Raw genomic sequence first — 66,562 nt, 5'->3', positions numbered from 1 at the left:
TCAGGGTTGCGGCCAACCGGAACAAAAGCTCCACAGTCGAAGTCTCCTTTGATGGGGTCCATCTCAGAAGGTCGAGCAGCTTGGACCCAAGGGTGCCCATCGCTCCGGTCAGCAGATCCATTGCCGGAGCAGCTGCAGCTAGCTACGAGCTTGCTTGGTTCAGATCTGAGCGCAGTGGGGATTTTGGAGACGATCGATGCGTTCGCTAGCTCTTGCACATGCATCCATATCCTCGAGAGCAGGAAAAGAAACAATTTTGACTGTTAGTATATTTCCACCGCAGGTAGCCACTGCCTAATGGTCCTTTTTCTAGGCTCGGCGCGATGAATTGTACGGTGTTCGTGCGTACAGTATTTTGAAAGAAAGAAAAAAAGGACCAAGACAATTGCAAAAGATAAGTTCTCGGCCCAAAGGAAGGCCCGAAGAAATACGTGCGCGGACCGGGATAGAGAGACAGGACCAGCATGAATTTCGGCCCACCAAGGGCGGGCCCATATAGGCCTTCTCTCTCCGCGGCTGGCCCTGCTGTGCCTACCACTGGAGAGCAGAGGCGCGATGGCCGCCGGCGACCGGGCATCCTCCTCCTCCCACCACCACAGCCATCACCACCCGCCTCCCCCGCCACCGCCCAAGATCCTCCTCGCCAAGCCGCCGCTGCCGCACGCCTCGTCCTCGGGCGCCGACGACGACGGCGGGGGTCCAGGTGGGGCCGGGGGCCGCGCGCGCCAGGCGCCGCAGCCGGGATCGCTCAGCCTCGTATCCGACGCGTGGGAGGCCCACACCGACAAGATCCTGCCGGTGCGTGCGCGCCCTTGCTGTCAGTTGGCACGGCCAGTGCAGGGGGGCTTCGCCTTTACTGGGTTCCATTTCCATATGTACAAGAGGAGGCTAGTTTTTCGATGCCAGGCAGATAGGGTATACTGTTGGCTGCAGCTAGTTTTAGGGCTCAGAAGTGGCCGCCATAACATGGTTATAGATAGGGTATTCTGTTTTCGTTATTATATATCGCATTGTTCAGACTAGCTGCTGCCTTAATCCTAAGTTGTGAGTAGTTCTTTTTAAATGTGTAATCTTAATTTTTACTAGTATTCTTGGTTGCTTTTGGTTCTCAAATAAGGCTCCTCTACGTGTTGGGTTATTGTGAATTTTGTTACTGGTTCCTGGTAATAGATGCTCTTAACATGCGATAAGGCGTTTAATGTTCTTCGGTTTCTATTGATTGTACTCGTTCGTGTGCAGTTTTAATGTGATTCTTTGGACATGATGCTACAGTTAGAAGGGATGGGATTTTAATACGAGAAAATTAGTGAGAGGTTCTTTAAATTATTCCTCAAAGATTACGAATGCTGGCCATGTTTTGCAGTATTTGACCGAGAACAATGATTTCATGGTCATTGGGGTAATTGGTCCTCCTGGTGTAGGCAAGTCAACCATCATGAACGAGCTTTATGGATATGATGCAAGCTCACCTGGTACAATACAACTTTACTTTCTGTTATGTTCTTTTTGTGTGTTGAGGAAACATTCCAATCTGCATCTGTTGTTGTAGCAGTATGAAATTATAAGCATTATTTTGTAGATGTAGATGCGCTTTGCAGTTAATGGCATGAACACTGTTCCTAATGTTTCCACAAAATAAAATCTAACTGTCCGCAGACTTCTATTTTCCACAGTATTAGTATAAGCATTATAAAACCTCGTTTGTGTCCATAAGGCTGCTGAGCACTCCGTTTTTTTGTTTTTTTTTTGGCTCATGGTTTGTTCTGTTCTAACAGAACAGAACAAAATGGAGACATTGATGAAGATGTTAGACATAGAATTTCAGCCGGTTGGTTGAAGTGGCGGCAGGCTTCGGGCATCCTCTGTGACAAGAAGGTGCCACAGAGGCTAAAAGGTAAGTTCTATAGGACGGCGATTCGCCCGGCGATACTATACGGTGCTGAATGTTGGCCTACAAAAAGGAGACATGTCCAGCAACTGAGTGTAGCAGAGATGCGTATGCTGTGTTGGTTCTGCGGGCATACAAGAAGGGATAGAGTCCGGAACGAAGAGATTCGAGATAGGGTCGGGGTGGCACCTATCGAGGAGAAGTTGATTCAACATTGGTTGAGATGGTTTGGACATGTACAACGGAGGCCTCCCGAGGCGCCGGTGCGTAGTGGAGTTTTAAAGCGGGGCGATAATGTAAAGAGAGGTAGACGTAGACCTAGACTAACTTGGGACGAGACGGTTAAGAGAGACCTTAAGGAGTGGAATATCACTAAGGAATTAGCTATGGATAGGAGCGCTTGGAGATTAGCAATTAACGTACCTGAACCGTGACCTTTGTTACTTTTTGTTTAATCCCTATCTCTTCCTTTGGCTTGTGCTCTTTTTGTGTTTCTTATTCTTGCTTTCTGTGGGTTTCATCTCTAGCCTACCCCAACTTGCTTGGGACAAAAGGCTAAGTTGTTGTTGTTGTTGTTGTTGTTTGTTCTGTTCTAACACTTGGATCAGTCAAAAGCTCATATTGTTGAACATTGTTTTTAGGTATGCTTCCTCCTTTTCCTACACAAACCGAGGAAGTCAAATTGATGGGGAAACACTGTACTACTGGTATTGACCTCAGGATTTCTAATGAGCGAGTTATACTCCTTGACACTCAGGTGAGATTATGTTATTTTATTCTGTTTCTGCAATGCGAATGCTGAAACATGTTCCAAATATCTTGCGTGTCAGTCAATTTGTCAAATGAAATCCCTTTTGCCCTGCAGCCAGTGTACAGTCCCTCTGTTCTAATTGACATGCTGAGGCCAGATGGTTCATCCACAATCCCTGTCCTTAATGGCGACCCCTTATCAGCAGACCTGGCTCATGACCTAATGGGGATCCAGGTAAAGACTATACTTCAATTGTTAAACTTGGTTGTGCTACTGCTAGCTCGTTGGGCAATACCTAATAATTGATCAATATCTTCTGTTTTCTGCAAGGAATTGCTGTAGCTTGGTGTTTTCTTGGCTTCTGTTTGTAATGTATTGTTGGTCGTGTCAGAAGGGATGAATGATTTGTCCATGTGGGAGCTCATGCTTACAGTAAGTTATCTGCTATAATTTGTACCTTCCATTGTCATTCTATTAGCCCATCTTGAAGAACAGAGAAAATTAAGTCTATAGCTTCTTGGTTGAGGATCTGAGGTTTCACCTAACTTCCGAGAAAAGTGACCCTGTTTGAATAAAATGTTTCGCCTATTAGTGTTTTAGTGATTCTATAACTGTACATGTTTCTCCCGTCACGTTTTCTGACGTATCCTAAATAAATAATTTGGCTTTTGGGAGTTGGAAGTAATGCAGAAGGCTAAATGAATGTTCCGGTCATTTTTGCAGGTTGATTTACTGAAGCACAACATACCTGATCCATCCTTGTTGACCTTGTCAGCATCCCAAGACAAGGAAAACAAAAATGATGACCAATCGGGCAGTGAAGACTACCTTTCTGATCTATGTTTTGTGCATGCTAGGTCAGTTACTTGCTGCTATGATCCTTTTTTTTTGTTAGGGAAACTTATTTAATCGTTTGTATTTTGATGAACAAAGAGATCTATTGCACTCTGTGTCTTGGTAAAAGTATTTGTTTTTTCTTTCGAAAAAACAGTTTAACATAATAGTTCCACACTGAAATCAGCTCTGTTCTCGTTTTTTAAATCTCAATACATAAAGAGTTTTAATTGTTATGTCTTTCTGATGGAACAGATTGCGGGGACAAGATTCTTCTCCTTCAAAACACACGCTTCTTAGAAAAGCTCTTGAGAAGCACTTCAGCTCGTCCTCTTTTAGAATTGGTAGTGCCAGTGCGACAGGCCAAGTTTCTGATTCATCAGTTTCTTCTAGTGCGAAAGTTGAGGACTTGACCTCCAGCCGGCAGGACATATTTCTTCTTCCCCTGAGAGGACATGACAACTCGGCAAAGTTTGAGTATGGAACACACTCATGCATGCTGGGAATGCTTCGTGATCAGGTATGGTTACTACGATTAGGAGTTTGCATGATAGAAAGGGAATATTCACCAGGCTTGAGAATCCTACAATTTTTCCAACATAGCTTATGAATTGATAATGTGTCAGTTACATGGGACTATGTTTTTTTATCAAACACACAGTCGTTCCGCTGGTTCCAGATCAACCAAGCACCTGGATTGATCAGTGAATTAAACCCTTTGCACTTTCGACTTGTCCGTTGCTTCGGCCTTCCGCCACCCATTCTGCAAAACTGTCATCAGCAAGCTGGTGGACCAAGATCTGGTAGTCCAAAGCTTGACAACAGTCTTTACCAATTACCAAACCTCCCTTGCAAACACACACGATGTGAGCTTTATTTGCACATCTTCATCCACCTGATCTCATATGGGGACATTTAGCTGGGTGTGGTACGCCGTGTCGAGCTTGCCTGTCGGCCGTCCAACTACATGGGACAAATTAAAGATTCTGTTAAGATCTAACACAACATTTTTCTTATGTTACTCTTGTCCCAGTCCTATTTTAAAGTCCGGCAAACTATTCCTTTCAAAGCACTAATTGTCATCCAATCATCATTCGCACCCGTAGTCTAGTAAATCATAAGAATCATTACTTGTTTTACTGCTTTTATTAAGTGGACTGAGAAGCTAAGGTTACATCACATCCATCCTTTTGAACTCATTCCAGTCAAGATATGGACACTGTACTTTGTATGCTTAACCTGTTTGGCACATTTCTTGTAGACCTGGTCAAGTCAGTCTAATGTCAATACTTGTGTGGTTGCAGATTCTGTCATGGCCGGCAAGGTCATTCTCAAAGAATCTCTCGGAGCGCGACTGGTTGAGAAGCTCAGCGAAGATCTGGGACATGGTGAAGAAATCTCCCATCATTGCGGACTACTGCAAGGCGCTTCAGAGCTCAGGATCATTTAGGAAGTAGCAATAATCAAGCAGCTGTCTGTCTGTAGTCCCTGTCCCTCACTTGGGCTGACTCATTAAGAATCACTGTTAGATGAGATGACCTTGATGCTGTAACGTGTCAGTATTCCAATGTATACTGGCTTTCTCGTGCCGTGATTATATGTTTCTAGGTACCGCTATATATGTGTGCTGAATTTCAGGTTGCCGTTGCTTCCCTCATTCAGTAATCTGTATTTACTTTGAACTACAACGCCAGTGTGCTCTCCAGGCGTTCATTCGTCCGTCTGTTGATCGTACAAGATTGCTTGTGGACAAGCCTGTTTGATAAGCTGGTCAGCATTTGGGTGGATCAAACAGACCAGTCCTGCCTTGTTTTCTTGGGCAGTTCTATCTGAACTGTGAACAGAGCCACCTGATTCAGTTCCGTGTAGAGCTCATGCTTCTCCAAGTGTGTGGCCATCATTACTCGTTTGTGTTGCCGTATGATGTTTTGTTACTATATGTTCATTTAGCCAAATTGCAAAAATATCTGGTCTTTTTAAAGGAAGATCTAGGATAAAATTGCATCCAAACAGATTTGCAGGCGACATTTAGATAGCCCTTGTTCTTGGAATTTAGGATGAAGCTGAAGTCAGCATCTTGTGCATCCCGGGTCTGGAAATGGACCAAATGGAACCGAACAAGAAGCGCAGCAGCTGTTGGTTGTTGCCGTCGTCGTCTTCAACTGGTCATCCATCCCCTTGTCCTTGACTACTAGAGGACCCGTGGAAGCAGAATCAAGGAGACGGAGCGCCATGTCGGGCTCCGATCCCCTCCTCGCGCGTCCAGGTCAGTAGGATCAATCTCCTGTACGTGCTTCCTGTCTCCTCGATCTCTTCGGAACCGGAGCTCAGCAGGCAGAGGCCGCATCTGCGACTGAGCCGCCAGTTTCATGCTCCCAATTCCCAAATCTTCCTTGATGCTCGTGCTAGCAAAGTTACACCTCGCAAGAGATTCAGCTCTGAACTGCTGATGATTGCCTGCAGCGGCTGTTCATCCGCATACAGATTGCGATCTGAGTTCAGAACTGAGCATTTTTTTTTTGCGAGGAGAACTGAGCATACCTGCTGACTACTGTACTATAACAATCAGTTGTTGGGATTACTAACTGACATCTTTCGGGAGAATTTGGGTTCCAGGATTAGCCATCGTGATCATGGGAGTCAGCGGCTGCGGCAAATCGTAAGATCATTCATTCATCCTCTCCAGTTACTTTGCCAAGTTCTTCTTTTTTACATAGATTCTGCTGCTTTGGGGCTTTGCCCGATACCACATGCACTACTCTGTTCGTGGCTTTCGGTCAAGTTTGCTGCGTTTCGTACGCAATGAAGATAAGCGCAGATCGTCAAGTGAGGAAAGAAACCGTAGAGACATTACCTATGGCCTCATCGTTTCGATGTTGACGCCAATATTTTTTATTTTCGCCTCTTAGGAACATGAGAGAAAACGACTCCTTGGCTTGGCCTGAATTTTGTGTTGTCCCAAGTTTTTTTTGTCTTTGAAGGCGGTTGGATATTCTGGCATTCTGCCGATGATAGTTCTATGAAACGAGTATTTTTTTTCTTCGGATGTGCAGAACCGTCGCGGCACTGCTTGCTGAAGCCCTGGGTTGCAGCTTCATCGAAGCCGACGACTACCATTCCCAGGAAAACAAAGGTACATCACCATCAGCATGATAGTTCTGAAGCTGCAACTTTCATGATCCCTGAAATGCCACCTGAACTGATAGCTACAGCCAATCCACACATTCTGAACTTTTCTCCACTTCCATGTCCACGAGAACAGCGAAGATGAGCAAGGGCATCCCGCTCTCCGACGCCGACCGCACGCCATGGCTGGAGTCCCTCCGGGACGCCATCCAGCATCGGCTGGACCACGGCGAGGACGTGGCAGTCAGCTGCTCGGCGCTGCAGCTCAAGTACAGGGAGGTCCTCCGGGCGGCTGACCGTAGCTACAAGCCGGGGGACTACGCCACCTGCAGGGTGAAGTTCGTGTGCCCGAGGGCGTCGGCAGAGGTGATCACCGAGAGGATGCAGAGGAGGTCAAGCGAAGGGAAGCACTTCATGCCGGCGAGTTTGCTGCAAAGCCAGCTCGACCTGCTGCAGATCCACGCGGCGGAGGGGATCACTGAGGTAGATGCGACGGTGCGCGCCTGCGACATCGTCTGTGACACCGTTGCTCAGTTCAGGGAGGAGCTGGCATCCAAATTTCCTCCTCCTTTCTGAATGTGACACAGTTTCATTCAGTGGAGAAGGGAGATCATGGATCCCTTACTTCACATTCAGTATCCAACTATCATATAGAACCTCCGCATTTGCAAACAAGCTCGTTCAACATTACCCAGTTCATTCAGAATCAAACATCCACAACGATGAAACAGGCATGCCGCGACAGTGCTTGATAAACAAGAGAGGAAAACATCAATCTAGCTAACAACAATGCTGACTGCTATTGTTCTAACCTGCAATGCTATACAGACCAAGCATAAAGGCACAGAGTACCCTATCAGAGTGACCATCAGAACATACGGTCATGGTCATGGGAACTGTTGCCGATTGTAAGTGTCCTCATGGACAAACACGGGTTCGCTGCTCTGCTGGGGGATCACAGGTTGGCCCATAGCGATGCCTTGGTTCTGTGGGGCTGCAAATGTCAGTGGAGGACTCTTCGATGACGACAGGGCGACATAGTAAACTATCGCCAGTGCCACGCTGGCAAGAGATAGCACTGCTCCCCCGGAGAAGACCCCTGGCTTCACCACATAGCAGAAGCTACCGAAGTACATGTTCTCTGCACCTCTCTGATCATTTAGTGCAGCTCCCGTCAGCAAGAGAAGGAATGCAATTATGAAAGTGCACCTGCAGAAAGTATAAACATCTCTGGGATCTTGTCATCAGGTGCTAACAACTACTAACAAGAAGTTTGCACATTGGAGAAATATAATATTCAAGAATCATTTCTTTGCACTTTCAAGATAACCAGCGAGATAACCAACACTCCTACAGAAATCTATAGAGATGAATCCTAGCTTAGAATTAGAAGATACTAGCACATATATCGCCGCTTACAAAAACCAACAAGTTAACCAGGAGCTCCTTGGATAAGCACAATCGGACTGCAATGTAGCTTGTACTTGGGATCTATGCAAAAGCTATTATACAGGATCCAGCATGTGGACTACTCATATGTGTTGCCTCCAAGGATTATATTAAACACCAGCCAATTAACAATGCGTTAGCTACTAGGCCAGATCATGTATTTAGTAAAGGTTGCAGATTTTAAGGCATCAATGCTACATTGTTCTTTCTAAGTGTTTCCCTGATGCAACATCAAGAATAATGAAACGAGTCAAATACCAGTCAAGAATTCGATATATACAATAATCCTGAGCATTGGACAATGCATGAATAGGATGAATAAACTTGAAAGAAGTAACTGGAATGCAATGTATGCATAGCTATTTATCAAGGCTAAGGCTGAGTGTTTGGAGTTCAACATACTAAAAGGATATGCTATTTATACAATGTGGAACAAAAATAAAACAGATACTAATAACCTTCTATGCAGAATGTTTGGCGTTTAACCTAAAATAGCAATATTCAGAGTTCCATTATTGTTAAGCCAAATCACTAAAAGGCTGTGTAAATTTTACATATTATAGGATCAGAACAAAACAGATCATCAACTTCTAGGTCAGAATGTTACCATGATATGATAAATGAGATCAGAGCAACACTCCAGTTAGTGTCTGATGGAACAGGATGCCTCTTACAACAGATGCAACCAGCAACCGTATTTATAACAGACTGCGCAAGCATAAGACAGACAGCAGATATTAACCCGAGCGCTAAGGCTGGGCTTCTTGGGTATATGCATTCACCAGGAGAATCTGTTTGAACATCTGAAACCTGCATGAGTCACGCGATGCACGTTATATTTGGACATGAGCATAAGTATATGTATAATTTATTAACACTAGAATGAATACCATTTCCAGAACCTCTCTCATATGAGAAGTTAGCTTGAAACAGTCAATTGCAAATAAATCCGCTAATTCTTATATGGGAAATTAGCTTGAAGAAGACAACAAAATCAAATTGGCATAAACATGAATAAATGTGTTGACGCTCACATTTGGCATGAACATGAATAAATGTATCCTCTGCAATAAGTGACAGCGAATCCATTTTAAAATGGAAGAATAGCGTGTGCCTTCCTCATAAAAAAAATGCAAAAATCTGTGATATGCCTGTGCCTTAGGATTTGTATGGAGGAGTGACGTACAGGAATTACACCTGAAGCTAGTGATGAATCGCCTAAGATTTTAGCGCTCTCACCAGAAGTGTGATACGAAAACGTTAAAACAATTGTTCTGTATTACGCAACAGATCCTAGTAAAATGTGATCCCAAAGATGAACAATGCTAATAAAAAAGCAAAGGGGGTGGGGGTTGGACGGATTAGTTTCTACCAAGATCAAACGAATCAAGCACTGACGATCACAGCCAAGCATTTCAGTCCCAAGACCATTCGCTCAAAGATTTCACCTTTCATCATAGACCTAAACGAAAAGCTCTGAGTTCTGGTTTCATCATACCAGCGAGCTCCACACACGATCACTACCATCCGCCCCACAATGCGCAAGCGTACAACAGCAAGATCCAAAGCCCCAAGATACACACCAACCCCGCAAAAGCCGCCACCTTTTTAGTCCCAAACAAGCAGAAACTTTTTCCGGCACTGCAGGCTAGAGGAGACTGTACTGCAGCGAGCGAACGAAGCGCCCCTGCCACAAGAAGGAGGCCAATCTTCCTCCGCCCCTCCGCGAACGGAACCGAGATCTAACCCGGAGCAAGCAAGCAAGCAGAGCCCGCCCACCCCAAGAACGGTGGCCCATCAAAAGGCACGCGCGGCGCGTCGAGCGAGGACTGGCTGGCGGCGCGGGGAGAGGGAGTGAGGGAGGGAGAAGGTGAAGCGAGGCGAGACGCACCTTGACGCGCGTGGCTTCCGCCGCGAAGCCGAGCGCCGCCGAGATGACGCCGAGGAACCCGACCACCGCGCACACCGCCACCACCTTCCGCTCCATCTCCCCCACCCACCCACCTCCCCTCTCCACCAACTAACCACCAACCCTTCTTCTTCCTCTCCTTGCCCTTATCCCTCTGGTCGCTGCCGCAGCGGCTGCAACTGCAAGCAAAGCAACGGGGGAGAGGAGAAAATCTGGCGGTTCGGTCCGACGGGGGAGGACCGGAGGATGGATTTCCACCGAGTTTTTCTCGCGAGTCGCGTTTATCCCGCGGCTCTGCCACCAGCCGCCGTCGTCGCTTTTCGCTTCGGGCTTGGGGAGCCGGAGCACGCCACTGCGCGTACGGATCCTCGGGGGGCCCACGCGTCAGCGACGTTCACGTGGGGCGCCGCGCGCGCCGGCCTGCCACGTCTGCCGGTTCGAGGCGTCGCGGGGGTTGGGGACGGTCCACAGTAGACCCGCGCGACATCCCTGACACGTGGGACCCACAAGGCGTGGTTCCTCAGGTGGTGCGCGGTGCCGTGGTGAGCACGGTGCAGGAGCTTTTTGCTTTCGCGTATTATTATTAATTTTTTGCTTTGGCTTTGGCTTTGCTTTGCTTGAGGAATGGAATTTCCCATCTGAAAAGAATAAAAAAAGAATAAAGATGCTAGGAGCACCAAGCAATGGAAGGTGGGCTAGCTAGCTGTGACCTATTTTCTTCCTCCCGTGATAGTGCCCAACAGCACCAATGTCCAATAATCATTTGCCTAACACTGATAATATCTTGTGAATCCAATTAGAGAAATTTATCTCGTAGATGTGAAATGAACGACCAGTAATAACCAGCCAGTTGTAAAAGTTTTGCACTAGTGCGCCCGCCCGCCCTAGTGTAACTGCAACACAACTACTAACCCATGCAGGACAAAAACAAGGATAAGAATATAAGAGTGTAGAAAAAAGATCAGAATATACTGCGGTGCCAGCTATGCTCAAGCAAAACAAAACAAGGATAAGTGTTGGCGGCTGTTCTTGAGGAGTACTAGGAAAGGAAAATTAATAAAGGCGAAAAGAAAAGGAAGGGAAAAAGCTATGCGGCACCATCCAAAGCTTCCCAAGACTGGCAAGCCTTAACATGTAAGGGATCAAAGAGTACTCCTACCACAATAATTAGACAAAGCACTGGCAGAAAAGAAAAGGTATAAGTGGATTCTTAACACAACAATGAAAATGACTCATTTTTTTATGTATATAGATCATATATGCTTCTCTTGAAAAACGTGCTCATGCCTCGAAAACATATATGCTTTTCTTTGCTGTATTAATAAAAAAGAAAAACATACGGGTTAGACTCAACACGAGCCCACACCTGAGGCTCAGTTGGCAGCCCAAAGGCCCAGGTATCGTCCCGTGCCCGCCCAGTGTGGGAAGAGAAGAGGCTCAAGGCCCATTACCGATTTGTGAGCGAACCCATCCCATCTCCCCTCTCATTTTCGATCCCTCGGTCAGTCGGTCTCCTCCAGTCCCCCGCGCGTCTCTCACCTCTCTTCCCTCTCCCCGTGCGGCGGCGGCGGCGGCGGCGTCACCGATCCCTCAGGTACTCCCCGCCCTCCCCTTGCTTTCGTGTTGGGATCGTCCACCAGTGCCGCGAGATCCGTAGGGCACGGCAGGCGCCACTCGGGCAGATCTGTGTAGGGCGACCGCGGTCTCGATCGGGATCCGAGCGGGTTGCGTAGTCGCCTCAGAGAGGAGGAAGAGGGGCACCTCGTGATCCGTGGCGCGGTTTGGTGGGATTCGATCCGGTCGTTGGTCTCGTGTCAAATGGTTTAGCTTTGGGCACCCCTGCGTATCGCGTCGGCTGTATCCTGTCCGATCCGCTAGGGTTCAGGACGTTCGGTGCTCTTCGATTCGTGGAGCTTTCGAACCTGAGGGGCAGATTGCGGATTTATTTGTTGGATTCAAGTATTGGTTGGGAGTGTGCCGTGTTGATCCCGGAGGTTTGCTTGATCTCTGTTTGCCTACCCAGACAGGGTACAATGACACACCTCATGGAGATTCATCACATATATATGCCTGTTCATTTGGATGGTGTATTGTAGGCTAAGCTGATTGCTAGTATTATGCTGTAGTGTCGCAGTGCGCCTGAATTGTTCTGTATATATGTAATCTGCCACCCTAAGTCTGGCGGGATGAATAATGTCACTTCTTCGTGAAGGCAAATGGTGTATGTAGCATTGATGTGAGCAGCTAAGTTTAGATGGTTGTATAGTCATTTGCTGCTACAAATGATAGACTATCCACTATACGAGTTTATTAGAAGGCATCTGATCTTATAGTTTGGTTGGAAGCTGGCATGCCCATTGTTGTTTGAATTTTGCTGCCTTTTGTTTTATTCTCCGTAGTTCTGTAAACATTTGTGGCATCACTTGTTTCATGAAAGGTTCGATGTTGCAATGAAATGAGAAGCTAAGTAGCAGATGGGTCAGTCTCTCATCGGGAAAACATAATATGATTTATCTGCAGTTCCGTGCAGCTAGTGCATGTTGCAAAAGAAAACATGACATGATTTATCTGCAGTTCTGCATAGCTAATGCTTGTTACAAAGAAGCATGCCTTTTCTTACCTTTGGTATTGGTGAGTTCTGTGTTAGTGTGTTTTGCTAGATTTTCTTATCTTTATGTGTCTGTTGGCATCTCTCATTGTACAATGGCTTGCACAGTTTGTAAGGACTATTTATAGGCCTGCCTCTTCTACACTTGCAAATGATTTCTGTACAATTCATTGCTTTCTGGACCTGATAGTTTGTACGTCATTTCTTGCTTCTGCAGCAAAAATGACGGCCAGCTACATTGTGGGCTCACTGGTCGGATCCTTTGCCATTGCGTACCTGTGTGACACATTTGTTTCAGACAAGAAGGCATTTGGAGGTGAGTGTAATCTGGTAGATTCTTGTGGGAATCCTGTGTCGACTCCTTGTAAGTATGGATCTGAGCTGCTTCATTCTTTTTGGACACAGGTACCACCCCCCATACTGTTTCTGACAAGGAGTGGTGGAAAGCAACGGACACCAAGTTCCAGGCTTGGCCTCGCACTGCCGGCCCACCGGTTATCATGAACCCCATCAGCCGCCAGAACTTCATCGTCAAGTCCACCGAGTAGGCAGGAGAGGCTGGTTCAGCGACTTATTCCCACCATGAAGCCAAAGTTTCTTTTCTAGGCCCTAATTGTAATAAAACAAACTGCAGTCAGGATATTTGGCGATTTTTTCACTTTGCCTGTGAGCAAACACTGGGCTTGCAGCTTACTTGTCATTCAATGGGTTCCGTTCTTTGGTGAAATTCCTCACCAGGCAGTAAAGAATTGCATCGATTACCTATCACCTGCTTTTGCTATGCAGCTGTATGAATTATGTCTGCTGCTGAATCGTATTGTTTCTTTTCTCACTGGTATTGTTTCACTAATGTGTGTAACTTTGTGCAATTTGTTTAATTCTTGTTATATGTTCTCAATTACCTACCTGCTCGTGCTGGCTGGTTGTTCCAGTCGTTAGTTTATCAGCACCAGTTGTTTTTTTGGTGATATCCTGCTGAGCAATTTAAACATCCAGCAAATCCTAACTCGAATATATAAGAATCCTTCTTCAATAAAAACTATAATCCCGCATCAAGCGAACTGTAACCATATGCCAGCGATGATCACTGGCCATCAGTGTAGAACATTACTTGGTACACCCAAAACGCCTCCAGCTGGCCATACCAGTTCCTCTTGGGTAATCATCCCATCGGCATCGGCATTATCACCTACTCCCTCTGCAGACTCCAAGGCACAGCTACCATTTGTTTTACCCCATAGTCTAAAAAATTAAAGCTACAATTTAAAATGAATCAATTTTTAGGAAGATATCTTGCAATGCTTTGTCGTCTTCGGACAATGATTTTTTTGTTTAAGCAAAAAATTTAAAGCAAATGATCAAGTCTTCATCCCAGCTCCCGTGCCAATAGATGTTAAGCCAACCCATATATCATCTTCTTCACAAACAGTTTCACTAGTGATGATTGTTTTGGTGGGGTCATAGTTAGCTCTGATTTTTCGAAGCTCCAAGATTTCAAATCTATGTCCACTTGTTCTGCCATAGTTGGTACTCCACCTTACATCCAATTGGTAATTGCATGAAGGTTGGCTAGCTGCGAGCGCAAACAGCTCTTTCTTCCCCGGCGCCTCCTATTCCTATGGAAGATTTCTGGGCGCTACACCTTGCTCGCTCTTTCTCCTCTATTTTGTTCCTCTTACACTAGGTGGCTCCACTGGCGGAGCCCAATAGCCCGCCACAAGCACGTTAGCCCATGAGCCATGACACGTAGCTTCGACCAGAAGCCAACTCAACATCGACTCCTCGTATCCTCAACCATCGTGCCGTCAGCGGCGGCGGCCGGCGAGCGGGCGATGCCTCTGGTCCTCCGCGTCCATTACGGTTGATTCGTCATCTCCACTCGCCACTTTGCTAGGAGCAGGGCCAGCGCTCAACGCCTCGACGGCCCCAAGCTCTCATCGATCAGGCTGTCAACCTAGCTATGCATACAGGTATGCTTTTGTTCCTTCTATTTTTCTCCCAATTTCTTAAGATCCGTAGTCAATGCAGGCTAGAAGTGGCTAATTGAGTGATAATTTATTGTCAATCGAGATCTGTGTTGTCATTTGTTTTAGATAATTTCAGATGTATCGCTAGTTTATTTACCCTAGTTGCACAGTTCTTACGATTTGCTACTTTTACAACTAATAACTAGTGTCTACAATTTTATAGGTACAAATGGTTAAATGGTTAAAGAGAAACCCATTTATTCATTTTTCAAAAGGAAAAGAGATGAACCAGTTGTGGAGCCACCTTTTGTTCCTGCCTCCTTAATTGAATTAGAACCCAGGCAAGATGAAGCACAAGAAGATGGACAAAGGCAAGATGAAGGACAAGCAGATGAGCCTGAACCTGTTGTATTTTGGGGAATTAAATTCCTACAGCGAGATCCAGCATTACGTTCGCAAATATGGGAGTATCCAAGTAACCAGCAAGATGAAGTACGACGGTCATATTTGAAGTTAGGTCCAATGCAACCCAAACTGAATAAATATAAGGGTTTTGGACCACAAGGACATCAAATCCATTTCCAGTACATTTGGTTCAGTGAATTTCCATCTTGGTTAGAGTACTCGGAGAGCAGTGGCCGTGTATATTGTCTTCTTTGCTTTGTGTCCAGCAAAAATAGAAAGAAAAGAAGTGGCTTTGATGTCTTCACAGCACAAGGTTTTGACAACTATAAAAAAGTTCATGATGGCAAAAATTGTGCATTCTTGGTGTTAGTTTGATTTCAACCCGGATCGGTCCAACGACCGATCCGGATTTGGTTACGCGCCCCGATCGGGGGCGCACCGCCAACCCAATGGCGGGTGGGCCCCCGTCGCGCAGCGCCACAATAAAAGAAGGGTGGGGGCCGGGGGCACGGACGATGAAGTTCGCCGTGTGCCCACGAACTCACCTAAAACCCTAACTGATCCGATCGCAAAGGGTGGGCGCTGAAGCGACGGGAAGTGCCATCGCTGCCGCCTCTGCACCCACGCCGGCGCCTCTGCATCCTCACCGTCGGCACCGCTCGACCTCGCCGCTCCTCGTTCGCCCTCGTCCACGACTCCGGCACGACTTCCTCAACCCCATGGCCAACACCAGCGAAGCCGGTTCGTCCACGGGGGGTACGGCTCTCTGTCTCTCTCTCTCGATTCCTATCTAGATTAGTCAAGCATTGTTGTCTAGTTAGTAATTACCGAGCTAATACATGATTAGAAGATCCTAATTAGTATAACAATGGTATCAGTTTAGCCTATCTAATCTTGGTTAGTCTCGGGTAAGAAGAAGGAAAGCAATTAGAAGGAGGGGATTACCAATTAATCCGAAAGAAATTGCAAGGGAAGGAGCAAAAGCAAGACTCAAACCCCTCGGGTGAAAGCCACCTTGCAGCCCGATTCAAACCCCAGCTGCTAACCCTAACCCTAAGCCTAGATCCATCCCCAATCAAGCAAGAAAGAAGAGGGAGGACGATTCCTACCTGATCATAGTCACCGGGAGCTCCTACTCCACGGGCAAGAGTCGCCGCCTCCACTGCAGCTCCGGGATTCAACCCGAGCCGCATCATCCCGAGCCTCTCGAGCCCCTGTCCTTCACCGTGCCTAGAGCACGGGCGAGCTGACCACCGAGGGCCCACTCGACGGCGGCGCGCTCACACACAGGCGAGCGCGCTCGCCGGCAAGGAGGCCCGCGGCGGCGCCGTCGCCATCGGTCGCCGTCGCGAGGAAGAGGAAAGGGGAGTGGCCGGGAGGCGCGGGCGAAGGGGAGGAGAAATGGCTAGGGTTTTCGGGGGAGGACGCCGCGCGGGGGTTTTGTTCGGGCCGCAACGCGCGGACAGCCGTCCGATGCGATCCGACGGCTGCAGGTCGATCCGAGGGGCGCGGGCCTCTTTAGGCCCAGGCGGGAAGCAGCTTTCCCGGCCCAGGCCCAGGTTGCGGCCTGGAGCGCGGGGAAGCGCCCGCGAGCGCGCGTTGACCGTGCTGGGCCGGGGCGCGTTGGGCCGTTTTGGGCCCAATTTTGGCGTATTGGGTCAGTTGCACAGTAAGGCTTTTTGTTATTTTCTCAGAAACGCTTTTAATCACTTAATGCATGATTTAATCTCTATTTTAATTTCACCAACGTGATAATTTCTATAGAGAGAAAGAAGTAAGAATATTTCTGAAAGTTAGAACTATTTATTTCCGCTGCCAATTTAATTAAGTTATATCCTTTAATTATTTTAGACCCAACGAGATATTATAATTAAAGGAGTCAGTTTTTTTTTTTAGTTTTTTTCTTCAGTTATAATATTGTTATTTTCTGACCAACGTTGATAATAGCAATATTACAATTTCGAGTCAGTTTTCAGTTTTCTATAGTTATAATATTGTTATTTTCTGACCAACGTTGATAATAGCAGTATTATAATCTTTTAAGTAAGTTTTCCATGCATTTGCTCTAATTCTGCCCAACGGTGTTTTAGAATTAATGCAGCTAGTTAATTGTATATCTTAATATTGACCAACGTTAAATTGAGATATGCAATTATTATTTTATAAAAAGCAGTTCTCACCCTTCTTGATTTAAAATTTCAGGATCTAATGCCATGACCTTCATTAATGCTATACCGCCGTTGGATGGTTCCAACTACGGGATGTGGGCACAGAAGCTAGAAGTGGCTCTCGCATTGTCAGATATCGATTTCGCCATCACCTCACCGTTTCCCGTTTGTCCTGCGGAACTGGTGAGGGACCCGGAAGAGACGACTGCCGCTTGGCAGGCCCGTCAGAGAGAACATGCAAGTGTTCAAATGAAATTTGATCTTGAGAAAGCAAAATGGATCTCTTCCAACAGAAAGTGTTTGATGGTTATCAAAAGTTCCATCATAGACAGTATCAGGGGAGTAATCCCAGATTGCCCCACCGCAGTTGAGTACTTAAAGAAAGTGGAGAGTCAATTTGTTGGCTCTTCAAAAGCTTATGCTCAGACTCTGATTCAGAGGTTAGTTAATGATAAGTACACTGGCGGTGGTGTGAGAGAGCACATACTGAAAATGAGCAATATGGCATCTAAGCTAAAACCTATGGACATGGAGCTTCCTCACGCTTTTGTTGTCCATTTGGTTTTGGCTTCTCTGCCGAAAGAGTTTGAGACGTTTGTTGTTAACTACAACATCAGCCCAGAGACATGGGACTTAGAGAAGCTCATTGCGATGTGTGTGCAAGAAGAGGAAAGGCTCAAAGCCTCGCATGGTGACACGCTCAACTATGTTAGGCACAACAAAAGAAACAACTCTTCAGATAAAAACACGAGGCCACAAGGGAAACCTCAGTTCAAACGAGGTTTCACTTCTTCTTCTTCTTCTTCAACTCACCCGGGCAAGGGTGCGAAGAAAGATCAACCACATATTGAAAAGGATCAATGCATGTGGTGTCACAAGACAGGACACTACAAGAAAGATTGCCCAGATTTTCTACGGCATTTAATTAAGAAAGGTGAGGATGTTATCACATTTATCGATGAGACCCTGTACGTAAGTTATTCTAAATCTACTTGGTGGATTGACTCAGGTGCAACTGTTCATGTTGCTAATTCTTTGCAGGGTATAAGTACAAAGACGATGCTACAAAGAGGGGATAGATGGCTGAAAGTCGCCAATGGAGTTAGAGCCGACGTTGAAGCAGTTTGTCAACTCACGTTAGAATTAGAGAACGGCTTTAAACTCTAGTTACATAATGTTCTTTATGTACCCTCTTTGTCTAGGAATTTAATTTCAGTATCATGTTTGGCAGATGATGGTTATAAGTGCCATTTTGGCAAGGAACAATGTGAGATTTTATTTGAAAGTCAGTGTATTGGTCTTGCCATCCGACAAGACAAACTTTATATGTTGCCTATGCATGAGACTGTAAATTCTGTTAGCAATACCACGAGTATTGAACGCACGTCTAACGACGCAAGTCATAAGCGCAAACGATGCGACAATGAAAATTCAGCGAAATTATGGCACTGCCGTTTAGGCCATATTTCGAGGGGGAGAATTGAGAGATTAATTAAAGAAAATATCCTCCATCCGTTAGATTTTTCAAATGAAGAATATTGCATCGATTGCATAAAAGGAAAGTACGTTAAGAAAATAAAGAAAGTAGCTAAACGCAGTTCAGGGGTTTTGGAGATAGTGCACACAGATATCTGTGGTCCATTTCCCATAAAGTCCGTGGACGGTTATGATTCGTTCATAACGTTTACGGATGACTATTCACGTTATGGATATATTTATCCAATTAAAGAAAGATCGGAAGCGTTAGATAAATTTAAGATTTTTAAGACTGAAGTAGAGAATCAGCAAAATCTTAAAATAAAAATAGTAAGATCTGATCGTGGAGGTGAGTACTACGGTCGTCACACCCCGTATGGCCAAGTTCCTGGACCTTTTGCAAGGTTTCTACAGGAAAATGGAATAGTAGCCCAGTACTCTACACCGGGCGAGCCTCAGCAAAATGGAGTCGCTGAAAGACGTAACCGTACCTTAATGGATATGGTGAGAAGTATGCTTAGCTACTCCACGTTACCGATTAATTTGTGGATGGAGGCGTTAAAAACCGCCATTCATATTCTTAATCGCGTACCGAGTAAGTCGGTGCCCAAAACACCGTACGAGTTATGGACAGGGAGAAAACCCACACTAAACTATTTACATGTGTGGGGCTGTCCAGCTGAGGCGAAAGTATTTAATCCAAACATCGGAAAGTTAGACCCTAAGACAGTAAGTTGCCATTTCATTGGCTATCCGGAAAAGTCGAAGGGTTACCGTTTCTACTGTCCTAACGGATATACAAAGTTCGTAGAAACGAGACACGCTGTCTTTTTGGAGGATCAGATGATGAGGGGGAGCACGGTGGCTCGGAAGATTGATCTTGAAGAGAAGCGGGTCTTCGTACCTACTCCGATGATCCAAGATCCTTTTTTCATGTTGCCTGTTGCTGCTTCACCTACGGTGTCAGCACCTGATGCTAGTTTTTCACCAGTTGCTGCGTCACCTACGGTGCCAGCACCTGCTGTTAGTTCTCCAGCTGCGGCGACGAGTCAGAACGAGGAACCTGTCCTTCAGGATCCGATAGAACCGATAGCCGCGCATCAGGGGGAGCAACAGCAGCCCCAAGAGGAAGAAGTGCCGATAGCTGAGGCACCGAGAAGATCTCAAAGAATAAGAAAGCCCGCTATTTCGAGTGATTATCAAATCTATAATAGCGAGGAAATTCAGATGGAGGGTGACCCCACTTCGTTTGAAGAAGCCATGAGAAGCGTTCATTCGTCTGAGTGGTTGGAAGCCATGAAAGACGAAATGAAATCGATGAGCACCAACGAGGTTTGGAATTTAGAAGAAATTCCTAAAGCAGCCATAACAGTGGGCTGCAAATGGGTCTACAAGACTAAATGTGACTCCAAAGGGAATATAGAAAGATATAAAGCACGACTTGTGGCAAAAGGTTTCACGCAAAGAGAAGGGATAGATTATAATGAAACATTTTCTCCTGTTTCATGCAAGGATTCCTTCAGAATTATAATGGCGTTAGTGGCACATTATAATTTAGAATTACATCAGATGGATGTAAAGACGGCGTTCCTCAATGGGGATCTTTATGAGAGCGTTTACATGGCACAGCCGAAAGGTTTTGTCGTGGAAGGAAAAGAAAGGATGGGATGTCGTCTAAAGAAATCCATTTATGGGTTAAAGCAAGCCTCCAGACAGTGGTATTTAAAATTCGATGAAACCGTAAGAAAATTTGGTTTCAAAGAAAATGAGGAGGACAACTGCATTTATGCGAAATTTAAGAATGGAAAATTTGTTTTCCTTATCTTATATGTGGATGATATCCTGCTTGCTAGCAGTGATATTGATCTGCTATTAGAGACAAAGAAATTCTTGTCCTCGAAGTTTGATATGAAAGATTTAGGTGAAGCCTCATTCGTTTTAGGAATTGAGATTCACCGAGACAGAAACAAGGGGGTTTTAGGATTATCGCAGAAAGCATACCTAGAAAAGGTACTAAAGAAGTACGGTATGCATGCGAGTAAGCCAACACCTGCTCCTATAGTCAAGGGCGATAGTTATGGGAAATTTCAGTGTCCCAGAAATCAGTACGAAATTGATCAGATGAAAGCGGTACCATATGCTTCAGCTGTCGGAAGCCTACAGTATGCTCAAGTATGTACACGCCCTGACTTAGCTTTTGTCACCGGGATACTTGGCAGATTCCAAAGCAATCCAGGGATTGAACACTGGAAAATGGTTAAGAAAGCCTTGCGTTATGTGCAAGGAACAAAAGACCTCATGCTAACGTACAGGAGATCTGAATCTCTAATGATAGAGGGTTATTCAGACTCAGACTTTGCGGGAGATAAGGATGATAGAAAATCCACGTCAGGTTATGTGTTTACTCTCGCAGGTGGAGCTATATCGTGGAAAAGCTCCAAACAGACAGTAACTGCATCATCTACGATGTATGCAGAATTTATAGCTTGCTATGAGGCATCGGGGCAGGTTAAATGGCTAAAGAAATTTATACCCGGATTAAAAGTGGTTGACAGCATAGAGAAACCACTTAAGATGTACTGCGATAATGAGCCTGCAGTATTTTATGCTCACAACAACAAGTCGAGTGGAGCTGCCAAACACATCGACATAAAGTTTTATGTTGTTAAAGAGCAAATCCAGGATCATATAATCAGTCTTGAGTATTTGAGCACAAAGAAAATGTTAGCGGATCCGCTCACAAAAGGCTTACCGCCCAATGTGTTCAGAGAACACTTAGCCGGCATGGGTTTACGGGAAAGCCTATGATTCCTGGACAGTAAGGGCCCAAAAGTACGGTTTTGTTTCAAACGGAAAAGTGTGTTGTGGCTGTTAATCCAATAGTAATAACTGTTGCGACGAGGCATGCTCAATATATTAATCTGAATGAAATCGAACGTAGGAAGTAAGTAAGTAAGTAAGTTGAAATCAAAGGGGAGAATGTTAGTTTGATTTCAACCCGGATCGGTCCAACGACCGATCCGGATTTGGTTACGCGCCCCGATCGGGGGCGCACCGCCAACCCAATGGCGGGTGGGCCCCCGTCGCGCAGCGCCACAATAAAAGAAGGGTGGGGGCCGGGGGCACGGACGATGAAGTTCGCCGTGTGCCCACGAACTCACCTAAAACCCTAACTGATCCGATCGCAAAGGGTGGGCGCTGAAGCGACGGGAAGTGCCATCGCTGCCGCCTCTGCACCCACGCCGGCGCCTCTGCATCCTCACCGTCGGCACCGCTCGACCTCGCTGCTCCTCGTTCGCCCTCGTCCACGACTCCGGCACGACTTCCTCAACCCCATGGCCAACACCAGCGAAGCCGGTTCGTCCACGGGGGGTACGGCTCTCTGTCTCTCTCTCTCGATTCCTATCTAGATTAGTCAAGCATTGTTGTCTAGTTAGTAATTACCGAGCTAATACATGATTAGAAGATCCTAATTAGTATAACACTTGGTTCATATGGGATCTGATCCTTGCTCAACACACAACAATGCAGTGACAGAATGTCGTAATCTGTTGAATCAGCCGAATCATATAATTAATATTGTGGAGGTGGCAAGCGATCGAGACAAAGAAAGAAACTGTCTACGGCTGAAAACATCAATTGCAGCTGTAAGGTGGTTAGCATTTCAATCTTGTTCTTTTAGAGGCCATGATGAGACACCTCAGTCAAAGAATTTAGGAAATTTTATTGAAATGCTAAAACTTCTTGCTGAATTTAATCCTGAAATTGCAAGTGTTGTGTTAGAGAATGCTCCACAATTTGCTAAGTACACATCACCTGATATTCAAAAGGAACTCTTGAGTATTATTTCAATGAGAATCAGGAAGCATATTCGTGAGGAAATCGGGGATTCAAAGTTCTCTATTCTTGTGGATGAAACATGTGATGTTGCAAAAAGAGATACAACAATCAGGTATGAGAATACATTCACTTGCCTTTCATGAGAAGTCTCACGACAAAAAAAAAACATATGAAGACGGGCTACCTTGTTTACTTGAACAGAATCAGGTGATTGGGATTCTTCGGTACGTTTAGTGTAGCCAAAAGCTTATGTAGGTATGAAATGGATGATGTTTCTTTGAGCCGTGCTCTTGCCTGGAGTTCAATATGATCGTTATAAACCAGTAAGGTGGTCTGTACAAATAGCACGGTAGCTAATTTTCCCGCCGATCTTTATTTTTCTAAAAAAATATATGCAATTCTTTTCGAGTGGTGTCGTTGTAGTTCTTTTTCCATATGATTCAAACAAAGGTACCATTGGTCATATTTTGTGGAATATTTTCTGGAACACGAATTCAGGAGAAAAGGGAATATCTTATATATAAACATATATTTTTATATTTTCATGATACCTCATACTTATATTACATTGAAGTATTTTCAGCATGAATATTTTTTTAAAAGTTTCTTACAATCAAAATTTAATTTAGATGTTGTTTAAGATTATCTAACTTTAAATTTGAAGTTTTCTTTACATGTATGATGATATCAACAATTTTGTTTCCTATTATATGCATGGATTGGTCTATTAGGTTTGTTATGGGAGCATCCGGTAATATTCGATGGCCAAAGTGTTGCGCACCTCTTCATGCTCCTGTTGGCGACAAACAAATAATTTGTAGCTTGAGGTGCTATATAATCTTTCCCATAAAAAAACTTTTTCATTAATAAATAATACTTTCTTCATCTAAAAAGAATGCAATTCTACTTTTCTACCAAGCCAATCTATATTTTCATAACGTACCTATTTAAAGTCATAGATGTTATATAATATTTTTTTTTATAAACTTAGTCAAACATATTCATGGGCTGCACAACCAGAAACCTCGAAGCCCGACAAGAAGGCAAACCAGCCCAAATGGCCCATCTAACATTTCCCTATCGCATTCACTTAACCGGTCTTTTTTGCGTGCGGCTGGGATGCCCATCATCAAAGGTACTGTAAAATGCACAATAGCATGTTGATTTGACTTATTATTTTGCATGATGAATTTTCATGTAGATATCAGCAGCTAAAATATCATGACACGTTGACACTTTTTAGGTTTCCACCGATCCGCTCGTGCGTCTCTATCACCCGTATCCCTTAGCTCGGGCTAGGGAGGATGAACGAGTTCGTGGCTGAAGCAAATACTAGGGATACCCGACTGGGTAGGGTAGACCTACCGAAGTCGAGGGCGGAGCGCCGCCGCCGATCTGCAACCACGCTTCGGATCGTCTCGTCTACCGGTCCGCCTTGGCACCTTACATCGTCGTCCTCAAGCCCATGATGAGCACTTCTGGCGTTTCAAAGAGGACAACCATGTGCCGGTCGGTGTGGCTCCGGCGGCAGCGAGCTAAAACAAGTTTGTGCCTCTGCAATCCTGTTCTTCACATCTGGCTGGCTTTAGCCTCGGGTGACATCGTTGTGTTTACAAGATTTCAATTTTATTGCTCTTTAGTTTTTTTAAAATTTTTTTGAAAGAAAACTCTTTAGGTTTGCCCCATCGTCTTTTTCTTCGTTGTGGAAGAAGTATTGCTTCCGGATTGGGGCTGGCTGTTGTTGGTTGGGACATGATTAGAGTGGGGAATATTGTTCTTCTGTAGATCTAGAGGAATAAAAAGACTGCTCTGGTTTAGATCTTGATTGGTGCGATAATTTTCACTAAGAAAAACGGGGCTTCCATACATGTCTAGTCTGATCTGTAGACGAATAAAAGGATTGTTCTGGTGTGTTTTGTGTGCTTGATTTGATTTGTTTGCCCGCATTTAAATTTAGTTTGTTCTTGTGTATAAAGATTTATCCTTTTGGATCTTTAAAACTAAATAAGAGGGTTCACACATAGTACACGATACTTTCCTAGGCTGCTTTTGTGCTCACCTCCAGAATACCTTAGTAATAATATTTTTCCATGCTAAAGAGCTTTCCTACTTGTCTGGTTTAAACCTGTAGACGAATAAAAAATTGTTCTTGTGCAGATCTTGATTCATGAGCTAGCCTTTTTTTTTCTTGCCCTCATGTATGGTTAGTTTGTCTTGTAAAGATTGATCCTTTTGGCTCTGTCAAATTAGAGAAGAGAGTTATCACATGTCCACAGCAATACGTGAAAGTTCTGTTTCCTATGCTGCTTGTGTGTTTACCTCCAAAATTATCTTGGGTATGTTTTCACTTATGCCATACCATTATATTGCAGAACGACATGGATTGCGGGGTTCATTAGCTACAACTAAAGGTCCGACTTGCCAACAAGGTGATATTTCAGAGGATTCTGAAAACACTATACCAGTATTGGAGCTTGATAAACTTCCAGAGGTATGAAATGGATTGCTGATTCTGAAATAGTGCAGTTGCATTGCCATTAGGCATTAGCAGAGGACACACTTGGAATGTAATTTCAGAAATGTAGCGGTGACCCATAGCTACTCATAAAAAAATTATATGCAAGACTTCAATGTAATTCTTTCTAGACTTGGGTACAACAGTTAATGGGATGTATTAGAGATGGCCATGCAAATCTTTAATAGCTGACCCTGAGTGTGTGGTACTCTTGGGACATGAAAATGGTGGTAAAAGAGCTAATTTGCTAGTGCAATTATGTTAGGGTGAAATGGGTAAGAAGGATGGAGACAATTTATATTTGATGAAGAGTGAGGAAGACTTGTATTATGATCAAATGATTTTTTTGTGGGTACAGTGCACGTGATGCGATATCTAGGCCCCTAAGTGGGTTTTGGTGATATATGACAAAGCACATGTATATTTAATTGTGTTATTAAGCATGTGTGCAGGTGCTAATGATGACTAAGCAAAGCTTTTAGAGAAGCGTGAACCCTCAAAAAGGATATGAAAAGCGGCGTCCTCAAGTATTCTTAAAGACTAGATTTTATTTTTGAAATTGAGTATAGGAACGCCGTACTATCAAGGGGAACTGTGATCCACTAGTGTAGACATGGTAGTTGTGTTCAAGAGAACCCACAAAAATCATAAGAAACCATCTCAACACTCAAAAAGGGACTTAAATGTGAAATTCTGTGTCTAACCCGGAGTGTCCGGGTTGCAGTCCGGAATGTCCGGACAGAATGTCCGGAGAATCCGGACGTATACCCGGAGTGTCCGGGTTACTGTTACCGGTCTGGAAAACCAGTTTGGTCCGGAGTCTCCGGACCCCTATGTCCGGAGTATCCGGACATATACCCGGAGTTTCCGGGTATCGCTCTTCCAACGGCTAGTTTCTGGGAGAGGGGGTATAAATACCCCTCATACCCCCTCTCACTCTCTCTCTCTTACTCATTTTCGACCAGACCTGCAGAAAACCTAAAGAGAGCCTTCTCACTCCCCATTTGCTCCATTCTTGAGTGATTTTCGTTGGGGTTTGAAGTTAGATTGTTGCAAGAGCTAAGATTGTGCAAGTAAGCCTTGATTTCATCTCTTGAGCACATCAAACCAAGTCTAGCCCGTGGATTCTAGTTTATTACTCTTGGAGCTTCAAGCTCCTAGACGGCTAGGCGTCGCTTGTGATTGCGTGATTGGTTTGTGAGCATCACAGCTGGTTTGTAACCTTCATTCCTCTCCGAGGAATTCATAGTAAGTGACCCTAGGGTTTGAGCGTTGGTCTCACCCTTGGGAGAGGAGCATAGGAGTTCTTGAGCACCGTCTCTTGAATTCTTCCTCAACGGAGACGTAGCTCCTTTGGGAGTGAACTTCGGGAAACAAATTCTGTGTCATCCTCATATTTCTACTTCACATTTGTGATTATTTGCTTGTGAGACTAACCTTTTAGGGTTTGAGGTCGATCTACTTTTGTACAAGTCTCACGAGTAAGACAACAGGTGAGAAACACCTTAAAGGTACCAATAGTCCCTCTAAATTTACCTGATTCAATTTACAACATCTAAAACAGTGATTAGTAGCACGTTCTTTCATACCCGGATAGTCCGGACAGTATATACAGAATCTCCGGACCCTACATCCGGAGTATCCGGACATATATCCGGAGTATCCGGATACCTGTGTTGCTAACCGTGTTCAAAGTGTTTTAAGTTGCAGATTAGCCTATTCACCCCCCCTCTAGGCATCTTGAGGTCCTTTCACTAGGCACATTCATTCTTTCTGCCTTGTCCCTCTGGCAATTTTAAAGAATTTTGTACTTAATACATCCTTAACCTTTTGACTGCATTAAATTATGCAAATAGTTAATCAGTAAAATCTACTATTGATATTGCCAAGTCAAAAGGGGTCACTAACGGCATCATAATCGCTATGGATCTTCTTCCTTCATCTATCGTGCATTATCATCGCTTGCAAAGCACGTGTGCTGACAAGATATATTTTTATCCCTATGTTTAATCCAACTGAAGTGTTCTGCCCCTCAAAAAGCAATGTTTAACTCTGCAACCATTATTTTTGCAGGATGTCTTGCACCGTATACTTTCCCTTGTGCCACTACGAGATGCTGCCCGTGCTGCTTGCGTGTCACGTAGATTTTTACGCTCATGGAGACGCTTTCCTAACCTTACATTCAATTGGGAAACAGTTGGGTTGAATTTGGACAAGGGCCCATTATATGAAAGAGCAAAGAAACTTGCGAATGGAATCCACCACATTCTTGAAAACCACTCTGGCACTGGGGTGAAGACACTTAAGCTTCAAGTTCGCCCTTGTGGTGATGTGATCACAGCCAATTGTCTTGATATTTGGCTTCAAGCTGCGGTTAAATCTGGAATTGTAGAACTTGCTTTGGACCTTCCTCGAATTCACAATCTAAGGTTCAACCTTTCATGTTCGCTTATATCTTCTGATGCAAGCTCACTTCAGTCTTTCTCTCTCGTATTGTGCTTTTCATCCGACTCTAACAATTGGCTTGTTGAGAAACTTGAAAAATGTTTGTCTGACATTTGTCCACATCACTGAGGAGGAATTAGGATGCTTTCTCTCCTGTACAACTTCCTTGGAGAAGTTGGAAGTTTCACAGTGTGATGATATCATTTGTTTGAAGATACCTTCTCATCTGCAGAAGCTTAGTATCCTGCGAGTATCTCTATGCAGAAGGCTACAGATGATAGAAATTAACGCTCCAAAAGTTTCTACTTTTTCGTTCGGAGGGCCCCCAATAAAAATGTCAATCAGCAACTCATCACAATTGAGGAGCATGGCTATGAATGGTCAATGTTACTCTGGCATGTTCCAGTATGCTCTGACCAAGCTTCAGTCCATCGCATCAAATCTTCAAACCCTTACCCTGTTGTCATCTGGAGAGGTCTGTTGATTTAGTATATAGTAATATATTTATTCCAAACTTCATATATAACTATGTCTACAATACTTGTACTTTGGAACTTAACCTTAGCCTCTCTCTCTCTCTTCAGGCCTTCAATTTTCCAGTGTCACCTGTCAAATTCCTCCACCTCAGGAACTTGAAAATCCATTGTTATGTCATGGAAAACTTCGATTTTTTCTCCCTGGTTTCTTTCCTCAAAGCTTGTCCTGCAATGGAAAGTTTCTTCTTATTGGTAAGTATGGTTACTTCTCAGAGCATAGATGCTAAAAAAATTAATTATCTCGAGCTAAATTTGCCTTCTCCACAAATAACTGTTTCAGTTCTTTTGGTCACTTCTCAGAACATAGACGCTAAAAAAGTTAACTCTCAGGAGACATTTGCCTTCTCCACAAATAACTGTATCAGTTCTTTTGGTCACTTCTCCGAGCATATATAGACGCTAAAAAATTTAACTATGTCAGGAGACATTTGCCTTCTACACAATCTGTTTCAGTTCTTTTCTATGATACTTATTGAGGTGAAGGGTTTCACATATTATATACTTCTATTTCTCATGAGCTAAGAAATAATTTGTTAGTATTCACAATGGGCACAGGTAGAAAGTTGGGACACTGTAATAGGTAAAAAAAAATGGACACTACTAGGTAAACATGTATGCTATGCATTTACATGCCAAATACCAACCACTTATCGTAGGTATTATAATATCTTTATATGCAGAGTGATTTGTGGATTTTTTTTCATGGATATTATTTTTCAGTGTCTTGGTGTACCCTTTTATTCTGCTAGCGAACAATGTCATGTCTATGTAAACATCATTGGGCCGTTGGTTGATAGTGACACTGCTTTTTGCAGGCAGGTCCACATCTTGATGTTAGGCGGGACTCGATTATTCATGAATACTTCGGTGCAGATTTATCACATACAAGGCGTGTTGCAGAAGGCCACCAGGATTACCTCAAGAGAGTAACCATCACTGGATTCTGCTCTGCAAAGAGCTTGATTGAGCTAACATGTCAAATTCTTGAGAGTTCCTCATCACTACAATGCCTTGTGCTGGACACTACAAGTGGCTATGATAATTCAGGCATATGTGAGTACATGGAAAGGAAAGCTGTCATGGAAGCCCTCAGGGGTGTTGAGGCTATCAAAAAATACATCAAGGGGAAAGTTCCCTCCAGGGTTAACTTGGAGGTTTTGGAGCCCTGCGGCTGGTGCCATATTCCCAACCTGCATAAGCCAGGCCGTTGAATCTATCTGGTGCTCTACCACACCTGAAACAGCCAGTTAAGAAGATCAAATCCAGTTATACATGACCAAAATACTGGTTACAATAAATATGAGTGAGTTGCATGTTAGGACATGGAACTCGGATTATCAGACTAAAAGGTTGCAACACAGGCTATAGTGTAGCGGTGTAATGTCAAATGACTTCACATTGCCTTTAGAGGCATTATTTTGCTGTGTGTGTTATCCCTGTTAAATTTCAACTGTTCTATGACAATCTGTGTGTGTGTTACCTAAGTTGCCCTACAAGTTCGATCTATCAGTTGAATTGTTGCTGCAAAGACCAGTGTTACTTTGTGTCCATCTTGTTTCGAAATCTTATGTTCCAGAATATGGAGGTGCCAGATGTGGTCGTGTTCAATTTTGGTTACAAAATGTGGCCAACCAAGCCAAACAGTATTGAAGAATTGCTGAACCTTTGCATTCCTCAAGGGATGCAAGTGGATTTGTCCATGAAACTTTATACGAGTCATCTTTTTGCTAGCTTTAAAACCCGCCAAAAAAATGACCTATTTGTAGGTTGGCAAGCAGACCCGCTTAGTATCCTTCCTGTGGAAAAAATAACTGCCATTTATGCAGAGGAAAAAGACCTTGACTGGAGGAGTTATTCATATCTTTCTTTTGAGAGTGGAGAGTACTAATTCGTATCTTTCTCTCGAGAGAGGAGAGTCTAAGCTGCGTTTGGTTAAGCTTTTTGAACCGGCTTCTACTTTCAGAAAGCATAAGCTGAACCAAAGGGGTTCAGTTTTTCTGTAACTATGTTGAAAAAGCTGTTTTTCTATAGTACAAATTTGAAATCAGGTTATACCCTACTTTTGCAGCTTTTCCGAAATTGTGAAAACTACACACCTACTATTGGTCACATATATACCCTTTCAATTCTTTTTTATATATAAGAAAATAAAGATTTTCATATATAGGAAAATAAAAATAAAAAAGAATAAAAAAAAGTTAACTCCAAATATTTTCATATATATATAAATAAAGATTTAAAGAAAAAAGAATTTGGTCATCACAAAGAAATATTATATACTGTCAATTTACATAAAGACAATATATAACCTTTTCACAATCGACAACTCACGGCAGTTTGAACCAAACGACTTTCAATTTTTTCACGGCAAGCATCTCACAGCAGCTTTTTCACAGCAGACATCTGACAGCAGCTTTTTCACAGCTCACAGGTGAACCAAAGGCACCTTAAAACATTTTAAGGTGGCACTCACATGACCTACGAGCACCGGGATTCACTTCAAATTTAGGAGGGTGACCTCTCAATCGGGGGCAGCCCCCTAGTGGACTTTGTATTTTCCTAAGCCTTCCCATGTCATATCTTTTGCGTTTCCATGCTTTGTTTAGTGAAATTGCACTATGTTGGCCCTGATCGTTAAAACAAAAGGATCAAACGTAACATACATTCCTCCGTCTAAGGAGTTGTTTGGGATGGTTCTTTCTAATAACAGTTTTACTAGCAAAACTAAAAGAAAAAGTTTCACCTAGCTTCCAGTTCTTTTGTATTCGTTTGTAAAATGGTTTCACACTACCATGTCAGAGCCAAACATGTGAAGTCAGAGCCAATACAAGTTCCCCCGAACGAAGCCTAATGAAGCCTAAATCATCTCATGCATTGCCATGTATTATTTTAATTGATGTGGTGAAAAGAAAAAAAAAGACACCGCCTCGCAAAACATCTAGCGCATAAGCTAATATTTAGCACAAAGAGGCGATTTACACATTATTGCATCATAGTACGGTATTGTGGTGGATATGGGTAGAAGTTTTTATATTTTTTTACAAATTTAATTAAAATTAATAAATTTGACTTAGGATAAAATTAAAATGAACAATCATTCAATGGAGGGAGTATTTTTTAGTAGTCTTTGCGTTGTCATTGTTTCTACCGTCGTAGAAGAGTACAAACATACGTCTGCTGTAGATCTGTATTCGAATAAAATGATTGCTCTGGGGTAGATCTTTGTATATGATCAGGCTGCATGTAAATTAAGTGTGTTGGTGCGTGTAAAGATTGGTACTTTTGGTGCTCTGAAAACTAGATAAGAGAGTTCACGAGTGCATGCTGCAGTACGCGAGAGTTCTGCTTTGTGTCACAATTTGTGTGTGCACCTCCAATGTGATTCTTGAATAAGTCTTGTTTCACGCTAATACCCTGATTATCAGTTTTTGTTCGTTGGTGTCGTTTGAGAAAAGTTGATTGCTGACCTTTGGTATCTCTGTTTACTTTTGTGATATCTTTGTGTTGCAGCAGTACACTATGGATCAAGGGTATCATTAGCTACAATCAAGGGTCCACCTTGCCAACAAGGTGGTGTTTCAGATGTTGCCGAAAGCACTGTGCCAGTGAGCTTTATAAAATTCCTAGATTGCTGATTCTGAAATAATGTAATTGTATGTAACTTTGCAAAGGTTTCTCATGTTTTATTTTTTTTTGAGAAGCTACAAAGGTTTCTTACCGAGAGCGGATTTGGACCCCGGCCCTAGGCGTGGCCCAGAACTCTTCTTATACAACCCTTAAATTTTTTACGGCCCAACTAGTTTTACCACGTAGTGGCACAAGTTGATGGCACAACAACAAAGACCTAAACTCAATAGCAGCCTGTTTTCGCCCGTCGGCCTGCTTTGACAAATTAACGGGCGCCCCCCGTAACCAACCACCGGCGAGTCCCTCCGTTCCAAATTGGAAAAATCTATGTGACGACCTGCCGCTCTCCGATGGAGCGCGCGACCCGGGAGGTCTATGTGCTTTACTAAGGTGACATGAATATCCTATCTCTAGGGAAACAGGATGGCAGTTGACAGCCCTCATTTGCTGATATCTACTATTTGGGCATCACACTGAGCTTTCATCCCATATTGCAGTGTCAGAGTTCAGATTAGCTAGAATCAAAGGCATATTCAGAAACAAACAGTAAAAGTTTTCTCATTGTGATGGGTCTATTTGCCCTTACAGAAAAAATGAGCATGGCTTGCTGTTACTTATCGTGATAGCATTCTTAGCTTGGTTGGAAGCTGGCTAATAATTAAAATTGCTCTTATTTGACCACCTCTGCTCCTTGAGCTCCTCAATCCACTCCATTCGGTCAGAGGAAGATCATGCCAATTATATCTGGTGGTTCACCATCACCCCCAATTGGCTGAAGAATCTGCAGCAGGTATTGTTGCGTTCATGAGATGTGATGAGCCAGCACTAACAATCATAGATAAATAAGCTTGCATGGGCACACTATTTTTTTAAAAGAAACTATAGATTAATACTCACAATGTGTCATCCTGAATTCCTGATCCTCAAAATCAGCTTCAGATTGTGGTAGTAAATATAGTCCAGTAGTTGAAAGCAGTGTTATAGAGAAACATAGAGTTAAAAAGTGTGAAACGACGGCCGAGAAGCTGGGCCAAAGCACTAAAGCACGACGGCGCTGGAAGGGACAGCGCATGGCCGGAATGAGATGCCGCCGTGAGACGATGGAGCGTCATGGAAGCCGCACCGTGGAGGGAGAGGCAGCCGGCGCAGGGTGGGAGAGATGGCGGAGGCACGGTGCCTGGGCGACGGAGGCGCTTTTTGTTGCGCTCCTGGATGCTTATCGTGGATAACCTGGCTACCCGCCGAAGGCGCCGAGCGTTGGGGCAATGGGGCTTTCATTATAAAAAAAAATAATCACGAAATGATCATACGACGAATGTCTGCGTAGAGCTTCAGAACACGGATAACATAAACATGATATATAAAGTTTCAACAGAACATCGACGGTAAATTTCAGGTACCAGGAGAAATGTACAGAGTTTAAAGCAGCAGCAACATGCATTCAAGCTATGACCCAACTCGTAACTCTTAAATATAATCCACGTCAGTGCAAAATCACCGGAGCGTTTTTGGAACATAACGCTTTCAGCGGTTTGTAAGCTATAGAACAGACTGACAAGCTTTCTGAAAATAACTTCTTTGTGATGCGTGCTAAGCAGGCTCTTCATTCTCTGAACCTTGCCTCGCAATCTAAAAGAAAGGAAAAAAACAACTTCTTTGTGATGAGTGCTAAGCAGGCTCTTCATTCTCTTCAATCAACTGCCAGCATCATAGGCCTGCACAAACACCGGAATTCGCAAGATTGAGACAATGAGACATTTAGACAGCATGTCATTGCTGATGCAGATTTTGCAGCAGTAAGAACAAGAGTAAAACAATGATGCAAGAATTGCTGATTCCTTTGTACAGAAATTTTAATACTACAGGAATATTGTGAACTTGCAAAATGCAACTAACAGTTTATGTTGCTATCAGCATGATGCTGTACACAAGATATAGAGGTGACCAGCTGCGGCTCAGACTTGAGCGCAAACGACAGTTCTAGTTAGTTTGCTCGAAAAAATAGAGCCAAGAAATTACCTCCAATATGTTTTGAGGACAGCTATGGATATGCGAAGGGCAATGGAGCGGGCCCAGGCAAGGGAGACAATAACTCAGGACGCTTGATGTTTTTCAGGTAGTACACATGCTGATTCTCAAGTGCATCCACTCTCTCAGTGACAAATTCTAAGTGTGACTTCAGAACTGCCAAATCATCCAAGTATGGTGGCTCAGCAGCCCACACCACAGCAGCATCTGAAGGTATAGCACTTAAGAAGTCCTGAAGGCAAGTTGCAATGTTATCCACGAAGTACCGAATAAAATGCGGTTGCAGCCTCGTACTTGTGAAATCCAGATGCATCAAGGAGCCAGCCAAGGAATCGACAAGAACTTGGTCTATCCGACCGCAATGAAGAAGCTTCCTGATGGCCTCGAGATCAAGGCAAATGTGGCCACGTGTAGCTCTGATGTCGTAAGCTTGCCTAAGACGCTCCATGTTGCCCACCCATAACCAGGACAACTTCTCGGACTCTTCTCTTATTCCATGCAGGAGTTCTGGTATGCCAGCAAAACAAAAGGATGCAATAATGTAGTATTGGCAGTGTGAGTACTTCTTGGGGAAGTTCCTAATATATTGCAGGTTTATTAGACCCCTGATGAGGATATCCTGAACCATGATGTTATCATCATCATCATACTGATCACACGAGTCATCAGAGTCAGAGACCCACGAATGCACCTCAGGGTCAATCTCATCATCTGGTAGCTGGTCAAGATCAAAATATGGAACATAAGTCTCTGCAAAGTCCTGCTTTTCCTCCTCCTTGCCCTCCTTGTCCTCTTCCTCACTGCCATTAAGCACGGGGGGGCAGCATCTCATCATCCTGTGGAAAAGCCTCAACTGGATCAACATCTGAAGGATAATTAACATGTTGCTGACCAAGGGCCTTTATCCTCCTCATAATATACTGCGCACAATGGTTAAGCTCAGTATAGTCTACAGGGCCAGCAAATTGGACATAACCACCAGCAGCAGTGGAAACTGAATCAATCATTGCCTTCAGTCCAATGGTGATGGCGTTGACATGATTGGTAACATTGGGTGGTTGTATGTGGACCCCGTCCAACGCCAGCTCTTGGACGAACTCTGATAGTGAAGAAGGTAGATCTAGGTCGATCAGGCGCTGCTGGAAGAGCCTGCCAACATTGAGAAGTTTCCTGTAGACTCTCCCAAGTGTGGTGTTGAGATCGTCAGCTTGCTCAAGCCTCCCAAAATTCCTAACAGACCGACAACCTTGATCTATGAGCGCCCTCTGTATGCCATTTAGCATCTCTTTTGCTTCTCCGAAACAGAATGATGAGAGAATGAAATGTATGACTCTGGAGTACCTCCTGGGGTAGCATCTGATGTGATCAACCTGAGTCAAACTGCAGATATGAAAATACCTGGCCTGCACTGTATCTGCCTCGTCGTCTGAATAGTGATAGGAGCCATCAGAATCGGATACGAGGGCATGATCCTCTTGGTCGTCCTCCTCGGCCTGCAGAAGGTCCATGCCATAGAGGTGAGCTATCTATCTCGGTGTTCTCGTCCTCCGGGGCGGCGTGTGGTCTAGGTGGCCGTCGAAGATGGGCGCGTCAGGGTTGACGGCGACGACGGGGTCGAGGTAATGGCCGTGGAAGATGGGCGCGTCAGGGGTCGAGGTCGTCGTTCCCGTCGAAGACGACCCCATTCAGGATGAACGTGTGAGAGTGGACGTCGTCGACGGGGCCGTCCTCCGCGTCGACGGCGCCGTCCTCTGCGGCGACGGCGTCGAGGAAGTCGAAGGGGTTCTCGTCCGCCGCATCGGCCCCAGCCGCCGCCACAGCAGCAGCCTCCTGGGGCGACCTCCTCTCCAGGAGTGGATGGAATCCTCGGCGGCATCGGTGGCGCCATGGGGCTCCTTGTGGAAAGTGGCTAGTTGGTGTATCTTGAAACCCAACTGCGGCCCAACAAAGCCCAATTAACAGCGAGCCAAATAAACCTCGATAACGGGCCCGCAGATGACCGAGAAGTAGCATTCAGCCCAGGCGGCAAGGGTGGACCTGCGGTGCATGGCTTGCGGGCGTGTCGATGTTGGCCCCGATATGCCCAGACCGGGTGCTTGTTCCCCGTGCCCTAGCGCGCCGAGGTCAAGGCCGCTAGGGACGGAGGGTAGCAAGTAGCAACTGCAGCTCAGCTTCCAAATTAAAAGACAGTTGTGGTGCGCTTTTCACAGTTTCTAGGTTTAGCGGATGCAAGAGATTTTTTAACCTATTTTATATGTAACAGTTTATTTACTGTTTATAGCGTGGCGTAGCTTCTGTTTTTTTACATGTTGTATTTGTTTCTTCCTACTTTATATATATATGTTTTATTTTATTTTCATATTGTATGAAAATTCTTTCTTTTGCATACGCTTTTATGCTATTTTTTATTCTCATATCATTCATAAGATGTTTACAGTGAGTTTCTATTATTCTCGTATTATCAATTATATATTCCATAATTTGTTTTTATTGTTCTCATATCATTCACATAAACAAACATTTTTTCTCAAATTTGGATGATAATTTCTCGAGTTTGACATTTTGTTCTAGCAGTTCAAGGCTTTGTTCCTCATGTACAACGTTTGTTCCATTTTTTATAAACTTTTGCTCCACAAGTTATGATGATTTTTTCTAGGTATTTAAATTTTTGTTTTTCTCTTACAAAATTCGTTTCACATCAAGCATTTTTGTTCCAATCAAATATACTCTATTCAGCAGATATAGGTACCAGATATGAACTTTCGTTCAACAAATTTACATGAAATGGTATAGGTGTACAATTTTCTGCCCAAACAAACTCTTGTTTTTATTAAATAATTCTTGTAAGCACTTTGGATATCCATTATGGATTGTTCACCAAAACTAATTGTGACACAATTATTACATGATTTTTACAAGGCCTTTTCATATTTTTTAGTTACATTCCCTTTTTGTTCGTGTTAAAATTGGTTGCATATTTGCAACTTTGTTATTTTAGTATCCGATTTAATCTAGGTATATAATCTTTTATTTGACTCTTGGTTGTACATCCCTATTTCAACCTTACAAACTTTTGTTCTCCGACTATGCATGTTAGATAGATAAAATTCCAATGGGTGATCAATGCGGGTAAAAGGAAAATTTGTATAAGTTTTTATACCAATTGTTTCTTATGTACATATTTTTGTTCCACACGTATTAATTTTTATTCCACGAGCATTCATGTCTTTTTTTATGTATATATCTTTTTTCTATAAATTTATATGCTAATTGTCCCTCCTATACAAACTTTTGTTCAATGCATATAAAAATTTATCCCACGAATATTAATGGTTTATTTGATGTGTAATCCTGAGTTTGTATACTACTTGTTCTTATTATGCTTTTATTCTATGCATGTAAAATTTTGTTCTTCGAATATTCATGACTTCTTCCATGCACGCGAGTTTATATACTAATTATTTCCCATAAGTGTTCATGATTTGTTGCATGTGTTTATTTGTTTTGTTCCACGACATATGCTAATTGCTCTAGTATAAAATTCTACTCCATGTGATTAAAAATCCGTTCAACGAGTTTTCATGGTTTGTTGATTTTTTACGATATAGTGAAATTCTGATTTAAATGTTTATTAACAACTCGCAATTCCTCACTTGCTCGTCAATAAACCTAAGAGGCTACAACAAAAGTTGTTCTCATGTCTGTATTAACTCTAATTTTAGGAAAAATGAAGACGGTTGTAAAACTTGTGATTAAGTTTCTTAGTTTCTGCTACAACAAAAATGAAGCTTTGTTTGGAAGATTTTGTTACTGCATTGATACAAGCCCAAGTTGGAACACAACACACAAAAATATAGTCAAAGAAACAGCCCATATGTTCTTTTGTTGGATGATCAGAATATCAAATAAATTAAAAATAAAACCCCAATAGCAATAGTGTGAAATCCATCCACAGGACCAGGGGAGGGGTGGGGGTCGACGGGATTCATGACTAGTAGGCGGGAACGAGCACCAAATATCATGGCTTAATGTACAAGAACAAAGTTTTTAGAGACATTCTAATTATCTTGTGCTGAATTTAACGTTCTCGATGTCATTATAGGGCATAGATTAGGTGAAAAAATAATAATAAATACTTATTTTTTATCTTCTTTTAATGCATGTTTCACTTATTTGTGATGTTGTTAACAGTCCATGCGCCCATCCTAAGTTCATTCACAAATTGTAAATTTTCATTCTTTTGACATTGTGTAGTTAATAAGCCCAACGTGGGAAGAGCTGGAAAACCAGTCAAAGAAACAAAATCAAAAGAAGCAAACAAGGCCAAATATATTAATAGAAGCCTACTCCTTAAGTTAGTTGCTAGTGTAATCTATGTACAAGACGAACTGCAATATTAATAAAAACCCACTTCTAAAGTTAGCAGCTAGTGTGTACAAGGCCATATTATAAGATATAAGATTATCAATACTATTTGTGTTTCGAAATGGTTTCCCCATGTACTTACTGATCCTATGTTTATGATGAAATAAATAAGAAACTCAAAGCCTGTAAAGACATACTTTCCAGGAAGGCTAAAATAACTATTATGCTTTTTTATTTAACAGTATGACAAACAGCACAAAGCACTATTCTGCGTCTGTCAAAAAGGTAAAAGACTAATGCTACAATACTAATAGTTAGCAAGTAGTAACACCTGTATTATTCAAGCAATTCATACATCCTAGAACTTTTTAGAGATCATAAACTTTAGCTATTTTCACATATCAGTAAAGATGCGAGTATCAAAAATGATTTGGACATCCTAGTGCACATTTCGTAGAGTATAAATCAAACGAATGCAACCTTTAATTTGCATGTTATTACACCATTTGCAGCATCATATTTAAATGGCCGTAATGTACCCGTACAATACAACGTTCGTTTGAGTTACAACATACAACAAGACAGGCAGATCACTGGCATCCCCAAGGATCTACAAAACCATATCAAAATTTAGGGGACTGCCTACACCGACCCAGCCAAACCCTCAATCAACATGATCATCTACTACAGCCTGGTTGTTTGAGAACAATGTATCCCTTTTCTTGGGGAAACCAGGGGGCTCCATACCTGGGCCTCGGTATTTCAGCTCTGGAGTACCCCTAAGACCAGGCTCTGCCGAAGTAGGTCTATATTGAATTCCGGATGCCCCTGCATATCTAGTAGGGGACACGTACCTTCGTGGAGTGCTCCTCAACGCCCCACCCCGCAGATCCACAGCCCTAGTAGCATCAGCATAACCTCGGTCCGTAGTTCTTGTAGCGGCATCCACATAGCTTCTATCACTGGCTCTTGCTGTTCCATCTACATAGCCACGATCACTAGTTCTTGTTGTGCTATCTGCAAAGGCTCTGTCACTAGTAGGATGATTCAGAAGGCTCCCTGTTGGAGCTGTTACAGAGGTGTTAAACGTCTCCTCTGGTGTCCAGCCCAATGAATCCTTCTTTTTCACATATACTTGCCAAATGCCAATCAAGAACAGGAGGAAAAGCAGCGCTGGACCACTCCACACCACAGCATTGCTCTCTGGCTTGTACACCGGGAAGTTGGACCGATAGATGGCAACGTGGCCATCCCCAAGACCCAAGATCACCAGCTTCTCCCGGTCCGCTGCAATAACAGGCTTCCCAGCTGGTGCGGAGGGCAGCACACCACCAGAACCCGCAAACACAGATTTGATGTCCTTGATGGTTGTGGCAAACAATGGTCGTGGTGCACCGACCCTCCCATAATACTGAGATGAGGTGTTGTACACAAGGATCTTATCATGGCTCGCCACCAAGAGATAACCCTTGATCGTCTGTACCGCAACTGGACTGTCAATCTCAGACTTCTTGACAGCACGGACCCGGCATTTGAGGCTGGAAACATCACCAAGCAGGAGGACATGCACGAGGTCGCCAGCTTCAGTGAAACCGTAGGCCTTGAATCGCTCAGAGGGGTCAAAAGAGTAGGCCTTGACGCGGGTGCCATTGAGCGCTTCAGCAAGGCCCTCACAAGGCGTCTCCCGGACGGACATGGAGCGGAGGTCGAGCGAGGCAGCTCCAGCCTCGGTGAGGAAGAGGAGTCGCTGCTTCACAAAGGCGAGAGGAGTCGACGAGGCGATGGCGGTGCCGTAGAGCGTACCGTTCTCCGTGAAGACGCGGATGCGGCCGCCGGCGTCGCAGGCGAGCACGTAGCGCGCGCGGCCGGCGTGGTGTGCCTCGAGGTGGACCACGGGGGCGGCATCGATGCCGCGGACGAGGAGGCGGGAGGACGCGGCCGCGAGGGTGAGCCAGTCGTCGCCGTGCGGGGACGACTCGATGAGGCGGTGCGCGGCGATGGAGCCGTCGGCGTGGCCGGTGAAGAGGAGGCAGTCGGTGCGGCGCGGCGAGAGGTAGGCGAGGAGCGCGGTGACCTGGGACTCGCCGGAGGCGGCGGCCTCGAGCTCGAGCAGCGCGTCCCCGGCGGCGGAGAAGACGAAGACGCGGCCGCGGGAGTCTCCCACGGCGAAGTACTTGGTGAGCCCGTCGGCGTCCTCGTAGGGCAGCGCGGCCGCCGCCGCAGCGTACGCCCCCTCCCCTAGCCGCGCGGCCGCCGCGAAGTGGAACCGCTCGGACCAGACGGGCCGGCGCTTGGTGACCGCCACGCCCTGCGGGGCGCGCCGGTCCCCGACGGCCACCGCCGCGGTCGAGGCGGCGCCCGGCGGCGGGGGATCCGGGTCCGCGGATCTGGCGAGCGCGGCCTCGAGCGCGCGGACGGACCTGTCGAGCGACTCCGCGAGCTCCTCCAGCCTCGCGAGCTGCGCCGCGTGCCGGTCCAGCAGCGCGGCCTCGGACACGGCAGCTGCCTCCACCGGCGGCGCGGCAGCCGCTTCCTCCGACGCGGCGGCGAGCGGGAGGAGCAGGAGGAGGGCGGCGACGCGGTGGGGCATGGCTGTCAGTGGCTGCGAGCGGGACGCGGAGTAGGGTTTAGAGTAGCTTTTGGTTCTTGGGAGGTTGGATTAGGAGAGGAGGGGGGGATCTGGGGGAAAGTGGCAGGAAGTAGGCGGTGCGGGTCCACTTGTCAGTGACCCAGTGTGCACGGGCGGCGTGTGCCGGAAGAATGGTGTTGACTGCCAGCTTCTGTGGGTCCATGGTGTCAGTGAAACTAGCGTTTACTGTACACAACAACAGAGTTCATCAGCTATGGCCATTCCCGCCTGCCTGCCTGAAATGAATACTGGGAAGGGCCACAAACAAGCTTTCTTTTATCATCTTTGCCTTTCTTGTTTTGGAAGAACAAAATTTCACTGAAAACAACAAATAAAGTGCCTAATTAGACAAAGATCTATATATCACGTTGAAAGACATATCCTGAACTTTTGCAGCAATACCAATCGGTCCTGCAGATGCAGAAACATGGCTGCGGACTCGTACGGCACTCATGGGCATGAAAATGCGGGTGCAGATACAACAGAGGTGAAGATCCATACAGTGATGAGCTGAGACAGCACCCATTTGTTTTCACAAGAGTTTTACAGCCTTAAACGACACTAAACATCCATGACGACGAACAACTACATGTATAGATGACACCAGGAGCCATCTGACAGATAACAATGTTTATTACTTATTGATGTACGCAGGCAGCACTATGGATGATGGTGTTTTCGTAGCCTAGGAACTGGATGCAGCAGCCTCCTCCAGCAGCTGCTTCACCTTGGTGATGTAATCAGTCATCGCTTCCTCCTTGGACTTCCCTGTTCAGACAAAAGTGGCAAGGATGTGTAAGCGTCAATTGGGAATTCGGTCCGAGAGAGATTGCACATTTGGAACAAGTCTCAACAAACCTTCAACGGCCTTCCAAGCATCCCATTTAGCTCTGTCTTTCAGGTTGAAGATGCCAGGACGCCCTGACAGATAAAAACAGGACAGTTTAGTATGATTGATTGATACTAGCCGAAAGCTAATTCAGCTTTCTTCAGAGGAAAAACGGTATACAAATGCGTGCTTTGAGGTGGACCATACCACTCTTTGTGGTACAATCCTTTTTCCTTGAAACAAAAGGTTAATCACAATCTAAAGAACTGATCTTTTCGAAGAAGTAATCTGATGAATTGCAGTACTTTTTGAGGAAGCTTCTGAGAAAAGAGAGCTGCGGAGCAGCTTGCAGACTAAGTCTCCTAACATTTGGGAATCTTCATATCTTGGAGATTGAAGTATTGCACGTTAACAAAATCAAAAGGTTGCTTGGTATGCTAGCTACTTCAGTACTCACGAAAAAACAACTGCAATTTGAAAGAGCTAACTCATTTTCGACATCACGCTCTATAAGTCACAAGGTGTTCCATGAAAATATCTATGGGTCTCCACCACACATCAAGCATGAAATCCATGACATAATCAAGCACACCATAAGACAAACAAGCCTGCTGCCAGTAAGATAATTTTTTTCAATGTTCAACCACTATGAGAAACCCTGAACACTACATCAGCTTAGGCAAGACAGTATGTGAGTAAAAATTTGAAAGCTCGTGAAAGCTTGTAACATACCGGTGTTGACATCACCAACGGTTGCTTGCTTGTAGAGCCCGTAGAGGATTAGCTTGTTCTCATTTGTAGTAGAGTCAGGCAAGGTCTTGGCCTTCTCGGCGTGCTCCTCAAATTCCTCCTGTCAAAAGAAAAAAAAAAACCCACAGAGAGTTGGTCAGGAAAGTTTTTTCTTTTCTTTTTTGGAAGCAAATTATTGGGTCTACCGACAGAGTTGATTAACAAAATTTTCATCACCGTGCGAGCAGTAGCAAAACGGTGCTAGTTTGCATTTGGGGGAGAATTGATCGCCATGCTCTAGCTTTGCAAGCAGTAACAGTACTGTGCCAGCTTGCACAAGGGGTAGATAGGTTGAGTTTATGCACGTAGTAGATGCTACAATTTTCAGAGCCAAAGAGTATAACTAACTGTACTAGAGCAAAGGGTGTTCCAATTTCGCTGCAAGGCTCTGAAACCTGAACCGCAAAATCGATCAGTAAGTAATTCAGCGCCGTACAACAACACTTGGTCAGCTAATCCATACTCTGATCTTCTCACCGGCGACCTACATGCAGGTAATAACCACGCAGCACAAGCATACTACTTCACCGAATCAGGCAATCGTAAAATCCAGCACCAAATCGATCTACCGCATCAGCTCGGCCGATTCCAACAAGAAAAGAAACACTGAAGCAGCTTGGAGTGGGGGATCCGTACCTGCAGACCCATGCCGACGGCGCCGCTGCTCTCGTCCCTCGGTTCTTTCCAATTCCACTCGATTGCTTCGAGGGGATGGATGGATGACGTGACGGGCGAGGGCGGGGGCGGGAGGTCCCAAGCCTCGGCACGGCTGATAGATATATGCGCGAGGGGATGAGAGGGATCTTCCCACTTCAACTTATTTACCAACTGGTACCATAACCGTCTCCACGTGTCACGGTCCGGGCCGTTGGTGGGCGCGCTCTTGATGCGGCTGGACACTTGGATACGCTATGCATCGGTTGTGGCAACAACTCCGCTGGCAAAAAAAAATTGAAGGAGAAAAACGAAAATGAAATGTGTCTTCTTCTTTTTTTGCGTGTGGCTTGTCCTTTTCTATTTCAGCTTTAGATTTTAGCGTGGAGTCCGAAGTCATGGGTTCGTCAAGTTCTTTTCTTGCACGTATAGCCATTTCGAAATACGAGGTCTGGTTGGATATTCCAAGTATATACTTTTTCCATTTCAAATTTTAGATCGTTTTAATTTTTCTAATCTTTTCTATATACCTTAGATATAAGATATACTTACGTACATAACAAATACTACGTATCAAAAAAGTTAAAAAGGTCTATAATTTGAAATAGATGAAGTAGTAAATAATACGAGGAAGGAAAAGATCAGTTACCTTGACGGCACGATTCATACTCGTTGGACACTGAAGCTACTGGAAACTATAATTAGAGAAAAAATAAGAGCACAACATAGACAGCCTATCGATTTTGCTTCTCTGAAGCCACGGATAAAGCTGGCTGAGCCTAAAAGGAAGGATGCTTGGAGGAGGCCTGAACAAAGATGGGTAAAGGTGAATGCTGACACCACCTTTGATGTAGGAAATTGTACAGGTAGCGCTGGGGTGGTCATCCGAGGCTAGGACGGTTTGGTCCTGGCGGTTGCAGCAAGATGGCTCAACAACGTCCTGGACGCCTTAACGGCTAAAGCATTGGCAAAGAAAGAAGGACTAGAATTGGCAAGTGAATGTGGCTATGAAAAGGTAATACTTGAAGTCGATTGCCGGTCCGGCGAACCCCCCCCCCTCCCCCCCCACCCCTCTATAGGTCCGGCAGCACAGCAGCCTCGGCGGCGCGGCGAGCGACGGCGACGGTGTTGGGCCGCCGATGGGCCTTCTGTGACCAGTTGGATCCCACTTGCGCGCGCGACTCCTAGCATCAGCATCCATGTTGCCCCACCCCATCAGTTCCAGATAGACAGACAGAGAGAGCGAAGGGGGTAGATGGGATCGGCGGCGGCGAAGTCGACAGCGACTGCTGCAGGCATGCCGTGGATGTCACCGTTGTTTCTGGAACTGCTGCTGGAGCTCTACGATGAGGAGAAGCAACGGTTGTGGTGGCATGGCCTCGTGCCGGAGATCGACGTCTACGATATCCTATGGCCGCGACCAAATCGTCCGGTGGCCTGTATAGTGTACGTACGTCCAATCAAATCCATTACTATGATCGATCGAGTAGCTGCTAATGAACTTTTTCTCATATTGCTTGCTTTCGATGCAGGACTCATCGATCATCTCAACTGTCCATGATGCTGTCAACCATTACAACGCCACACACCCGGTACATGTTTATGCATGAAGAAGAGCCACTTTCGCAACATAAGACAACCTGTGCATTCTGTCATCACGACCTCAACATTTTGCACCCTATGGATGAATGTGGCTTTGTCTGCGGAAACGGAAATGTGAATATGACTAGATGATACAAGAATTTTTTGGGATCCGATTCATTTCCCGTCAGGATCCTGCCGACCCCAACACCCAAGAAGAAGCACAGAGGATGGAATCCTCAAGTTGTGCTCACATAACCATTGCTGGCGGTGTTGCTTGAAATTAATTGTTACAGATCATGCGCCTTAACATTTTCGATACCGATCCTGGTTTTGCCTTTGCCCTGGCACTGCCTCAATGCCAAGAACCAAGAGTAAGATCGCCGGACTGCCATCTCCTCCTGCTCGAGATGGTCATTCTAATAGGCGACGAGGACGAGATGGGCGTCTCCCTGCACGCTTGCCATGAGAGGGCGCACGTCACGGCACCGTCATTGGCATCTATAGCCGCTACGCCACTGACGCAGCTTCTCCCTTCAAGAGGGCGCAATGCGGCCACGATGCGATCTTCGAGTCAGGATGGAGATAGGCGCCACCCTGGAGAAGGTCAAGGTGGGGCATAGGACACAACATCGTCATGAGATATGTTTTCTATTTTGTCTCGATAGGCAAAGAAGGTTGATGGAAAAAATCTTGCTTTTCAAACATGCATGAAGGAGTGCTGACTTCTGATTTCTGTTGCATCCATCAAAAAAATAGATGCGCAGATCCTGCAGCTACTACATGATGGAGGAGGGCGCGAGTGAGATTGCCGAGATGATGACCGATTTGTGGTATTTTCCATTCTGTTTCAATTTAAGCACGCAAAGAAGGGTGATGATTCTAAGTTTTTATACACATGCATGAAGAGTTCTTATTCTTATTATTGTATCCATGAAAAAAATAGGCACGCAGATCCTACAGCTACCACAACATGGAATAGCTGGAGAATTTTAGAAATAAGAGGGCGCTTTGGAATGTTAGAAATAAGAGAACGATTGCTGGAGAATTTATTTTTGATCCTAGTCAAATCATGTTTAAGATTCTTAGTTGTGTGCAGAAATGGAAGTGCCGGTTGTGTGCTAGTGATCAAGAGAGGCTGGACATGATGATGACGTTTGTTCGAGCTTGGATGGATGATGGACATGATGATGAAGCTTTAGGGTGGTAGGAAATTCCTACTGATATGCAGGTTTTCTTAGATAAATGGATTCCTTTTGGGGGGTCGAATAATGGGCTAAAATTGTTTCTCTTTGTTGTGGTTTTTTGGGTGCTTTGGAATGTTAGAAATAAGAGGGCGATTGTTGGAGAATTTATTCTTAAACCTAGTCAAATCATGTTAAAGTTTCTTGGTTGTGTGCAGAAATGGAAGTGCCGGTTGTGTGCTGATGATCAAGAGAGGTTGGACATGATGATGACGTTTGTTCAGTTTTGCTGGTTGGAAGATTCTTTTCTCTAGTTTCTGTGGTAGGGAGTTTTCTAAGGGATGTTTTTCTTTTTGTTTTGGTGCTGCAGTGGGAGTGTCGTGGTGTCGGTTGAGCGTTAGATCTAATAGCTAGATGGTGTCCCCAACGTGTGGTGTGGAACTTGGCTGTAACAAACTTATATGCTATCTATAAAATTGGCGCTCTAAGCTTGACACCGACTTTCGAGAAGCGGTATCAAAGTAGCGAGATACCATTTCTTCTGCAGCACTATACCAACACTACACCCAAGAGATATTCACCTAGACATTAACACAGGAGATCAACTCTCAGGAGTACTCAAATCTTTATCCACTATAACTCGATATAACACAAGATTTTTGTACTTTTTACATGACTACCCTATCATAATATTACTACACTATATGGCTAACATAGATCGAGAGCTCTTATGCCATGGTATGGCAAAATTGGAAAGGAGCACCTCTATTTATAGGTTCTCTTGGTTGTTGTGGTGTTGCTATATGGCAACTTCCGTACTTTTCTTTACAAAATATCTAACTCTAAAATTTTCTCTTATTCTTATCCAACCGTACAAAATATCTAATTTTAGAGAATTTTTATCTTACCATGAAGCAAGAAAACTCTACTTTTGTCATTTCCAAATTCTATCTTACGCAGTGTCAAAGGTAAATTCTATTTAACCTTAACATGTCCGGTTGCAGGTACCTGCGCGATAATATCATCAGTGATGTGTATCTAGGCTCAGCACCGATTATCATATGAGCGGATATATGGTCCAGGATCTTTCTCATGTTATGCTGCTGAACCATTCGATCTATTTGATGCATGTGTCATGGGGACAGTTTGGCAGAAAGACAGATTTGTACGAATTTGGAACAAATTTCGTGGCGCTTATGTCGGCGATGTCCTTGATATGGTGATACAAATAGGTGGCGTCGCTACTGGAGGAGGAGAGGGAGTCCCAGCACGCCTACGGTTAACAAGCTGGGAGCAACATTGGTCGTCTGCACCAGGCAATGAACTTACTGAAGATCGTATTGCCCACACTTGACAGCAGAGGGCCTTTCATATGCACTATCTGCACTAACCCCGGTATCCACTGTTCGATGCTACTGAAGATGAGAACCTCATGTACCGCTCTGGATGCGCTTGTGATGAGCAGCTGAGGCAGTTATATGTGCAGTATTCCACCGACTGTGAGTTATCATTCAGTTGTATGCTTCGCGTGCTATTATGGTCCAGGTGGTATGGGAGTCAGTTTTCGATAACCACTCAAACACAGGACCCGGTGGTATGTTGTTTTGTTCCTGGTTTTGCAGAAACTGTACCTGATCCATCTGATTGGAATGCAATGGCAAGGTTATGATTAACACAATTTTTTAGATTACACAATACAACTCAGACACCCACAACGCACGCACACTCAGCCTTATGAACGCACGTACACAAACCCTACATCTATGAGCATCTTTGAAGACTGAGCCCGCAAATCCTTAAGATTGACGAAGTCACCACAAGCGCCTAGCTGTCGACGGGAACGTCGCCTACCACTTATAGTGACCCAAAGCGACCCAAACACAAATTAACTCTATGTGTTTTTATTTTAACATGCACTATATGTAAAAATACTCATGAAACGGCGTGAGTCATAATCCATTGCTCTTATGATTAATGGATGTTACGACATCCCAGTTAAAAATCAAGTACTTTTGTTGTGCTGGTGAAGTGGATTAAGGAAAACTGTGTGTGAGAGAGATTATCTGCCAGCTCATGTTTGTTGATGATGTGGTTTAGGGAAAAGACTTGTCTGCACTGAATATGTTTGTTTGCTTCGTAGTACACTAGGATGAGCAGCTAATCAACATACCAATCAAATCACTCGCATTGCTTTGGATGCAGAGAGAAGGGCGCATCGATCATCTCAACTTGACGTTGTCAACCATTACAACGCCACACACCCGGTACATGTTTATGCACGCAGAAGAGCCACTTTCGCAACACAGGACGAGCTGTGCATTCTGTCGCTATGACCTTGACATTTTGCACCCCATGCATGACCGTGACTTCGTTTGCGGAAATGAAATGCGAATGACTGGATAATACATGAACGTTTTGGGATACAATTCATTTCCCGCCGGATCCTGCCAACCCCAACACCCAAAAGAAAGCAGAGAGGACGGAATCCTCAAGATGTGCTCACTGTTCCAGTAACTGTGCCTAATTTTCACTGTATTTACAAAATGTAGGCGGACGCTCTGTACTTGAATTGAGAGATGTTGTGCATGCCCTTTCTCAGGTCACTGGTTTAATTCCGACTTCTTTCTACTCTATGCAATTCTATAGACCGGTGAGGGAAATCTCTTTCCCATTTTACTAGAAATTCTGAATTACTATAATTGCCCTCTCTGTTGTATTATACTGGAATAGGACATAGCAAAATGGAACTGACTCTTTTTTTTACTTTCTTGAAAGAGTTTCTTAAATGTCACACCCGATTTTAAAAAGTAACAGAATGCATCTTATATGTGCGTTAGGATCAAGTTCACACGCATATGATAGACGATACAAGTGTATACCCAAAACAATATCATAAAGAAAGAGAGTATTAAAGTACCTTATTATATGACCGAAAGTCTATCTTAAGCAAATAAATGAATATCTTTAACTAGCAGCGGAATTTCATCTTCACAGGTAGATGATCGGAAGAATGTGCCTTGAACTACTCGAAGTCTTCAGGAAACTCTGGATAATTATCTTGTTCTGAGTAGCATTGGTTTTAATAAAGTAAGCATGAGTACACTTATAGTTTGTACTCAGCAAGTGGAGTAAAGTATATGACATGCAAGATCAATTTCAAGGAATAGCTGATACGGTTTGACTGCGATGAGCTCTTTTAGTTGGTCAAGTTTTATTTAGCGAGCATAAGTATATACCAAAACCTAAAACCTTAAGTAAGTAAAATAAATAAGTAACAACAACATAAATAAAGAACATCAATTTAGATCATCTTCAAGTTCATTATCATGTGAGGGTCCCAAGTCGCTCAAAACCGTGAGCACGGCTGATATATCAGTTTTTCACTCTGTAGAGGTTATAGACTTTACTCAAACTCGTGTTTCCCTTGATGCCCGAGTTTGCAAGGCTCTTATAGGCGAGTGGCAGGGATTCACTACGAGGCATTTATAAAGATTCGCTAACTTATGACATTACGCTAAGGTTTCAAGTCAAAACGGTCATAACTCTCTCTAACGAGGAAAACATCTTAACCAGAACCATATCATAACCTCAAGAGGACCGAGCTATACCCCAACGATGCAACCCCTCTTGCCCTTTCGGTAAGATTATCATAAGCTAAAGTTTCTAATTAATTAGATAAGACTAGAGCCATGTAGTATTGTGGTTGTACTATTTTCCAGTGTGGTTCTCCATGTTCCAATTAAAAATAATGATCTTATAATTATCACCACAAGTATTCCAGAACATGAAGTAAACAAGTGTAGCATTGTTTCCAAATTAACCAACCATAATCTAGATGAGCAACTAGCAAAGTTACAACATAAGGTAAACAATTTAGGTTTAATTAAGGAAGTACAATAGAAACTAGGCATGTCCTTAGTCTGGAGTCCATCAAATTATAGACTCATGCATGCATATAAAATAAAAGTGTGTATATTAAAAGTTATTAGGATGGAATATAATCAAGGGCCACTTGCCTTCCTCAAAGAACTGTTGCTGCTCAGCGGGGTCTTCAAATCTTTGGTCTCGCGGATACTCGAACTGTGCACCATCTATCGCATCATACAAGTATATACAAGCAAACAAGTAAAAAAAGGAAACAGTACACCAAACAATGTAAACAGAATAAAACAATGTTATAAAGCTACCGTACACGTCGCAAGGATCGCGTGAGCGCAAGAATCGATGAAAACGGACTTAAAACGGAGAAGTTATGGCTAAAATATGGTTCCAGTGGCTTATTTGTAAAAGATCTGAAACTAAAAGGGCTCTGAACGAAGAAACCAAGGGCTAAAACATAAATAAATCTTAAATCTAGGGTTTAGATTAAAAATGAGAGGGGCCAGGGATGGCGTGTTAGATTTTTGAAAAATGTAGGGGTTAAAATAGAAGGAAAAGGACCTAGATCATTTTTGAGCTAGCATGGACTGCGGGTTGATTTTATAAAAATAAAGGGGCTCTTTTGCAAAAAGGCTAGGGTTGACCGGTATTGGGTTGTTTGACTCGGGTCTAGATTACATCTAGACCCTCAGATTGGGATCCGACGACGCAGGCACGAGGGGGGGGGGGTCCGAGCGGCGGTGCAAGTTGCGGCAGCAGTAGGGCTCGCCAGAGTTGGCCAAACTCGGCACTCCAAGGGCGGTTTCACGCAGGGAAAGGCTGAGGAAGGAGAGCGCGAGACGGGGAACGCGGTGAGGAGGCCAAGGGGGCGGTGCGGCAGTCGGAGAAGGGCTCACGGCGGGGGCGCGCGGCATTATTGCTCCGGTGAGCAATTGCCGTGGCGAGGGAGCGAGAAGAAGAGGGGAAAAAGGGCCAGGGGGTTCCTCACCACCACGCGGAGCTCCGGCGGCGCACGGACGTCGAGAGAAGGGGGCGGAACGGTGGTGCGGCTTGGGTTTTGCGGGGGCAAAAGGCGGCGGCACAGGTCGATGGGAGGTCAAGGCAGGGTCTGGCGGCGCTTATATAGGGACCGGGGGTCCTTGGTGTGCGTGCCAAGTTACGGCACGGCAGCACGCGCGACCAGGTCGGACTCAAGCTTGAGTCCGGCTTGATTGGGAGGTTGGGGGAGGCCCCAACAAGTGGGGCCCGCCTGTCGGCGGCAGAGAGAGGGGGGGAGGAGGGAGAGGCGGAGCAGGTCGGGAGAGGGGGCAGCTAGGCCAGGAAAACAGGCCAGCAGGTTGGGCCGCACGGGAGAGAAAGGAGAAGGGGAGAGGGAAAGGGAAAAGAGAAAAAGAAAGAGAGGGGTTTGGGCTGGGCCAAGGAAAGGAAGAGAGGGAGAAAAAGAACAGGAGAGAAAGATTTTTGAAATAAAGAAACAAGCACAACCCATTTGAATTCAAATTTAGGAATTTAAATCCAACTGAACTCAAACAAATGAAACAATGCAATGCGGCATGAAACATTTCTTTTTATGGCTAAGTAAATTATTTATAATTCACGGTAAATGTTCTAAAATCAAAAGAAATTGAATAAAAACCTTAAGGACCTGCAAAAATCTAGCAAAATTTATTTAGATTCCTAGATTGAAAATTAGGATGTTACATTAAAAGAGTGATAGCTTTGATCATCAGCATCCTGCACTGTCTTCCATCGCTGCAAAGACCTCATTGTTTGGATCACAGTGTTGATGAATTCCAGCTTGAACAAACAACGTCCAAAAATTCTGTGGCGAAGCAATGCTCTGGAACAAGCTCTTAAGCCTCTGTCCAAATCTTCCAAATAAACACCCCTTTATTAAGGCTTCTGCATCACCACGTGTTATTGCAGATTCACCATGCTGTAAACGGGCAGAGGTTGATTCATTAAACCTGAAGCTACTGAAGTAATGAACCACTGCCTGCATCCAAACTTCGCAACATGTAGTATTTTGGTGATAATCTAGATATTCCTCCATAGGATAATTGGGCATCACGAACACCGTTCGCAAATATTGTCGTGTTATTATTATCACCGGAGTACTGGACAAGAGTGAAAAGCAGAGAGACTCCCACAAGATTACATATGCCATATATAAATGAAGTGAAAACGAAACTGACATATGCCCCTTAACAAATTGGGAACATTCTCACAGGTCATCGATCACCACCAAAAAGAGATGCCCTTAGACAAGCAAGACTGATGATGGTGACAACAAATTTATCTAGAGATTGCACTAAAGAGCACCCTGCAGTCTTGGTTCGTCAACCGAAGGTTCAGAACACACCAATCAGTCTTCCATTGTCACTCACATCCCAAAAGGAACAGTGAGCAAAACAAAGTGCTTTCTATCCTACCTCTAACCTAATCCTAGTTACAAAATTTAGCCCACCTGTGCAGTACTGAGGGTGCCATCCACAGTTTGTGCACGCAAACTCTGAAGACTGTCATATGCAAAAGGTTGATCACGTTCTCCAGTGGTCTGCCCTGCAGAGTCCGCCCCCATCTTTGCGGCTCAATTCAGCTACACAAGGACCGAGATGCACCACATTTACCAGCTGCATTGTCATGCTTCCACAGGACTGCTGCTGGCAACTTCATGGTCTCCTTGCCTCTTGCGGAGTGCGAGGCTTAACTCTAATCTGGCCATTCGCCTGAGCTAATTGTCGTTTCTTTAGAATTCTTTTCTTGAGATGCCCATCTCTTTCTACCACCCGTTGTACGGCTTTTGTGAGCCTCGACTCAACCGCTTCCCACGATACAAGCTTCTCTAGAACCGCAGCAACATAATCAGCCCTTTGATCCTGCAAGGATGTAAAGAAAGACAAACCAAGTCAGAGAAAATGTCTTATTTAGCTACTGATGAAACTTTAAGCGTCATTCACCATCTAACCTCGTAATCCAGGTAGTATGCATGCTGTTCGCAGAAGTGAAGAGAATTGTTAGTAAAGGTGTATTTTTTAGGAAAAAGCAACAAGGGAAAGGAACATATATTGCAACATCCGTACCTCCCAAACATCAATGGCAAGGAGCGGCTGCCAAAGAAATGGATTCATGAGACTCCTATGGATATAGCCATGATGATGCAAGGGGGGAAGTTGCAGACTTAAAGATACTCACAGAGTGGCCCCAAACAAGAGGGTTGATGGCATTTGGAGTCTTTGAGATGACCAGCCTACCATAATTCTCGGATGGGATTGGACTTCTTGATTTCACATATGGCAACTTGCTTTCTTTGTCTACAAGCAGATATTAGGAAAAAGTTTATGTTCATCACACCAACATGTGCAAGCTACATATTAGAACAGTGAAGGTAAGAGGCAAGGTCGTTAGCATCACTTACAAGAAAGCCAAACCCATCCAGAACCAAACTGAGTCAGTGCAGCATCCATGAATTGTTGGAGCATGTGCTCATAGGAGCCAAAGTCTCTGTTAATAAACTTCAGAAGCCGTTCCGGTGGTTTGCCCCCACCGCCAGGTTTCATGGATCGCCAATAAAACTCATGGTTCCATACCTAAAAACATGGCCAAGAATTAGGCACTTGAAGTATACACAAGTCAGCAAAGATGCACTGTATGCAATGGTACCTGGGCAGCATGGAAGAAGGTAGGATGAGGCTGCTCCCTGCCCTCGTTGAAAGAGGACAGCATCATCTGCCCCAGTGACATGCCTTCCCACTCGCTGCCACCGATCATGCCATTGAGCCTATCCACATGCATCTGCTGGTGAACACCCCAGTGCTGCTCAACCGTCTCCTTGCTTATGTATGGCTCCAGAGCATCCTACATTACCATATCTTTCGGTCATTCCATTTAGCTACTAACCTTAGCAAATTGACACTCTGAGTACTTACCAAAGGATAAGGTAGTGGCTGCTTCTTTATCCACACAACATCCTCAGGTTCATCTTCGGTATCACCATCAGCATCAATAGTGTCATTAGCGGCAGCCTCAAGGTCTGTTTCACTTTCATCATCAGTAGCATCACCATCCACAGTATCATCCTCAGTCACGACATGTGCCTCATTGGCACAATGAAATACTGCGCGGTTCCATCTACCTGTCCTCTCTCCCTGACCAAAAACATTCACTCTATCACATCAAACAAAACATGCAATCAAGTAGGGGAGGCCTCCTTGACCCAAAAATGGTACAGCTGACATGTAGATACTGCTGCAGGCCCTTAATTTTACAGTTGAAGATGGCAATAGTCTTCTGAGTTCTGACACACACAAAAAATGTTGTGGCTAACCTACTGCTTTGTCACTGGAGATGAACTCAACAGGATTTCAAAACATGACTTGTTATTGCATCGATTAACGTGCCAAAAATAAAGTAAATGTCGTTGCACAGAAGAACACAAGAACCACTTCCCAATACTAAACGCAATGGATCACAGATAACCAAGCACGGCTACGTCTCAACTCTATCTACCAACTGGTGAATGCCAAGAAAAGAAGGGGAGGGGGGAACACTCACCCCTGCACCTCCTCTCCGTAGGAGGACGAGGCGGCGGCCAAGCCGTTGGGAGTCGCCGCCGGCGTACCGGGCGAAGGATGCGGAGGTGGAGCTGCAGTTGGAGGCGGGGACGAGACACAGAGAGAGGCCGCCGCCCACTCCCACCAGCACGGTGGACGCCATGGACTCGCTCCGCTGGCGCAGGGGAAGCCTCCAGTTGCGAGGCAAGACGAGATGATGCGGACGGAGAGGGAGGGAGGGGATAAGCGGCCGCGCGGGGGATTGCCTTGTGGGCTCAAACTGACCGCGGGCTTTGGGCCTCACCACGGACGCTACTGGGCCTCGCTTTAGAATATAGGCCCGTCTACCGAATTCACTTCGTTTTCGGTTGTATTTACCGCTGCCACTGTGTCTCGTATCCGCTACAGCATGACGATTACCAGACTCGCAAATCTTGTAGGTTTCTAAAAAAAATTAGATTCTCACGTTGAACAAGTATTTCACTGAATTTTCATCAAACATCGATTGAAACCTATAAATATCCAACGCTTCAAATTCGGATTCAAGTTCCAGCAGCAGCTCCGCTTTGCACGGCCACAACGGCACTCGAGCAGCACAGCAGCAACCAGAACTTCAGATGAAATTACAGAACCACACACACATGCAGCCAAAAACTGAATGTCATCTTAAGATACGAGTATGCACCTAGTTTGGTTCACTTCAACAGACTCAAAGAGAAGATACATAGCAGTATCAAAACGCCAGCTGAACTTCAGAAGCTAACAATAAACTCTAGGTAGAGAACTACTATTTCTTTGCGTCGCAAATCCTCAGTTTACTTCTTGTCTTCCTTCTCGGCTTCAGCAGCCTTCTTCTGCCGCATACCCTGGTGACGCTTGTTCATCCTTTCCAAGCGGAGCTTCCTGTAGGCCCCGGATTCCTTCATCTCATCCGTCACCTTGACAACTTCGATCGAGCGCTTCTCGCCACGGGTGATAGGCATGTACTCGCCCTGGACCTGGGTGGCTGTGGCAAGTTCCTCGGGGGTGGAGTCGCCAGCCTGCAGAAGGGAGATTTCATAAGACATCTCTGACACGGTGGATCAAAAACATCTATATTTCAACATACAGGGAGGAAAAGCTTCCTCACCTTGACCTTGCGTGCACGTCTTGAGAAGATCACAAGCTTCGCCTTGTAGGTCTTCAGCCTCTGGACATTGGACTGCAGACCCTCAAGTGAGCGGTTCTTGCGGCGGTGATCCACTGAAATGCCAACGGTTGGGGCAAGCTTCTTGGGAATACCAGCTGCCTCAAGTGTGCAGCGGGTTAATGAAATTTCAGTCAATGAGAACAGTTGGTAAAGGTATGACAACACAAAAGAGTTGTCCAAATGACCAATCAAGTTTACCTTCAGTTCTTCAAGAGTGAAGCCCCTCCCAGCCCTAGACTTCATGTTGTACTTGCGTGTCTGGCACTGAACAATGGGGCGAAGAGGTCCAGCAGTGGGGCGTGGGAAGATCTTTACAGCCCTCTTTTGCCTAGCTGAAAAGACAAAGCAAAAGGGCATTAGCTCACAATCAAAACTGAAACAGCATATCAAATTCAGATAATGAAACATGCTTCATGTTCCACTACAATGAACCAGGCAAATTTATGTAGTGTGCAAAAAACAGCGAGTAAATATTGTATAAAAAACTCAATGGCCACACTATGAGTAGCATTACAGAGACCAGTTTCAGAAACAGTTGTCATCTGGCCTGATTTGCAAACTATGTGGAACAGAATCCTGAATAACAGCAGTACAGCGACAACCAGAAACATAAATATAACAGCAGTTCTGGGAATTCATACTTGTCTATTAACATAAATATCACCAATGCTCTCACAGGTCTAAACATAGCTATAAATCACAAGCCAACATGCTTGAGGCATTTGTACATAATTCATGCAGTGCAATCCTCAGAGACAGCTTGATCCATCCATAGAGGCACCGAAATGCATTACTGCAGTAGCTACTTGCTCACATCAGGAGGGTGTGGCAGGGAATTGGGTAGTTACCGATGCGGCGCCTCTGCTTGCGGGCAGGCTGGTTGAACCATGTCTTGACATAGTTCTGCCAGTGCTTCTTGAAGCGGCCGTTGGGGATGACGTTATTGTGCTTCACCATTGCTTACCTTACCTGCACCAAACCAATCCACCACAAGCCAAAATCAGCACTGCAACCACCATGCAATTCCTTCACAGCACAGCAACAAAAACCGGTACAGGCACAATAATCCAGACTAAATTACAAACTCTACAGCTGCACACTGTTTTAGATACAACGAGAGCTTGGAAACTAAGCGCGAATACCACCTGCTGTTCTGATTACGAAAACGCACAGAAACCAAGCACACAGCATAAGATCTCTTCCCTTTCCAAGCACACAACACAAGATTTCTTCCCTCTCCAAGCATGCAACACCAAGCGCACAACGCGGATACCTAGGATGGCCTAGAAGTGTATGCGTCGATCCGGAGACGCTAGGCAAGTGAGGAATTGAGAAGGATCAGAAGAGTACCTTGGAGGAACGAGGCGAGGGAGGAGACAAACACCGGGCGAGCGAACGGCGGCGCGCTAGGATTCCAGAGGCGGTTGCGATGATGGGGTGGGCCGGTGGGGTTTTAGAAGAGACTAGGCGGGCGCCCACCCTTATTGGGCTGCCCACTCGTGAAGAGTGCAATTTCTGAATACTGAAGGGCTCTGAAGCCTGAACCGTCCCCGACGCATGTCATGTGTGAAGACTGGAAACACAGCTTCACAAATTGTAATTAGCATCTCCGGATCGTTCCATCGAATATTCATCTCTGGACCCAATCACAAACCGCTATGCGAAATATAATTTCTTTGTATTTGTCCGGAATTATGCGGGCAGCCACGGCTGCTGACGATCACCCTGAACTGAACCTTCTCCTCCCATGGACACCTAGGACACTGTCAAAGCTCTGGAATTGAATAAGCCTGCAGCTTGGCCCTCCGGCGACATCAGTAGGGGGATTTAAAGAAACGCGATCTCTGAGGTCAGGCGATGGATGCGGTCGCCGTCGGGGATGCGCGTCGTGCGCCGGCGGCAGAATCCGTCGCCGGGCCTGTGCCGCCAGGTGCGGCTGCTTGCAGCAATGGACAACAGCTATGGGCTACGAGCGCAGCCTGCAAGATTGCAAGGTACAGCTTGTGTAGAATACGTACTTGTTTTTAGATTTCTTGTGTAGGATACTGGCTCTATGATCGTAGATGATGCTGACGGGCCACCTAATCCGGGAATTGTTTTCTGTGAGAGAAATGAAATGACAAGGGATGTGTGCTCTTGGACAGTCAAGAGAGATCTTGGTTGGTTGTCCTGGTCAGGCCTCACGGAGTCTTTGTTTCTCTAAATGGAAAATGAATAGGGAAGAGTAGGGTCACTGTCAGTGAAAAATCATATGCACATTCATGTGAATCGATCTGTACTCCTGCAGTCGGTTCAAGAAATGTTGAAAGCATAGGTTCTGCTGTTACCTATAATAGCATGCTTTTATCTAGTAGCAGTAAAATGGTGTGTGTTTTTTTTACTCAAGCATCTAAAACAGAACGTGAAAATTTTAATTCTCTTCTTTCAAGAAATTGCATCTGGAGATTTACAGTTCTGCGTTTCAGTTTAACTGGCTGGGGCGTTGTCAGCATCAGCAGATGCTTCCAAAGCAAAGCTTTTTTTGCCGTTGACATATTGACAATTAAACATGACGAGAGGAATCAGTTTACCTGACCAGTAATAGAAGAAATGATGATCTGGTGAGAAGTTCATGTCAGGGAGGCTCCAAACCGGCGCTTTTGAGTCTTGCGTCAGTATTATGATTTCAAATATGTCACTGTAATGCCGTATAGGCCTGTGAGCACTTAGACTGGCCATCCACTTCCTCCAATTGCTGCATTATGTTATGTTAACATGCACATCAGTGATGATGTCACCACCTTAGACCAGGTTGCTACAAATTAATCCATGGATTAGAACTCTCCAGGCGTAAAACAAAACGATCCAAATAGCTCAAACCTTTGATATTTCAGAGTAATTGAGTAAATACAGAACATCGCGAGTGAAATCTGGAGCAGCTGCCAAAAGTTTTGTCTGATCTTTGTGTTGCATTTTTCAGACCATGTACAGTGTCAGCATATCAAGATGTGTAATTCATTCAATGCACCTCTCCTCTCTTCATACCTGGTATAGAGTGTATTTACGTGTTCATTCATTGGTGCGAAAGTGGCCAAATTCTTCATAGGCCAAATTTTCCACTGATGAGACAAAATTAGGAGAATGGAATCTTTGCCCCCACTGAAGAGGAAGATACCTGCCACCAGATTTGTTTAGTCGCAGCTAGTGCAACACTCAACTATTACATGTCTTCTGTGCTTGAACTCTTCTGCCAAGTTCCATTTTATTAGTTTTATGAGTGCTTTAGGTGGGATTCTATTTTATATTATCTCATTTGTTTCATTGCTTCTGTTCCTTGAATTTCAAGTGTTCGCCCATAGTGACCCTACTATGCAGTACTACTAAAGACAGCTTCTCGCGTTACTCCTATTATCAATCTGGTCAGGTGTTTCATTTCACCAGGAGAGGGGACAGGGGAGGTTGAGCTGAGAGGGGTTCATGGAGATGGAGGGCAGGGGCCTGTCTGACTTGTTCAGGAACACCAGCGAGGAGATCTTCCTCAAGGCAGTGATGGAGAACTCTATGGGTGTGGCGGCAGCACCAAGTATGGAGATGTTGGGGTTCAGGAACATGTCGCAAAGTTTCAGAGAAGACAGCGAGGAGTTGTTCAACAGCTGGCTTATGAATGGAGAGGCAAGAATTCTGAGACTTTACCTGTGATTTCTTTTTCTCTGTGCATGAAAGGTCAAACAACTCATGTTTCAGAAAATAGATTCTCTTTTGCTGGGGATCGCTCACTTCTATCATTTAGAAAGTACATGACAGATATATCAGTAAGCTAATATGAGCATGAGTACTAAAACTACTTACTATGCTGGCTAATCTCTGACTCGAAAAGTCGAAAGTCGCACCTAAAATTATTGGTTGTTTATCTGCAGATCCCAGGATTTGGTTCAGTGAATAATCGTCCTCGGCAGCCATCTAGGTAAGATACTGCTAAATGATGCAAAATTAACTAAACTGAATAGATCTTGTTAGTATGCAGTGATCAAGGAAACTGTGTATTTGGATGGAGTCAACACCTTAAAATGAAACATCATGATTAAATTGAATTAATCTCAGAAAAAGCATCTGAACATGTCATGCTTCAAGATACCAAATAGATCATACCGCCCTTACCGGATTCCCAGAGATGAAGAAGCGCAATTTAAAGTCGGAAATCATGAAATAGCAACTCCTATTGTAATCACACATTTCCAGGAAACTTAGTTCTGCACTGCATCATTAGATTATTGAGCATGTAATTGGCGCTAAACATTGCGCCCCCCCCCCCCCCCCCCCAGAGGAAACGGTGCTGAACTTTTACACAGCCAAACGAAGTTAAGATAGAAATTCACATAAACTTGAGCTGTTATCATGAGTACATATTATATGGTTCATTGCAACAGATAACTCACAAGATGGCATGCAAAACTATGCAGGTTGTCATCAGAAGCTGCAGGCCTTCCGAATCAACAGCATGACATTGCTCAACAAAATTTTCTCACTGACAACTTGGTTCCACAGAATTCAGCAATTCCTTCTGTTGAATATCCAAATAACAATAACCAGCAATTACTCAAGTACCGTACTTTACACACCAGCATCATCTTCTAGTGTAAGATTTATGTAGTCCAAGTTATATTAATCTTGTCATTTGCCATGCAATAGGAATGCTGCCGAGAAAGGAATGCAGGCTAGTGACCTACTTCTTGCAAAGGTTAGCCAAATTCACTATCCAGTTCTGTTAGAGAAAAAAATCAATATCCAGTTACTACTATCTAGACTAATTTACAAAGCAAGTAAATGGTGTTTTTTCTCATTTTCTTAATTGTTCATGTGTAGGCCTGGTTCCACAGCACTCAACCAATGACTAGAAGCCGTTCTTCAGAACTAAGGCAGGAGTTTCAGATTCTAAATGTGCTACTACCTTCCAAGATGAAATCTATGGTTCTCGCCTCAAATTTCTCCAAAATTTGGTTATTTTTGCAGGAGGAGATATGCTGCAATGCAAACTCATGTGGCACCAATAACTACAGGATTCATTGAACCAGCTAACCAATTCAAACAAGATTTTACAAACACAACAAACAGTACTCCGATGAGCAACACACCTGTTCAGACTCCAAAATTTGTATCTCCTTCAAGTTCATCAACATCCCCACTGGATAATCCAAATATGGTGTCACAAGATACTGTTACCTCAGTTGTGAGTATGCTCAAGGACACACTCGAGCGCAAGAAGCTTGGTAGCCATGCTAACAAAGACGCCACAGTAGGCAATTCTTTTGGATTCTATGACATTCAGCAGTTTCAACAAAACATTCTTGGAGGAACAGATATCTTTCCCCTAGTAACAACATCCCAAGTTCAGGATTCCCCGATGCTTCCAAAAGTCGATAGGCCCATGGAAACAAATAATGGTAACTTTGCTGCTCCTGCAAACCAGGTTTGGTTCGGCGCAGCATCTCGAGAGCCCTCGCACAGCGGATCGTCTACAGCTATGACTGCTCATTCAGCTGGATTTGAAGTGTGTGATGAGCTACCTCCTATGGGGCAAGCAATGTCTGTTTGTGAGAGCACTAGAAAAAATGCCGCAAATGGAACAACTGACTGCAGATTAAAAGGCAAAGGTATAGTTCTACCTATACATTTATCCCTGAGTTATAGCAAAACATTACTTGGCCTCATGCCAATACCTATTAGTCGCTAAAACATGGATGAGAATGTTTGATCTATGCCATGGGAGAATAACATAGATTTTTTTGTTTAAATGCACAGAATACAGGGAGAGGGTCCTAAAGGATAATGTGAAAGATGACAGAAAGGTAAGCTCGATTATTACTTCTGGAACATCCAAAGTTTCATCCGGTATAATATTTCAATATGATCATTTTACACATTGGCAGAAAACGGCATTAACTCGAATGGGATCCATTTCATCAGAACAAGCAGGTATATCCAGCAGACAGCTCTTTTGTGTAGGCACCAAACATGTGGCATATGGTGACCTCTCAAAATAATCACTCACCAGTGTTCATATATTGGGAAACATGAAATATATGAAACTATGATATGCTTGTGCCAAATGAGAACACTCTCCTAAAAAGATGTAGCATATGCTTTGACTTGTATACTGTCTTCTTGATCACCAAACAACCTGATTAATTAGCTTATGCAGCTGATAATGGAGATCCTACGAAGAAGCGCAGAGTTGAGCGCTCACGCAAGTATGTGATGGTTCTTCCTCTTAAAAAATGGTCTTGAACAATTAGTTCTAATTGTCATACAGTATATGATGTTAGATTGCATTTTATGGTTCAGAATGGCAGAAGCAAAGGAAAGAAGTTCCACACCAGTAATACCATCCGACATGCAAGCCGTACTAAAGCGTTGCGAAAACCTAGAGAAGGAGGTCCGATCACTAAAGCTTAACCTATCTTTCATGAACAGGTGAGTGCACTGTTTCAAGTACACATGTTTCTATTCTAAGGCAAATTCTTGTCCAGTAATCATAAACCATACTTCTAAAGCTATTTACTCAATATTTTAACCAATTACAGGAAAGATTCAGAACAGACCAAACAGATCGAGGAGCTTCAGAAGCAAAATGAGGAGCTGACTGAGGAGAAGGAGCGGCTACTAGAAGAGATCGAAAGAATCGTCTGACGCCAACACATGATCACCCAATCCTTTTCGACCCGTTTCTCTGTGCTAATAGAATTAGACTTGAAAAGTCCTAGATACAAATATACACACAATCCAGAAGGGCAGCGAGAATTACAGTACTGCCCTGAATGTACCATTCTTTTCCATGTTATCTCAAGTTTAACATCTACCAACAACCAAGGGGTTATGGATTACATTTTGCTTCCTATGGCATGTACATTAAGATTAAACTAAGTACGGCATTAAATTAAATAGCAAAAGAACTGACAACATTCTCCAACATTAGAACAGGACTGCGTTATTTCAGACAGAAGCATACCCATATGATTTCTCCAATTTGTCAAATGATTAGGATCCGCGTTTTACTTAGATTTTACAGAGTAAGCATTCATTTGAGGATACAGAAGACAGCACCACAGAAAACCAAGAAATGCAACATCGTTCAGACATCAGATAGAAGGAACGACTTTCAGAAACAAAAGCACCACATTTCATCATATCTTCGACAAATCAAAACATGGTAAACAACTTCCGTATTTCTCAAGAATGTGATAGGCTCAGCTAGTAATATAAAAAGGAGATCTAAGACATCACATTAAGCAAGGCCAAAAACTTGTACAGAAATAAAGACAGCTACTATGTTATTCCAGGGTAAGTCACAGAGATAATTATCATCTATTCCATTCCATCATCATTCCAACATCCAACACTAGCCACACAATAACTCATTACATTTCCAAGACTACCACCCCACACAATAGCCTAGAAAAGACCTAACAGATCAGGAACTAGAGCAGTACATACAGCGGCCACCGCTCAGTTCTTGTTCCTGGGCGAGGTTCTCCTGGCCCCAGCCACCGGTGCGGCCGGCGCGGCGGCCTTCCTCCTTGGCGACGCCCTGGCAGCTTGTGCGGAAGCCTTCCTCTTCGGCGACGCCCTCGCCGGCGCCTTTGCCGCTGGTGCGGAAGCCTGCCTCCTCGGGGACGTCCTCGCCGGCGCCGCGGCCGCCGCCTTCTGCTTCTTCTCCAGCTGCTGCTGCGCGGCAATGCGGTCAAACTCGTCGCTGAGCTTCCTCGCGCGCTTCTTCTTGGCAGCGGTGGCGATGGTCGCGAGGGGCTCATCGTCCTCCTCCTCCTCTTCCTCCGACTGGTCGGACCCGTCGGAGTCCTCGTCGTCGTCGACGACCTCCCGCTTCAGAATCCGCTCCTGCGCCGCCGCCTCCTCCGCATCGGAGTCCCCGTCGCTGGCGTCGTCGTCGGAGCCGAGCGCGGCGAGCGACGCGGGCTTGTGGCCGGCGGCACGCGCCTTGGCCCTGGCGTCGCGGCGCGCGCGGCGGCGGAGCTTGTCGATGGACCCCTCGATGCGGCCCTGGAGGCGGAGGCGCTTGACGCCGAGGCCGCCCATGGACCAGTGCGCCTCCTGCGCCCAGGCGAGGAGCGGCTCGGTGACGGACGGCGGCGGGTCGACGCGGTCGCCGGGGAAGAAGCGCGGCCGCGGGAGGCTGCTGCCGTAGAACCGGCCGGGTCCCAGCGCCACCACCATGGTGATATCTCTTCGGTCCCTAGACCTCTCTTCCTCCCTCTCCCTGTAGATCTGTCCCTCTCACTAGATCTCTGCAAGCGAGTCGCTGTGTGGGGAAGAGAGAGGAATTGGGGGCAGTTTATAGGAGGGAACGCGTGGCGGGAAAGGCGAGGGTGTTTGGCGCCAAGAAAATGGCGGTAAAAGGGTGGGGGTGGAAAATGGAAATGGGGTTCGTGCGCGGGAAGCCGCCGCGAATGGAAGTGGCGGGAGAGTCCTCGCGCGCGCGCTGGAACTGGGCCTCACCGTACCCAATAGCCCAGTTAAAGTGCCCGGTTAACTGCACCGGCCCAGTGGGGGCGTCCATCGAAACCTCCAAACTTGGGCCGAAACGGAGCGCTAGCCTAGACCTAGGCCCACTCCGAGCGCGTGCCCTCGCCTCGCCTCCCTCTCGCGAGCGCCGCCGGCTACCCGGGGGAGAAAGCGTAAGCGGCTAAGCGCGGCGGCGGCGGACGGAGAGGCGAACAAGATCCACCGGCCGTGGCCACGGGATCGCGATGGGGCGGCGGATCCTGAACGACGCGCTGCGCACGATGGTCAACGCGGACCGCCGGGGGAATGCCACGGCGCTCCTCCAGCCAATCTCCGGCGTCATGGTCTCCTTCCTCAACATCATGAAGCACCGAGGTATGGAGAGTGTTCCGCTCCTCGCTACTGTAGTTACCTGCACCTTCATTTCTACTAGTAGTTAGCATGCAGCCTCGCATCGCCCTGTCCCTGCCTCATCCCATCATCCGGTGGGTCTGCCCAATTAGCACCAGGGTTGGGTTTCATCATTGATGCCAAACCTAGGGATCGGATGCCGATTCGAGTCGTTACCCGAGTAATCGATCCCATTTCTAGAAGGAGTACATGTATTGGGCGATTTGCGAGTGTCGTGCTGCTAGAGGGGTTGGGATGACGGCAAATAGGTCATGTCCACATCGAAATTGGCTTCTTCAGTACCATGTCCTTGTTATGTTATCGACTCATTGATAAATGGTGGTGACGCTTGATAAAATGTGGTGACACTTGATAAATGTGGTGACACCGATTCTCGGTTCCAAAGTTTTAGTGTGTATCCTATGTCTGGGTTAGCAAATGTCATTAAGGGGATTAAGGCAAGAGTGCACATTCAAATTCACCAGATTTTAACAAGTCTATTACCGTTATCCTCCACCAAGCTCTCTTTGACTTTCGAGAGCAAGTGTTTTGTCTTCCTTCATTCGTTAGCACTTGAAAGAGTTGAGAGCCATGTAGTATAGTAGTATGCATCCACCCACTTTTCTCTTAGATTACTATCAGTTTGAGAAGTTTCCACCAGTTAAGAGTATTCAACTCCAGGCACTCTTCAGCTTAGTTTTTATGGATAACACTTAACAGGGCTCCATTGGACACAAGGTGGCATGCAATAGTGGCGTGCCTTCCCCCTTTTTGTTTTAATCACGTATGCATGCGGATTGCAAACTGATTTTCTGAGATTTTGCATCTTGGAAGGATTCCTTCTACTGTACCCTTCGTTGTTCTAAAATTTCTTCTCGTGGTTTGTTTGATGCTTCACAGGGTATATAAAAAACTTCGAGGTCATTGATCCGCATAGAGTCGGGAAAATTAATGTGGAGCTTCATGGACGTATCAAAGATTGCAAAGCTCTTACTTACAGGCAAGACCTCAGAGCTAAGGAGATAGAACAATACAGAGTTCGGATGCTCCCAACACGACAGGTATTTTATATTTTTTATCTGCTCATATCTATTGACATTTACATGTCCTGTTAGTTCCCTATATTTTATTGTATTAGCTTCCTCCAGAAAGTAATACTGTAGAATCTAAGTTTCTGTTTTCACTTGGAAATTGGGCAAAAGCACATACTCTGATGACCATTATATCAGGCGGTACTACTCTTATATCAGCTGTTTTGGGGTGCTCCATTGTGATTCTCCCCACCTGTAGCAGCAGTAGCATACCTTTATGGTTGTCTGAGTTTAGATTCAGATATGGAGTATGCTTTTCATTTGAAGTTTAGTGTGGTATCACTAACACCCTTTCCTGTTTATTTGGTTTGATTTGCTTCGCAGTGGGGCTATGTTGTGATCACTACTCCGAACGGTGTTTTGGATCATGAGGAAGCAATCAGGCAGAACGTGGGGGGTCAGGTCCTCGGTTATTTCCATTGATTGACAAGGAGCACCCTTGTCTAGCCCTGAATGAGGCAATGCACTGTGCCCGTCTGGCATTATTACACTGTTGTTAGGACTGAACCCATTCTGTTTTGGGTTTTGAGAGCATGTTTGCTTTCCTTCATGGCCGTCAAGAAATGCAATAACATGTCAAAAGTACTAGGAAATGCTAGTTGTTAAACAGGAAGGCTGTAATTTTTTCCTTTGAACTGATACATCTTGTGAATCTAGATATTCGGGGGCACATGATTGGTAAATGCCTTAGATTCTATGATCCTGCTAATAGCTTCCTTGTGGTAAGGCCAGTCTCAGTGCATAGTTTCATGGTACAGTTACCAGGACCGAGAACCAGGTTTTATGGTGATAAGACTTCTCTCACGTCCTATGAAACTCCCTTCTTTTTTCTTCTCGCCATGTCAGCAAAATTGATGATATGGCATAGAATTTAATGCTATGAAACTTTCCATAAAATCCCCATCTTACTAGGTGGAGACTGGCCTAAGATTGCCACAAGAACGTGCTGCCTACCTGGCCTCTCCAATTTCAGTAATCTGCATCACATTCCAGTAGTCTGTGTCACCTAAGACACTGCACCTGAGACACCTGACTACTTGCACCTGAGATACCTAAAAAGGTAACAAAGCATCAACTCCTCAAGGGGGGAAAAGCAGGGTTCACAGATAGATAAGAGTCCAAAACAACTTGCATTGTATCCACAAACACGGTAGGGAGCAAGAACAAATATTACAAGTCTTAATCCAAGCACAACATCAGGCTCCTAATGAGCCGATCCAACAAATAGCAAACAAACCGAAATGCACGGCGGTGGCTAACCATCCAGGGAGAGCACGCTGGGCGACACCCAGCTGGGCAGCAACGTCCCGCTAGGGAACGGGTACACTTCGTTGGCATGGCCGGCGAAGGCGACACAGCCT

General features: G+C 44.8%; 12 protein-coding genes and 1 pseudogene across 13 annotated transcripts; 6 read left to right on the top strand and 7 right to left on the bottom strand.

Moving 5' to 3' along the window:
- Positions 1-537: 537 nt before the first annotated feature.
- On the top strand, positions 538-5,117 carry LOC112889106 (protein SMG9-like). The gene is made up of 8 exons (XM_025955595.1): positions 538-798; positions 1,364-1,472; positions 2,530-2,645; positions 2,754-2,873; positions 2,982-3,071; positions 3,363-3,496; positions 3,729-3,993; positions 4,778-5,117. The coding sequence occupies exons 1-8, from the start codon at positions 556-558 to the stop codon at positions 4,928-4,930; spliced, it is 1,230 nt and encodes a 409-aa protein (XP_025811380.1). The 5' UTR covers positions 538-555; the 3' UTR covers positions 4,931-5,117.
- Positions 5,118-5,488: 371 nt separating this feature from the next.
- LOC112889108 (gluconokinase) lies at positions 5,489-7,286 on the top strand. The gene is made up of 4 exons (XM_025955598.1): positions 5,489-5,739; positions 6,090-6,132; positions 6,527-6,606; positions 6,736-7,286. Exons 1-4 carry the CDS (start codon positions 5,706-5,708, stop codon positions 7,173-7,175), a joined length of 597 nt encoding a protein of 198 aa, XP_025811383.1. The 5' UTR covers positions 5,489-5,705; the 3' UTR covers positions 7,176-7,286.
- LOC112889107 lies at positions 7,280-10,261 on the bottom strand. The gene is made up of 3 exons (XM_025955597.1): positions 9,940-10,261; positions 8,656-8,858; positions 7,280-7,808 (listed from the first exon to the last, which is right to left on the bottom strand). The coding sequence occupies exons 1-3, from the start codon at positions 10,033-10,035 to the stop codon at positions 7,487-7,489; spliced, it is 621 nt and encodes a 206-aa protein (XP_025811382.1). The 5' UTR covers positions 10,036-10,261; the 3' UTR covers positions 7,280-7,486.
- A 1,166-nt stretch (positions 10,262-11,427) lies between these two features.
- On the top strand, positions 11,428-13,397 carry LOC112888485. The gene is made up of 3 exons (XM_025954706.1): positions 11,428-11,551; positions 12,783-12,881; positions 12,971-13,397. The coding sequence occupies exons 2-3, from the start codon at positions 12,788-12,790 to the stop codon at positions 13,111-13,113; spliced, it is 237 nt and encodes a 78-aa protein (XP_025810491.1). The 5' UTR covers positions 11,428-11,551; positions 12,783-12,787; the 3' UTR covers positions 13,114-13,397.
- A 10,284-nt stretch (positions 13,398-23,681) lies between these two features.
- LOC112890808 lies at positions 23,682-29,462 on the top strand (annotated as a pseudogene).
- A 3,445-nt stretch (positions 29,463-32,907) lies between these two features.
- LOC112888469 lies at positions 32,908-35,410 on the bottom strand. Its single transcript, XM_025954692.1, has 2 exons — positions 33,564-35,410; positions 32,908-33,259 (listed from the first exon to the last, which is right to left on the bottom strand). Exon 1 carries the CDS (start codon positions 34,453-34,455, stop codon positions 33,586-33,588), a length of 870 nt encoding a protein of 289 aa, XP_025810477.1. The 5' UTR covers positions 34,456-35,410; the 3' UTR covers positions 32,908-33,259; positions 33,564-33,585.
- Positions 35,411-38,391: 2,981 nt separating this feature from the next.
- On the bottom strand, positions 38,392-40,600 carry LOC112889299 (uncharacterized membrane protein At1g75140-like). The gene has a single exon (XM_025955860.1). The coding sequence runs from the start codon at positions 40,525-40,527 to the stop codon at positions 38,602-38,604; it is 1,926 nt and encodes a 641-aa protein (XP_025811645.1). The 5' UTR covers positions 40,528-40,600; the 3' UTR covers positions 38,392-38,601.
- A 327-nt stretch (positions 40,601-40,927) lies between these two features.
- LOC112889300 (acyl-CoA-binding domain-containing protein 1-like) lies at positions 40,928-42,977 on the bottom strand. Its single transcript, XM_025955861.1, has 4 exons — positions 42,821-42,977; positions 42,128-42,245; positions 41,425-41,487; positions 40,928-41,334 (listed from the first exon to the last, which is right to left on the bottom strand). The coding sequence occupies exons 1-4, from the start codon at positions 42,830-42,832 to the stop codon at positions 41,252-41,254; spliced, it is 276 nt and encodes a 91-aa protein (XP_025811646.1). The 5' UTR covers positions 42,833-42,977; the 3' UTR covers positions 40,928-41,251.
- Positions 42,978-51,623: 8,646 nt separating this feature from the next.
- On the bottom strand, positions 51,624-54,250 carry LOC112891210 (superoxide dismutase [Fe] 1, chloroplastic-like). The gene is made up of 8 exons (XM_025958160.1): positions 54,037-54,250; positions 53,412-53,630; positions 53,146-53,340; positions 52,901-53,072; positions 52,678-52,796; positions 52,566-52,592; positions 52,451-52,474; positions 51,624-52,361 (listed from the first exon to the last, which is right to left on the bottom strand). Exons 1-8 carry the CDS (start codon positions 54,196-54,198, stop codon positions 52,155-52,157), a joined length of 1,125 nt encoding a protein of 374 aa, XP_025813945.1. The 5' UTR covers positions 54,199-54,250; the 3' UTR covers positions 51,624-52,154.
- Positions 54,251-54,849: 599 nt separating this feature from the next.
- LOC112890842 (60S ribosomal protein L13-2-like) lies at positions 54,850-56,181 on the bottom strand. The gene is made up of 4 exons (XM_025957707.1): positions 56,073-56,181; positions 55,423-55,556; positions 55,165-55,323; positions 54,850-55,075 (listed from the first exon to the last, which is right to left on the bottom strand). Exons 1-4 carry the CDS (start codon positions 56,179-56,181, stop codon positions 54,851-54,853), a joined length of 627 nt encoding a protein of 208 aa, XP_025813492.1. The 3' UTR covers position 54,850.
- A 2,494-nt stretch (positions 56,182-58,675) lies between these two features.
- LOC112890218 lies at positions 58,676-62,152 on the top strand. 2 transcript variants are annotated; one of them, XM_025957117.1, is made up of 11 exons: positions 58,676-58,875; positions 59,121-59,167; positions 59,664-59,804; positions 59,893-59,941; positions 60,067-60,119; positions 60,214-60,854; positions 61,003-61,049; positions 61,131-61,176; positions 61,403-61,451; positions 61,546-61,674; positions 61,785-62,152. In XM_025957117.1, the coding sequence occupies exons 1-11, from the start codon at positions 58,681-58,683 to the stop codon at positions 61,888-61,890; spliced, it is 1,503 nt and encodes a 500-aa protein (XP_025812902.1). In that variant the 5' UTR covers positions 58,676-58,680; the 3' UTR covers positions 61,891-62,152. The 2 variants fall into 2 exon arrangements, with proteins under 2 accessions (XP_025812902.1, XP_025812901.1); XM_025957116.1 differs by having other exon boundaries at positions 61,394-61,451.
- Positions 62,153-62,506: 354 nt separating this feature from the next.
- Positions 62,507-63,508, bottom strand: LOC112890274 (histone deacetylase HDT2). The gene has a single exon (XM_025957180.1). It carries the CDS (start codon positions 63,430-63,432, stop codon positions 62,707-62,709), a length of 726 nt encoding a protein of 241 aa, XP_025812965.1. The 5' UTR covers positions 63,433-63,508; the 3' UTR covers positions 62,507-62,706.
- Positions 63,509-63,829: 321 nt separating this feature from the next.
- On the top strand, positions 63,830-65,927 carry LOC112889634 (40S ribosomal protein S15a-5-like). The gene is made up of 3 exons (XM_025956363.1): positions 63,830-64,095; positions 65,011-65,171; positions 65,526-65,927. The coding sequence occupies exons 1-3, from the start codon at positions 63,966-63,968 to the stop codon at positions 65,622-65,624; spliced, it is 390 nt and encodes a 129-aa protein (XP_025812148.1). The 5' UTR covers positions 63,830-63,965; the 3' UTR covers positions 65,625-65,927.
- Positions 65,928-66,562: the final 635 nt, after the last annotated feature.

This window comes from Panicum hallii, chromosome 4, assembly GCF_002211085.1.
Source record: "Panicum hallii strain FIL2 chromosome 4, PHallii_v3.1, whole genome shotgun sequence".
NCBI lineage: Eukaryota > Viridiplantae > Streptophyta > Magnoliopsida > Poales > Poaceae > Panicum > Panicum hallii.
The sequence above is the reverse complement of the archived record's forward strand: the minus strand, read 5'-3'. Positions and strand labels throughout refer to the sequence as shown.

Bases quoted from the DNA above. Each gene is read 5' to 3' on its own strand.
- LOC112889106 (XM_025955595.1), top strand. From the start codon at position 556: ATGGCCGCCGGCGACCGGGCATCCTCCTCCTCCCACCACCACAGCCAT. The intron at 799-1,363 runs GTGCGTGCGCGC...CATGTTTTGCAG, and splicing joins ACACCGACAAGATCCTGCCG to TATTTGACCGAGAACAATGA. The intron at 3,497-3,728 runs GTCAGTTACTTG...CTGATGGAACAG, and splicing joins CTATGTTTTGTGCATGCTAG to ATTGCGGGGACAAGATTCTT.
- LOC112889108 (XM_025955598.1), top strand. From the start codon at position 5,706: ATGTCGGGCTCCGATCCCCTCCTCGCGCGTCCAG. The intron at 5,740-6,089 runs GTCAGTAGGATC...TTTGGGTTCCAG, and splicing joins TCCCCTCCTCGCGCGTCCAG to GATTAGCCATCGTGATCATG. The intron at 6,133-6,526 runs GTAAGATCATTC...TCGGATGTGCAG, and splicing joins GTCAGCGGCTGCGGCAAATC to AACCGTCGCGGCACTGCTTG.
- LOC112889107 (XM_025955597.1), bottom strand. From the start codon at position 10,035: ATGGAGCGGAAGGTGGTGGCGGTGTGCGCGGTGGTCGGGTTCCTCGGC. The intron at 8,859-9,939 runs GTGCGTCTCGCC...TGACTCATGCAG, and splicing joins CGGAAGCCACGCGCGTCAAG to GTTTCAGATGTTCAAACAGA. The intron at 7,809-8,655 runs GTAACATTCTGA...TACTTTCTGCAG, and splicing joins ATCTCATTTATCATATCATG to GTGCACTTTCATAATTGCAT.
- LOC112888485 (XM_025954706.1), top strand. From the start codon at position 12,788: ATGACGGCCAGCTACATTGTGGGCTCACTGGTCGGATCCTTTGCCATT. The intron at 12,882-12,970 runs GTGAGTGTAATC...TTTTGGACACAG, and splicing joins AGACAAGAAGGCATTTGGAG to GTACCACCCCCCATACTGTT.
- LOC112888469 (XM_025954692.1), bottom strand. From the start codon at position 34,455: ATGTTAATTATCCTTCAGATGTTGATCCAGTTGAGGCTTTTCCACAGG.
- LOC112889299 (XM_025955860.1), bottom strand. From the start codon at position 40,527: ATGCCCCACCGCGTCGCCGCCCTCCTCCTGCTCCTCCCGCTCGCCGCC.
- LOC112889300 (XM_025955861.1), bottom strand. The intron at 41,488-42,127 runs GTATGTTACAAG...TTTATCTGTCAG, and splicing joins CGTTGGTGATGTCAACACCG to GGCGTCCTGGCATCTTCAAC. The intron at 41,335-41,424 runs GTTTGTTGAGAC...TTGTCTGAACAG, and splicing joins TGCTTGGAAGGCCGTTGAAG to GGAAGTCCAAGGAGGAAGCG.
- LOC112891210 (XM_025958160.1), bottom strand. From the start codon at position 54,198: ATGGCGTCCACCGTGCTGGTGGGAGTGGGCGGCGGCCTCTCTCTGTGT. The intron at 53,073-53,145 runs GTACCATTGCAT...CCATGTTTTTAG, and splicing joins CCTTCTTCCATGCTGCCCAG to GTATGGAACCATGAGTTTTA. The intron at 52,593-52,677 runs GTGAGTATCTTT...TTTCTTTGGCAG, and splicing joins CTCTTGTTTGGGGCCACTCT to CCGCTCCTTGCCATTGATGT.
- LOC112890842 (XM_025957707.1), bottom strand. From the start codon at position 56,181: ATGGTGAAGCACAATAACGTCATCCCCAACGGCCGCTTCAAGAAGCAC. The intron at 55,557-56,072 runs GTAACTACCCAA...TTGTCTTTTCAG, and splicing joins CAAGCAGAGGCGCCGCATCG to CTAGGCAAAAGAGGGCTGTA. The intron at 55,076-55,164 runs GTGAGGAAGCTT...TCCCTTCTGCAG, and splicing joins GACGTGCACGCAAGGTCAAG to GCTGGCGACTCCACCCCCGA.
- LOC112890218 (XM_025957116.1), top strand. From the start codon at position 58,681: ATGGAGATGGAGGGCAGGGGCCTGTCTGACTTGTTCAGGAACACCAGC. The intron at 60,855-61,002 runs GTATAGTTCTAC...TTAAATGCACAG, and splicing joins CTGCAGATTAAAAGGCAAAG to AATACAGGGAGAGGGTCCTA. The intron at 61,050-61,130 runs GTAAGCTCGATT...ACACATTGGCAG, and splicing joins ATGTGAAAGATGACAGAAAG to AAAACGGCATTAACTCGAAT.
- LOC112890274 (XM_025957180.1), bottom strand. From the start codon at position 63,432: ATGGTGGTGGCGCTGGGACCCGGCCGGTTCTACGGCAGCAGCCTCCCG.
- LOC112889634 (XM_025956363.1), top strand. From the start codon at position 63,966: ATGGGGCGGCGGATCCTGAACGACGCGCTGCGCACGATGGTCAACGCG. The intron at 64,096-65,010 runs GTATGGAGAGTG...GATGCTTCACAG, and splicing joins CAACATCATGAAGCACCGAG to GGTATATAAAAAACTTCGAG. The intron at 65,172-65,525 runs GTATTTTATATT...TTTGCTTCGCAG, and splicing joins GGATGCTCCCAACACGACAG to TGGGGCTATGTTGTGATCAC.